This window comes from Rana temporaria, chromosome 2, assembly GCF_905171775.1.
Source record: "Rana temporaria chromosome 2, aRanTem1.1, whole genome shotgun sequence".
In the NCBI taxonomy this organism is placed as follows: domain Eukaryota; kingdom Metazoa; phylum Chordata; class Amphibia; order Anura; family Ranidae; genus Rana; species Rana temporaria.
Genome location: NC_053490.1, coordinates 74,621,030 through 74,693,118, shown reverse-complemented (window position 1 = coordinate 74,693,118; position 72,089 = coordinate 74,621,030). Strand labels below are relative to the sequence as shown.

At 44.7% G+C, this 72,089-nt stretch overlaps 1 protein-coding gene and 1 long non-coding RNA gene across 2 annotated transcripts; both read left to right on the top strand.

The window, feature by feature from the left end:
- Positions 1–59,484: 59,484 nt before the first annotated feature.
- LOC120928533 lies at positions 59,485–60,393 on the top strand. Its single transcript, XR_005747208.1, has 3 exons — positions 59,485–59,571; positions 59,886–59,965; positions 60,059–60,393. It is a non-coding gene; the product is annotated as an uncharacterized LOC120928533 (long non-coding RNA).
- A 4,015-nt stretch (positions 60,394–64,408) lies between these two features.
- LOC120928213 (protein ANTAGONIST OF LIKE HETEROCHROMATIN PROTEIN 1-like) lies at positions 64,409–67,455 on the top strand. The gene is made up of 3 exons (XM_040339322.1): positions 64,409–64,810; positions 64,899–65,000; positions 66,669–67,455. The coding sequence occupies exons 1-3, from the start codon at positions 64,590–64,592 to the stop codon at positions 67,453–67,455; spliced, it is 1,110 nt and encodes a 369-aa protein (XP_040195256.1). The 5' UTR covers positions 64,409–64,589.
- Positions 67,456–72,089: the final 4,634 nt, after the last annotated feature.

Genomic DNA, 72,089 nt, shown 5'->3' with positions numbered 1-72,089 from the left:
AATTTGCAGAGACCACCGCCATCAAAACAACGCTGTGGAACCCCTTGTAATTGAAGAAATGGGATCCACTATGGGGTGGGGGCACAATGCGGATGTGCTTGCCATCAATGGCTCCTCCACAGTTCGGAAAGTTCCAACGCTGGGAGAAGTCCGCTGCCACAGTCTGCCATTCCTGTGGCGTGGTGGGGAACTGGATAGAAAGAAAAAATAAAAAACATTAGAACAAAGATTTTAAACAGAATATAGCTAAAATTACAAGGGATCCACCAACAATTCCACAAAAAAGGTTAGTATTAAAAAATAACATGTGAACAATTAAGCATATTAATCACCCCCCTCTGATGTTGAAAAAATATATTTAGGGGGAGTGGAGCTCAAGATGAGATGAGAAACAACCCCCCAAAAAATATCTAAATAAGAAAAATAATTATTAGTATGTATTTCAAAAATCTAGGGGGGGGGGGTTTGGACAATGGAGGCCACAAATAAACGGGGATATAGGGACACACAAAATGCAGCACTACAATGGAGGCCACAAATAAACGGGATATAGGGACACACAAAATGCAGCACTACAATGGAGGCCACAAATAAACGGGGATATAGGGACACACAAAATGCAGCACTACAATGGAGGCCACAAATAAACGGGGATATAGGGACACACAAAATGCAGCACTACAATGGAGGCCACAAATAAACGGGGATATAGGGACACACAAAATGCAGCACTACAATGGAGGCCACAAATAAACGGGGATATAGGGACACACAAAATGCAGCACTACAATGGAGGCCACAAATAAACGGGGATATAGGGACACACAAAATGCAGCACTACAATGGAGGCCACAAATAAACGGGGATATAGGGACACACAAAATGCAGCACTACAATGGAGGCCACAAATAAACGGGGATATAGGGACACACAAAATGCAGCACTACAATGGAGGCCACAAATAAACGTGGATATAGGGACACACAAAATGCAGCACTACAATGGAGGCCACAAATAAACGGGGATATAGGGACTATGCTAGGTGGGTTTGCCCACAACATAGAATGATGGACAGGTTGGCTAAATTAAATAAACATGTAGGGCTTTACTAATTGTGTAGAACAGCATACATAGAGACAAAGTGAGCATTCTGAGCATATTAGAAAAGTATTTTTTTTTTTTTTTATTTGGGAATTAGTTTGACCATTGAAAGAACACCACTTACCTTAACATAGTCCTCCTGAAGAACCTGAATGATGGCCGAACAGGTCTCAGGGATTATGAGGCCCAGAGCCTGGGGGGAGATGCCCGTCGAGAACTTCAAGTCCTGCAGACTTCTCCCTGTTGCAAGGTAGCGCAACGTAGCAACTAGCCTCTGCTCAGCAGTGATGGCTTCCCGCATAACGGTGTCCTGCCTGGTGATATATGGCGACACCAAAGCCAAAAGCTGCTGAAATACGGGGTCAGACATCCTAAGAAAATTCCTGAAATCATCAGGGTTATTTTCTCGGATCTCCCGCAGCAGAGGCATATGAGAGAACTGGTCCCTGCGTAGCAACCAGTTCTTGGTCCACAACCTCCTCCTCACCCTGTTCATGGACCGTCGCTGGGATGCAGCACACATCCTAACAACAAGCACAGCACGATCTCGGCGACGAGTTCGTACCCGCAACATGGCTAGAAAACGGTCGTCAAATCAGATCAGACTAAAAATTACGCCCTGAAGTAAAGAATGGCCTTTGAAGAACGACCTGCTAAACAGCACCGTGCACACCAAACGTAATGCCTAAACAAATACGTCCTTAGTACAAGCACTGTATCACAGATCCGACAACAAATAGACAAACTGTACGACAGAAAACGAAATTTAAAGCACAGTCACTGAAAATCACGAATCGTATCTCACCAAACTTTTACTAACACGCAGCAACACGATATCAGCAAAAGAGGCCGTCTTCCGCATGGAAACGACCCTTTATAGTGACGTCGTGCGTGATTGACGGAACTGCGCTGTGCTAGAGCGTTGTGAAAAAGCGATGGTGTGTATGCTACGTCGTTGTTCAAATTGAAGTTTGAAAAATGACGTTTTTTTAAAGCACATAAAGCGTCGCATTTTTCCATCGCAGAAAACGATGGTGTGTACGCGGCATTAGTTTCTGTTATAATTTCTGTGCTGCATGACTGCGCAATTGTCATTCAAAAGCACTGAAAGCTGAAAAATTGGCCTGAGCAGGAAGGGGGTAAAAGTGCCTTGTATTGAAGTGGTTAAATATTACCAAAAGAAAGCTCTATTAGTGTGAAAAAAATATATAAATGTAATTTGTGTACAGTGTTGAATAACCAAACAATTTCCAGTTAAGCCTCGTACACACGATCAGTCCATCCGATGAGAACGGTCTGAAGGACCGTTGTCATTGGTTAACCAATGAAGCTGACTGATGGTCCGTCGCACCTACACACCATCGGTTAAAAAAACAATCGTGTCAGAATGCAGTGATGTAAAACACAACGACGTGCTGAAAAAAACGAAGTTCAATGCTTCCAAGCATGCGTCGACTTGATTCTGAGCATGCCTGGATTTTTAACCGATGGTCGTGCCTACTAACGATTGGTTTTGACCTATCGGTTAGGAATCCATCAGTTAAATTTAAAGCAAGTTGGCTTTTTTTTAACCGATGGTTAAATAACCTATGGGGCCCACACACGATCGGTTTTGACCGATGAAAACGGTCCATCAGACCGTTGTCCTCTGGTTAACCTATCGTGTGTATGAGGCCTTAAAGTAGTGCAGTGCTGAAGAGCAAAAAATGCCCTGGTCATTAAGGGGGTAAAACTTATTGTGGTTAAGTTGTTCAGTCATTGTGTAAGCTTGTTTAAACTGTATTATTTCATATGCACCTGAATAAAAAAATATATATATATATTTATTTACATTTTACTTTTTATTATATAGATTACAGCAATCACATTACTACGACTAATGCCCCGTACACTCGATCTGAATTTCCGATGGAAAAAGTCTGATGGACTTTTTCCATCGGATTTTCCGATCGTGTGTAGCCCCATCAGAGTTTTTTCATTAGCTATAGAACATGTTCTATTTTTTTCCGATGGAATTCCGATGTGATTTGGCCGGGCAAAAGCCTGATCGTGTGTACGCGGCATAAGAAAAGCTTCCCTTAAAAAATATGTACATTTGGTTCATAAACACTATAATAGAAATGTAAAATAAAATAGTTTAAAACAGGTTAAAGTTTCCTATTAAATAACTCAAAAGAGTTCATGTTAGCAGTTCCTCCTAATTATCTCCGGAGCTCTCTCTGGAGGTAATGGGGTTTGCTGATTCCAGTTTTGTTGTGATTTTACTTTTAGCAAACATCCTTTTTCATTATTATTGTGCAGTGGCACCTTTACAAGGTCAAGGATTGTTTAAGAAACCATTTTTATCTTGTAATTATTTCTGGACAACATAAAGGCAGATGCGGCTTTTATCAAGGTAAGAGGCAGGAGAAAATGTTCCCAAAAGACATATAAGCAGCTATTTTGTGGAGTAAATGGCCTTATCTTGTTCTTTAGTACTTTTGTTTCACCAGTCGACATATACTTAGGAACAAAAAAGATGTACTGGTGACACACTACCCGTCTTATCGTAAATAACGAATCAGATTGTGCATTTTTTTAAGTATTTTGAGGGCATCAGTGCTTTAGTCACATGCTTTTATCTTTCCAGAAGTATCCATAGCTGCTTTTTTTCCATTAACAACCTCTAAAGTGCATTTTATATCTAAGTAGATTTCATTTAAGGGGGTATGAGGACTATTCATATATGTAAAGCCAGCAATGAAGGTTCGTCAGAATGTAGCTCATAAGTTCTCAATGTCGTTACTACAGTTGGGATAGTTACATATGGCATATTAATGTTTCTATTTAGTACACAGGGAGGGTTAGTGTCTGACTAAATAAAAAAAAGAACTACACAACAGGACATAATGCAGTTTAGGAGATATGACTGTTACGTGGCCCCAACAGTCATATACAAGGGGAAGAATAAACACATCCTGGACCATCAAGGCAGACTCACCTGCCTATTTGCCCTCCTCCAAGACCAACAGATCAGACCTGTCCCTTGTTTCTCTGTCTGCTACCACCATCATCTCTTCCTGGTCTTCCTATTGGTTCCTGCCAATCCTCTTTGACCACCGGGCATCCACTCATGCTGTTCCCTCAATACAAAGGATTTACATCATCATTGGCTGGCCAATAACTAAAGAGAAGCATTGAGAGCCAAATCCTCAAAAGAGATACGACGGAGTAACTGCTGTTACTCCGTCGTATCCCTGGTCCTAACTATGGAACTGATCCACAGATTCAGTATTCCATAGTTAGGCAGAAGATCCGGCATGTGTAATTAAATTACACTGCCGGATCTTAGGATGCAGTACCGCATCCGCCGCTGGGGGCATTTCGTGTCGAAATGCCGCCTCGGGTATGCAAATTAGCACTTACGGAGATCCACGAAGCTTTTCTGCTTAGTTTTTTCTCCGTAAGTATTAAGTTGCATATGCAAAATTAGGGCTGCTTTTACATGGTGTAAAGTTAGTACACCATGTAAAAGCAGACCCTTCTGTCTAGCGACGCGTTTTTTTTTTCGAATTTGAATTATTTTTTTCGCGCCGTTTCTTTTTTTTTTTTCGACGCAACTTTATTGACCCGTCGCAATCCACAAAGCCCGGCGTAACGTAATTTTGCGCTATGCACGTCGGGAAAATGACGTCACGAGCATGCGCAGTACGGCCGGCGCGGGAGCGCGCCTCATTTAAATGGGAATCGTCCCCATGAAATGAGGAACGCCTTGCGCCGGCGGAATTTAAGTTACACGGACAGAAATTTCTAGGTAAGTGCTTTGTGGATCGGGCACTTAGGTAGAAATTTTAAGGCAGTGTAACTTAAATTAGAATTTCGCCGTTACGCCGGGTCTTTGTGGATTTGGCCCTGAGAGCCTGAAAGAACATTGGAAGTTACATTGTTCCAGCACTTTGCCCCATTCTCTGCATTCTACAGATGCTAGGATGGTCCAGAAGGCCAGAAGGCACTGCATTGGCATTGTGAACCAATTTATAAAATGCTAGGAGACAAGGCAAATGGTTTTAGCAAAAAAACAAAAAACAAATTCTCTTCTGCTAAAAAAATAAAATAAAAAAAAAAACAGCAATTTTCCATAAAACAATTGAAATGCATACCTATTACATTTAAGGCAGTGGACAGATAGATTTACTAAAACAGAGAGTACAAAAATCTGGTTCAGTTCTGTACCCCTGCAAAAACTAGAATAGAAACTGAATTAAACTTGAAAATAAAAGTTCCAGAAAAGGCCTGGTCAGCAAGTAGTTCTAAAGCCTAAACATTTTTTACCTTAATGCTTTCCTTGAATTAAGGTAAAAAAATGTTTAGGTATCAGTATTTGCCTCTATAGAAGCCTATAGACATCTTCCCAAGGACACACGGCTCGCACACCCCCTGCTAATCACAGAACAGGGTAAAGGACCAATGACAGTGGCCCTTTACCATGTGATCAGCTGTCAGCCAATGACAGCTGATCACGGAAGTAGACAGAAGCCTGTTATCTGCTTTTTTTCTCCTCACACAAGAACACAAGGAGAAAGAAGAAAAGTAAAAACGGTACCCGGCTTCTGTTACAGGGACATCGGTTCCAACATTTACAACCAGTGCCACCTATCAGTGCCCACCAGTGCTGCTCATCAGTGGCACCAGTGCTGCCAATCAGTGCCCACCAGTGCCACCTATCAGTGCCCACCAGTGCCCATCAGTGCCACCTATCAGTGCCCACCAGTGCCTCATCATCAGTGTCACCTACCAGTGCCACCTACTAGTGCCCATCAGTGCCACCTATCAGTGCTGCCTATTAGTGCTGCCTATCAGTGCCATCTCTCAGTGCTCTTCAGTGCGCTATCAGAGTTCATCAGTGCCACCTATCAGTGCAGCCTCATCAGTGCTTCCTCATCAGTTCCCACCAGTGCCGTCTCATCAGTGCCCAAAAATGCAGCCTCATCAGTGCCACCTATAGGTGCCACCTCATCAGTGTCTATCAGTGCACATTAGTGAAGGAGAAGAATTACTTGTTTGCAAAGTTTTATAGCAAAGTCTTTTTTTTCCCCGGTCTTGTTTTGTTAGCAAAAAAATAAAAACCCAGCAGTGATTAAATATCACCAAAAGAAAGCTCTATCTGTGTGAAAAAAACAATAACATTTCATATGGGTACAATGTTGCATGACCGAGCAATTGTCAAAATTAATATATTCAGAAAACAGGTACCGTATATACTCGAGTATAAGCCGACACGAGTATAAGCAAAGTCACCTAATCTTACCAAAAAAAAAAAAATGGGAAAACGTATTGACTCGAGTATAAGCCTAGGGTGTCCATCTGCATGTCTCACTGGGCCTCACTTTGCCTCACTGTGTCCATGTGCATGCCTCACTGTTTCCATGTGCATGCCTCACTGTGTCTATGCCTCACTGTGCCCATGCCTCACTGTGCCCATGCCTCACTGTGTCCATACCTCACTGTGTCCATACCTCACTGTGTCCATACCTCACTGTGCCCATGCCTCACTGTGTCCATACCTCACTGTGTCCATGCCTCACTGTGCCCATGCCTCACTGTGTCCATGACTAGACTGATATTTAACATGGGAGTCAATGGAAGGGGTGCCTGGATTGAAAAATCTGTGTTTGCCAGCCGTAGGTCCCCCATGCAACAATCTTTGCCCACTTGTAGAGGAGAAATGGGGCTACATGTGTGCCAAGTTCTGGGTCCAGGGGACCTAAGACCGGCCGATACCGGATCCCCGAAAAATTACCGTTTAACATGACAGTCTATGGAAGGGGAACACGGCTTTGAAAAATCGGTGCTTCCCGGCCATAGGTCCCCCGGACAACAAACTTTGCACACTTGTAGAGGAAGAGTGTGGCTACATGTGTGCCAAGTTTGGCTGGTACCGGGTCCCCAAAGTCCAGGAGATCAGGTGCAAAAAGGTGACTTGAGTGTAAGCCGAGGGGGGCATTTTCAGCACAAAAAAATGTGCTGAAAAACTCAGCTTATACTCGAGTATATACGGTATTTACTATTTCAATGTGCATTGAACTGTCCTTCAAATAAACTTGCAGCGGGCAAAACAATTATAGCCCTGGTTCAGCTAAACTCGCACGATTTCACTCCCGCTGGCAGTCCCGATTTCGGCCGCGATTTAAGAGACATCTGTGCAGGTTTCTGCACAGATTTCTATGTAAATCGCGGCCCTAAAGCGCAAAAAGTAGTACAGGAACTACTTTTTGAAATCGGTGCAGCGCCGCATCTGCGGCGCTGCACCGATTAGGACGGTGTCATTGCCGACAATTGCCGGCAAATGCCGCCGACTTGAGATGCGATTTCACAAGTGAAATCGCATCTCAAATCGAAGCAAATCGTACCCAGTGTGAACCTGGGCAAAATGTCACTATATGAAAAATTAAACCAAGGCTACAGTTTTTATTTTTTACTTCATTGACCTACTACACAAAAAAATAAAATAAAAAAGAGCTGTGGATGTACGTTTTTACCTAGTACCATAGATGCTGTAACATTGATATTTAATTTTGCTTACTGACTGTATTTACTTGTTTGGCATTTGACTAATCCCAGGCTATAATGCACATTGGACAAAATTATACATCTATAAAGAAGCATCTCTATTGTTTATGTTCAGCAGGCCTTTAATAATGCCCCGGAGGATACAGATCTTAAGCTCTGCAATAAATTCTAAAATAAAGAATATTTATTTTGTATTAACATATGTTTTATTCATTGAAATAACAAGGTACATGATTAATGTTGACAATGCACATACAATGTCTTCCAGCTATTATTTCAAACTAAAAGACCATTAAATAAGTAACCAAAACATTTATATACATCTAGATCTTTTTAATTGATATTTCCCTGAAAGAACAAAGCATAATGGCTTTAATACCTTCAGGCAATACGTAACTACATTCTTTAAAAATGTGATTACTACTCCTCGTCTTTAAAAAATTACAATAAATTAGTTTTTCATTAAATCCAATTTTAACGGCTGCCTCAAGACTTGGTGAAAAGATCAACTGCGTATTTTGTGTGAAAATGTGTAATAATAATAATGAAATGTTCAGAACAATAAAGCCGTCTGTCTGCTGTGGGTCTAATAAACATTAACATAACACACACACATGCATTAAAAGTACAATAACCTATAGCAACTAATCACAATTAATCTTTAATTGATCTGACATCACAAAACAAATTGTCTGATTGTTGACCCTGTGGCTTAAATGTATCTGATTAAATCTAGAACAAGTATGCAGCCAGTGAAGTCAAAACTCATGCCTGTTTCGGGTAAAATAATTAAAGGATCATGTTTAGAAGGAAAGAATAACAGCAATGACAGCCTTCAGGATTTAATTAGAGAAGGTTTCCAATCTTTAAACCATGTACAAATATTCACGCAAAAGCTGCTTGTACAGGTATTTGAGCTTTTATTTCAGCTTTAACCCCTTCAATACAGGGTTTTTATACATACCTCCATACCGGGCCTATTCTGGCACTTCTCTCCTACATGTACAAATCATTATTCTTTTGCTAGAAAACTCAGAACCCCCAATTGTTATATATGGGTTTTTTAGCAGACACCATAGGGAATAAAATGGCGGTCATTGCAACTTTTTATCTTGCACGGTATTTGCGCAATCATTTTTCAAACAACCTTTTTTTTGGAAAAAAAATGGTTTCATGAATTAAAAAATAACAAACCAGTAAAGTTAGCCCAATTTTTTTGTAAAATATGAAAGATGATGTTACACCGAGTAAATAGATACCTAACATGTCATTACTTAAAAATCTCCATAGGCGACACTTTGAAATGTTTTACAGGTTACCAGTTCACGCTTTAAAATTGCGCACACTCATGGAATGGTGCCAAACTTCGGTACTTCAAAATCTCCATAGACGACGCTTTAATTTTTTTTACAGGTTAATATTTTCGAGTTACAGAGGAGGTCTAGTGCTAGAATTGTTGCACACGCTCTAACGCACGCGGCGATACCTCACATATGTGGTTTGAACGGTGTTTTTCCATACGTGGGCAGGACTTCAGTGCGTGTTCGCTTCTGAGCGCGAGCTACCAGGGACAGGGGCGTTTTAATTTTTTTTATTATTATTATTTTATTTTTTTACTTTTATTTATTTTTTTACATTTTATTTGATCATTTTTATTCCTATTACAAGGAATGTAAACATCCCTTGTAATAGGAATAGTGTGTGACAGGTCCTCTTTATGGAGAGATGAGGGGTCAATAAGACCTCACATCTCTCCTCCAGGCTGGAAAGCATGAGATCGTGAAAAAAAATTCACCAATCTCATGCTTACTAGCCGCATTCGCGGCTTTGTTTACTTCCGGGTACCCGGGGATGACGTCATCACATCGTGCCCGGGCTTCCGACGGTCATAGAGATGACTGGTGACGCCAGCCAGCACCGGCCTTAGCAAAATACAAAAAATTAAAAAACATTTTTTGGTGGGGCACAGCATAATGTTGGGGGGGGGATGCCCCCCCTAGGGACGCCATTGGTTAGTGCGAGATTAACTAAGGCACTGTATTTCTGACTATAGTCACACAAGATCTGCAGTGAGATTTGGAGATGTCACTAATATGCTGCTCAAGGTAGAGGAAAGGAAGTGGTACCTGAGAACCTGCAGTGCAAGAAACTCCCTGCTTCCGTTTTATTCCTATCTACCTCTCCTGTGTCTTTTCAAATATTTACCCACACAACATCAGATCACCAGTCATTGGTGGGCAGCTCTGGCAAGAGGAAACAAAGCCCCGCTCTTCTATCAGGATGGCCGTCTCCACACAGAAACACAGTGCAGAATAAGACATGGTAAGTCAATTATGGAAAACAGATCAGCTGCAGGGAGGCTACAGACAGCCCAAGTACTCCTAAAGTTAATTTCATTAGCCTATCTGTCTTATTTCAGTCTTTGTTAATGTGTTTTATTTTTTATTTTTTCATTTTTATTATTAAATGTTTTATATTTCATTCCCTTTTTTGCCTTTATTTAAAACTGTTTTTAATTAACATATTTCTGTTTAGCCATATGGAAAATTCTAACATATGTGTTGTTTGGTTGCTTAGGAGGGCACCAACAACCCTTCAAATTCCAACAAATTAAAAAACATTCAAAACCCGGGACTTTAAAGGTGCCCAATGATATACTGCATGTACAATGCAGTTAACAATTCACCTGCATTAACTCAGACTCACAGTATGCTCTGCACCAGCTACTCTTAGGCCTCGTACACACGACCGAGGAACTCGGCGGCGAAACAACATCGTTTTCCTCGTCGAGTTCTTGTTAGGCTTGTCGAGGAACTCGACGAACCAATTTTCTCCATTCCCGTCGAGGAAAAGAGAACATGCTCTCTTTTTGGCTTGTCGAGTTCCTCAACAGTTTCCTCGATGAAAAATGTACACCCGACCGGTTTCCTCTGCAAAAAAAATCTCCCACCAAGTTTCTTGATGGATTCTGCCGAGGAAACCGGTCGTGTGTACGAGGCCTAATACTATTATAGAAAGAGTCATCCCTGGATTTATTAGCTGCCGACCTGATGGTTTTTGGGAGACCCATATCCCTGTGTTTGATGAGACTGGTTTACACAGTCTTTTTCTGGTAAGCAGGCAAACACACTTTTTGGTGTTTGAAGACACGTACTTTGGTTCTCTGGAAAGATTGGTGTTCATTCATTATTTTCTCTGGAATCACCTATATCACTTCTGAATATAACCCTTCACCTGGACTTTTCATGAATGGGACACTGCCTTCATTTTCTATTTCTTACACTCATTTTTTCTTTTTGAATTTTTTCTTTTTTTAGTGTTTTTTTCTTTTTCTTTCAGAGTGTTTATTATCAATTCATTCACCTTTGTACAGCACTATAACTGTGTTTCTTTTATTTCATTCAGGTTTACCATTGTTTATGCAAATGTATTAATTCACATTAGTGCTACACCCCTCTGTGTTTTATAACAATTCACCTACTCCATTTATAAAAACATTAAAACATACATATTTTTTTGTATGCAAAAAGAAAAATTATTGTGTGAGGTGAAATATGCCATATGTAATTTTTATATACTGTATATATATATATATATATGGAATAAATCAGAATTTTTTTAACAGTATTGTACATGCAGTATACCATAGGGCACCTTAAAAGTTCCATGTTTTGTACGTTTTTAAATTTATTTTGCCGTATGGGGTTTTTTTTTCTTATAGAAAATGTATTTATATAAAAAAAAAAAAAAAATGTAAGTTATCCATTTGACTCTGTGTTTATATTACACATTATGCAGTCACTTGTAATGCAGAAAATGCAAATAATGTAGCAAACATTTCCTCCAAATATAGATAGGTGAAGTGCGCACAGCAGAGGTTGCGATTATCACTCTTCTTGGATTAGTATCCATTTAAGCAGCGCTTGTGAAATGCTGCATGACCTTTCACTCAAATTTAAATTGTATTAGCAACGAGAGCCAAATCGAAACTCGTTAGATAGATTGAACCCATTCTATATTACAATAAAAATATTGACCTTGTTGGCTAATTAATGCCATTAGATCAAGTCATGTATGCATTTTATCAGTCACAAGCAATTAGCCATATGATGCACAGAGCAGTATGAAAAAGCCTTCTTGTTAATATAGTTACATATATAAATTCAAGCTTTATAACTGCACAAGGTATTTATTAATTTCACTTTAAAGGAACCCCACTGCCTCAATATGATTGATTACACCCTTGTTTTGATGGCCTGTATTAACAAATAACATTTTGTTTAAATGGTGGCTTGTTTTACAATGTTTAGCTTAGGCCCCGTACACACGATAGAATCCATCCGCTGAAAAATCTCAGCAGATCGGTTTCAGCGGATAGATTCTATGTTGTGTACATTCCTGCGGATATTTATCCCCAATTTATTCCCAATTCCAGCAGATAAAAATTTGTCTACAAATCTATCCGCTGGAATTGGCTCCCGTGGATCGATCCGGTGGTCTGAACAGACTCACCGGATCGATACGTCCGAAGGGATCTCCCGCATGCATCGTAATGATTCGACGCATGCGTGGAGATTCCTTTTATGACAGCGTCGCGCACGTCGCCGCGTCATCATCGCGGCGACGGCGCGACCGTCATCGCGAGGGGATTTCAGCGCGGATTTCGATCCGATGGTGAGTACACTCCATCGGATCCAAATCCGTGGAAATCCTCGAGAGGATTTATCCGCGGATACGGTCCGGGGGACCGTATCCGCGGATAAATCCTCTCGTGTGTACTAGGCCTAACCGTTTTCATTTTTTTGTGTTTTATTCAGTTATATTTACTGAGGACTATAAAAAAAATAAAAGCTATTGCATTACTCTGTAATATACAAAACAAAAATCTGTAATATATTGGCTTATCAGTCCTCAGGTGTGGTGGTTGCTTTTAGTTGTTTTTTTTTTTTTGTATTTCAATTTTTTATTGGAATAAGAAAGTTACAATATTAAAAAATATATCCATTAAACAGTAGTAATTACTCGGGTTTGTCATCGTGACAAAAACATGAGTCTTGAGAAAAGCCAACAATGACAATACAAACAATCACCAGATAGGCAAACCATAGCATAAAAATGCTCCCAGACAAGGACTCTCACATAAAAGGCTTAAAGCAGTGGTTCACCCTCAGTGACAACGATTTTACCATCGAGACAGGCATTGTAGCGCGAGCTACAGTATGCCTGTCCCGATTTTTTTTTACCCCCGTACACACTGTGTACTCGTACATTATAGATTTCGGCTCCCGCGGGGAATGGGCGTGCCTATGGAGAGGGAGGATGATTGACCGCCGGCCCTGGCACGTCATCTCTCCCCGAAGACAGCCGGAGTAGGTCTCGGCTCTCACGGCGCCTGCGCACAGCTATGCGCAGGCGCCGTGAAGAGCCAAGCCTATTTCGGCTATTTCCGGAGAAGCGTGACGCGCCAGAGCCGGCCCGTCAATCATCCTCCGTCTCCATAGGCACGCCCATTCCCCGAGGGAGTCGGTATCTTCGATGTACGAGTACACGGTGAGTACGGGGATAAAAAAATCGGGACAGGCATACTGTAGCTCGCGCTACAATGCTGATTTTATGTAGAAGAAAAAAAAAATTTTTTTGGGGTTTATAGGGTGAACCCCCGCTTTAACAATCCCAGTCAGCTGGTGTACTATCAGCAATATACTATAGTTATGCCGGTACACACGATCGTAATTTCCGACAAGAAAAGGTTGATGTGAGCTTTTGGTCGGAAATTCCGACCGTGTGTAGGCCCCATTGGACTTTTTCTGTCGAAATCTCCGACAGCAAAAATTTGAGAGCTGGTTCTCAATTTTCCAACGGGTATGCAATTCCGACACACAAAAAAACATGCATGTTTTTGAACTTTTTTCTCGGCTTGCCATAGTGTTGTACATCACCGCATTCTTGATGGTCGTAATTTTGTGTGACCGTGTGTATGCAACACAAGTTTGAGGCCAAATTCTGTCTGAAAAAAATCCACGTTTTTCTTGTTGAAAGTTTCGATCGTGTGTACGCGGCATAAGGCCAGGTTCACATGTGTGCGAATTGAATGCGGTTTTCCAGTTCACATGACATGTGAGTGTGACTGGCTCTCAATAGAGCCAGTTCACACGATTGAGGGGTGGCCGTGGTGCGGCTTCCAAAAGGGTCCTTTGTATTTTTGGGTCCGGTTCAGGTGCAAAATTCAGGCAAAATTCGGACCTGAATCGCACCTGAACCAGTGAACAAAATGCAACTGGACCCCAGGCTGGAAAGAGCAGCTGCAAATATGTGTACCCAGCCTAACCATTGCACAATGGGGAAAGGTAGGGTAGGGAGGGTGGGAGAAAAGCCAATTGGTAGAAGGTATGAGGAAATCCACTGTCCACTAGCCTTGGAGTCCAACCAAATTCAGAGCCACATGAGGCCCTTAAATCATCTTAAAATAGTCAAAAAGACCAAACACAAAAGGAAAAGAAAAGGAGAAAAAAAAAGACCAAGAGAGAGGGAGAAATGGAGAGGGTCAGCCAGGACCACTAAAGAACCGATAGATACCAGTTCCATGGATCTGATGTATTATCTTATATAGTTATAGTTACATAGTTAGTCAGGTTGAAAAAGACATAAGTCCATCCAGTTTCAACCACAAAAAAATAAACAAACAAAATAATGGCTCAAAAGTGATATGGTCCAGAAATATTTAGACAGAATAAAGGTGGATAAAGCACCTGGACCAGATGGCATACACCCACGGAGCTCTGTAATTTCAAAGCCATTGTATCTAATTTTTAGGGACTCATTAATGACAGGAATAGTACCAACTGGATTGGCGCAGGGCCAATGTAGTGCCCATATTTAAAAAGTCTTTACCAAGTAACTATAGACCTGTTAGTTTAACTTCTATAGTTGGAAGATACTGGAACGTTTAATAAAAGACCACATAGATGAGTTCTTGCTGGGAAAAAAACTATTTAAGCAACATACAGCATGGATTCATGAAAGACAGAAGTTGTCAGACAAACCTGATTTATTTTTATGAAGAGGTAAGTAAAACCTTGGACAGAGGCATGGCTGTGGACGCGGTATACTTGGATTTTGCAAAAGCGCTTGATACAGTGCCGCACACACGGCTCATGTGTAAGGTAAAGTCTACAGCAGACCTGGCAAACTACGGCCCGCGGGCCGTATACGGCCCGGCGGCCCTTTTAATCCGCCCCCCCCCCCCCCGCTGCCGCCACGTTAATCACCGCTGCGGGGAACATTACAGACAACGTTCGTTTGAACAGCTGTTTTCCCCGCCGCGCATAGACACTCCCCCTTGGACGGATCTGTCCAATCGCGAGCAAGGGGGAGTCGCATAGACACTCCCCCTTGCTCGCGATTGGACAGATCCGTCCAAGGGGGAGTGTCTATGCACAGCGGGGAAAACAGCTGTTCAAACGAACGCTGTCTGTAATGTTCCCCGCCGCGGTGATAACAGTAGGCAGGGCAGCCACTTGTGCCAACACACGCAGCCACTGTGGCGTCCGCTCCATAGGGCAAGGGAGGGCTCTCGCCCCCCCCCCCCCCCTAGAAACCAGTGCCAATGTCATGATTCTCGCAGGAAACAAGGCGGCATCACGGCAAATGAAATAAGAGCTAGCTCCACTGACAGACATAGGGAGGGGGCGATCGGGGGAGATATACAGTGCAGACAGCTCACGGCTCTCCTCTCCCTGTCACAGCGCCGCTGCAGAGTTCTCTGGTAAATAGAGCCGTGGCGCTGTGACAGGGAGAGGAGAGCCGTGAGCTGTCTGCACTGTATATCTCCCCCGATCACCCCCCCCTCCCCCTCTCTGTCAGCGGGACGGCCCCCCCCTGAAATCTAACAGCAGATGGCCGGTGAGTGCCGTGGATGGGTTGAGAGATAGCAGGCCAGGCTGTGGGCAGCTGGGTGGGCTGGTGAGGGAGCGAGTGACATAGTGTGCGGGCGAGTGACAGCTAAAAGTGCGGGCGGCTCCGCTGACGGGTGTCAGGTGAGAGAGCTTGTGGGCTGGGCGGCTTGGCTTGGTGAGTGTCTATGCCTGAGCGAGTGCTGGCCAATCAGCGAGCTGGTAAGCGGGAGGGAGCAGAGAGATTACATCATCTCTCATTGCCCGCCCAGCAGCCCCCTTCCTCTCTGTGTAGGCAGCGCGGGAATTTAGAGAGTTTAAATAATTTCTCTGCTGCCTGACATTGCTGACAACCCTGGTCCTGACTCTGGGACACAGCAAGGGACAATTGGAGCAGGCAAGTGACAATCCGGACCGCAACATGTGACAGGCGATGTGACAATCCACAATGTGTGACAGGCGATGTGGCAAGTGACAATCCACAATGTGTGACAGGCGATGTGGCAAGTGACAATCCACAATGTGTGACAGGCGATGTGGCAAGTGACAATCCACAATGTGTGACAGGCGATGTGGCAAGTGACAATCCACAATGTGTGACAGGCGATGTGGCAAGTGACAATCAACAATGTGTGACAGGCGCTGTGGCAAGTGACAATCCACAACATGTGACAGCAGGCAACGTGGCAAGTGACAATCCACAACATGTGACAGGCGACGTGGCAAGTGACAATCCACAACATGTGACAGGCGACGTGGCAAGTGATAAACATGTGACAGGCGATGTGGCAAGTGACAATCCGCAGCGCGTGGCAGGCGATGGTGGCAAGTGACACACTCGGGTCTCCAACTGTTTCTGCATTATGGTGAGTTGAACCATTTAATTTTGTATAACTATGTAATAATAGAAATAGGTCCAGTGATGCAGGATGCTGTGCAATGTAAAGGGGTCCAGTGATCCAGGGTGCTGTGTAATGTAAAGGGGTCCAGAGGTGCAGTTGTGGAGACGGGGTACACAGTAGGACAAAGAGATATTGAAAGATGCAGGGGGCACAGTGGGGTGTTTTTAAATTTTAACGTGGGGGGGAGCTTTTAACCCCCGCTAGCGGTCGATGAAAGGGTAAAATGTGACTGTGTATCGCCGCTGCTGAAGCGCCCCCCCCCCTGAAAAAATTTCAGCGGACGCCCATGAGTCTGTGCCACCATAAATTGTCGCCACTGTGCCCATCAAACGCAGCCACTGTGCCAATCACACGCAGCCACTGTTCCCATCAAACGCAGCCACTGTGCCAATCACACGCAGCCACAGTGCAATCAATTGTTGCCACTGTTCCCAAACGCAGCCACTGTGCCAATCACACGCAGCCACTGTGCCAATCACATGCAGCCACTGTGCCCATCAAACGCAGCCACTGTGCCAATCACACGCAGCCACTGTGCAATCAATTGTCGCCACTGTTCCCAAACGCAGCCACTGTGCCAATCACACGCAGCCACTGTGCCAATCACACGCAGCCACTGTGCCCATCAAACGCAGTCACTGTGCCAATCACACGCAGCAACTGTGCAATCAATTGTCGCCACTGTTCCCAAACGCAGCCACTGTGCCAATCACACGCAGCCACTGTGCCCATCAAACGCAGCCACTGTGCCCATCAAACGCAGCCACTGTGCCCATCAAACGCAGCCACTGTGCCAATCACACGCAGCCACTGTGCCAATCACATGCAGCCACTGTGCCCATCAAACGCAGCCACTGTGCCATCACATGCAGCCACTGTGCCAACACACGCAGTCACTGTGCCATCAATTGTTGCCACTGTGCCCATCACACGCAGCCACTGTGCCATCACATGCAGCCACTGTGCCATCACATGCAGCCACTGTTTAATCAATTGTTATTGATTAAACAGTGGCTGCCTGTCCCCAGCGTCTGTCTCCCTCCTGTGTCATGTCCCCAGCGTCTGTCCCCCTCCTGTGTCATGTCCCCAGCGTCTGTCCCCCTCCTGTGCCATGTCCCCAGCGTCTGTCCCCCTCCTGTGCCATGTCCCCAGCGTCTGTCCCCCTCCTGTGTCATGTCCCCAGCGTCTGTCCCCCTCCTGTGTCATGTCCCCAGCGTCTGTCCCCCTCCTGTGTCATGTCCCCAGCGTCTGTCCCCCTCCTGTGTCATGTCCCCAGCGTCTGTCCCCCTCCTGTGTCATGTCCCCAGCGTCTGTCCCCCTCCTGTGTCATGTCCCCAGCGTCTGTCCCTCTCCTGTGTCATGTCCCCAGCGTCTGTCCCTCTCCTGTGTCATGTCCCCAGCGTCTGTCCCCCTCCTGTGTCATGTCCCCAGCCTCTGTCCCCCCTCCTGTGCCATGTCCCCAGCCTCTGTCCCCCTCCTGTGCCATGTCCCCAGCCTCTGTCCCCCTCCTGTGCCATGTCCCCAGCCTCTGTCCCCCTCCTGTGCCATGTCCCCAGCCTCTGTCCCCCTCCTGTGCCATGTCCCCAGCCTCTGTCCCCCTCCTGTGTCATGTCCCCAGCCTCTGTCCCCCTCCTACTGCTTTTTATAAAGAAATACAATTGATTTTATGCAGTATTGAGTTTAGCCTTTGGCCCGCCCTCCAAAATATTTTTAGTTTCTCATGTGGCCCCATTGAAAAAATAATTGCCCACCCCTGGTCTACAGGATTGGAAATATCAGTCTGTAAATGGATAGAAAATTGGCTAAAAGACAGAATTCAGAGAGTCGTGGTTAATGATTCTTACTCTGAATGGTCCAAGGTTATCAGTGATGTACCCCAAGGTTCAGTGCTGGGACCCTTACTTTTTAATATCTTTATAAATGATATTTGGTCTGAGATCGAAAGTAAAATTTCTGTCTTTGCAGATGACACCAGCTATGCAGTGGAATAACGTCCTTACAGGATTACTTCATTTTACAAGCCGACCTCAATGCTCTGTCTAATTGGGCGACTAAGTGGCAGATGAGGTTTAATGTTGATAAATGTAAAGTTATGCACTTGGGGGCTAAGAATATGCATGCATCACACATACTAGGGGGAGTAAAACTGGGGGGATCTGTAGTGGAGAAGGATCTGGGGGTTTTGGTAGATCATAAGCTCAATAATGGCATGCAATGCCAAGCTGCGGTTTCCAAAGCGAGCAAAGTCCTTTCTTGTATTAAGAGAGGTATGGACTCCAGAGACAGAGATATAATTTTGCCCCTGTACAAATCATTAGTAAGACCTCATCTGGAATATGCAGTTCAGTTTTGGGCTCCAGTTCTCAAAAAGGATATCGGGAAACTGGAGAAAGTGCAGAGAAGAGCAACCAAACTGAAAAGAGGCATGGAGGAGCTAAGCTATGAGGAAAGATTAGAGGAACTGAATTTATTCACTCTGGAGAAGAGGAGAATAAGGGGGGATATGATCCACATGTACAAATATATAAGAGGTCCATATAGTAAGCTTGGTGTTGAGTTATTCACTTTACGGTCAACAAAGACTCCCTCCAGAGGTGGTTCTGGCCAGCTCAGTAGATTGCTTTAAGAAAGGCCTGGATACTTTCCTAAATGTACATACCGTATTTATCGGCGTATACCGCACACTTTTTTGCCCTGAAAATCAGGGCAAAATCGTGGGTGCGCGGTATACGCCGATACCCGCTTTCCCGTGCCGAGTTTTGAATACTGCGCCGACATATACCGAGCGCAGTATACTCGGGTATAGTCGGCCAGTCTCGGCTCCTTCCGCGCTCACGTCCTGGACGTACAGGACGTGAGTGCGAGAGTTGCCGAGCCTGCCCGACAATACACGAGTGTACTGCGCTCTGTATATGTCGGCGCAGTATTCAAACTCGGCGCGGGAAAGACGCAAGGACGCCGCAGAAGGACGTCGGACCCGACAAAGAGGACACCCGAAGCCCACAGACGGACCCCGGACCCGACGAAGAGGACACCCGAAGCCCGCAGACGGACCCCGGACCCGACGAAGAGGACACCCGAAGCCGCAGAAGGACGCCGGACCCGATGAAGAGGACACCCAAAGCCGCAGACGTACGCCGGACCTGACGAGGCTGCCGATGGACGCAGTGCAAGACACCAAAACTGTAAGTTCAAAAAAAAACTTTTTTTCCACAGGATTCGGGGCCACTTTAGGTGTGCGCGGTATACGCGGGAGCGCGTTATACCGCGATAAATACGGTAATATAACTGAGTACTAAGATTTGTAGGTAAAGTTGATCCAGGGAAAATCCGATTGCCTCTCAGGGGATCAGGAAGGAATTTTTTCCCCTGCTGTAGCAAATTGGATCATGCTCCGCTGGGGTTTTTTGCCTTCCTCTGGATCAACTGTGGGTATGGAGTTGGATGTATGGGATTGTACTATGTTTTTTATTTTGTTTGTTTATTTTTTTTGTGGTTGAACTGGATGAACTTGTGTCTTTTTTCAACCTGACTAACTATGTAATAAAAAACACAGTACAATCCTATACACCCAACTCCATACCCACAGTTGATCCAGAGGAAGGCAAAAAAAAAAAAACAGCAGAGCATGATCCAATTTGCTACAGCAGGGGAAAAAATTCCTTCCTGATCCCCCGAGAGGCAATCGGATTTACCCTGGATCAACACCAAGTTCACTATAATAAGGACCCCTTATATATTTGTACATGTTGATCATATCCCCCTTTATTCTCCTCTTCAAGAGTGAATAAATTCAGTTCTTCTAATCTTTCCTCATAGCTGAGCTCCTCCATGCCTCTTATCAGTTTGGTTGCCCTTCTCTGCACTTTCTCCAGTTCTCCGATATCCTTTTTGAGAACTGGTGCCCAAAACTGAACTGCATATTCCAGATGAGGTCTTACTAATGATTTGTACAGGGGCAAAATGATATCTCTGTCTCTGGAGTCCATACCTCTCTTAATACAAGAAAGGACTTTGCTCGCTTTGGAAACCGCAGCTTGGCATTGCATGCCATTATTGAGCTTATGATCAACTAAAACCCCACACATCCTTCTCCACTACGGATCCCCCCAGTTCTACTCCTCCTAATATGTATGATGCATGCATATTCTTAGCCCCCAAATGCATAACTTTACATTTATCAACATTAAACCTCATCTGCCACATAGTCGCCCAATTAGACAGAGCATTGAGGTCGGCTTGTAAATTGGAGACATCCTGTAAGGACGTTATTCCACTGCATAGCTTGGTGTCATCTGCAAAGACAGAAATGTTACTTTTGATCTCAGACCCAATATAATTTATAAAGATATTAAAAAGTAAGGGTCCCAACACTGAACCTTGGGGTACATCACTGATAACCTTCGACCATTCAGAGTAAGAATCATTAACCACGACTCTCTGAATTCTGTCTTTCAGCCAGTTTTCTATCCATTTACAAACTGATATATCCAATCCTGTAGACCTTACCTTACACATGAGCCGTGTGTGCGGAACTGTATCGAACGCTTTTGCAAAATCCAAGTATATCACGTCCCCTGCCACGCCTCTGTCCAAGGTTTTACTTACCTCTTCATAAAAGGAAATCAGGTTTGTCTGACAACTTCTGTCTTTCATGAATCCATGCTGTCTGTTGCTTAAATAGTTTTTTTCCAGCAAGAACTCATCTATGTGGTCTTTTATTAAACGTTCCAGTATCTTCCCAACTATAGAAGTTAAACTAACAGGTCTATAGTTACTTGGTAAAGACTTTTAGCTAGATTCAGAAAGATTTACGCCGGTGTATCAGTAGATACGCCGACGTAACTCTGAATCTGCGCCGTCGTAAAAGTTTAAGTGTATTCTCAAACTGAGATACACTTAAACCTATCTAAGATACGACGGCTTGCGCCATCGTATCTTAGGGTGCAATATTTAGGCTGGCCGCTAGGTGGCGCTTCCGTTGAGTTTGGCGTAGAATATGTAAATGCATAGAAACGCCGATTCACAAACGTACGTGCGCCCGTCGCAGTAAAGATACGCCGTTTCCATAAGAGATAGGCCGCGTAAAGATAAAGCTGCCCCCTAGGAGGCGTAGTCAATGTTAAGTATGGCCGTCGTTCCCACGTCGAAATTTGAAAATTTTACGTTGTTTACGTAAGTCGTCCATGAATAGGGCTGGACGTAATTTACGTTCACGTCAAAACCAATATGTCCTTGCGGCGTACTTTGGAGCAATGCACACTGGGATATGTACACGGACGGCGCATGCGCCGTTCGTAAAAAACGTCAATCACGTCGGGTCACGAGTAATTAACATAAAACACGCCCCCCATCCTCATTTGAATTAGGCGCGCTTACGCCGGCCACATTTACGATACGCCGCCGTAAGTTAGGAGGCAAGTACTTTGTGAATACAGGGCCAGATTCACAAAAGAGATACAATGGCGTATCTCCTGATACGCCGTCGTATCTCTGTTTCTATCTATGCGACTGATTCATAGAATCAGTTACGCATAGATATCCATAAGATCCGACAGGTGTAATTGTTTTACACTGTCGGATCTTAGGATGCAGTACCGCGGCCGCCGCTGGGGGGAGTTTGCTTCGTAAACCAGCGTCGGGTATGCAAATTAGGAGTTACGGCGATCCCCGACGGATTTTCGCGTTCGCTATGTCGCCGCTAGTCTAGTTTCCTGTCGCAAAGTTAGTCGTCGTTTTTGGTGCCCTAACTTTAGTCAGCAAACGTATTGCTGTCTAAAGTATGGCCGTCGTTTCCGCGTCGAAATTTAAAAATGAACGTCGTTTGCGTAAGCCGTCCGGGAATACGTAATTACGCTACGCGCAACTGAGCATGCGCAGTAGGTCCGGCGCGGGAGCGTGCCTAATTTAAATGGCACACGCCCATTTGAATTGGCCCGCCTTGCGCCGGAGGCCGCCGGCGTAGGTTTTCATCGCAAGTGCTTGGTGAATCAGGCACTTGCGATGAAAACTTGCGGCGGTGTAACGTATCTACAATACGTTACGCCGCCGCTCACCTACGTGAATCTGGCCCACAGTACTTGCCTATCTAACTTAAGGCGGCGTAGCGTAAATACGATACGCTACGCCGCCTTAAAGATGCGGCGGTCTTTATGAAGCCAGCTATTTGTTCCCTTTTTAAATATGGGCACTACATTGGCTCTACGCCAATCCAGTGGTACTATTCCTGTCATTAATGAGTCCCTAAAATGGAGAGTACCTCAGTTTTGAATTCCCAAGAAAAGGATTTTAAAGGTAAGCTGTATCAAAAATCCTATTTTCTTGCTCATACATCACATGACATAGAGCCTTAATTACTTAATGGGATGTCCCATAGCAATGCTAAAATTGAGGGGAGGGAGACAAAGATCAGCTATGAGACCGCTATTGGGCCAGAGGATCTATGCTGCTGCCTGCAGTACACTGTGCCCGAAGGTGGCATCCTCGTACCCTCTCACATCTACCTGGTAGAACTTAGTAAATATATGGACTGAAGACCAAGTAGCAGCCTTACAGATCTGAGCCATGGAGGCCTGGTGATGCACTGCCCATGAAGCACCAACTGCTCTAGTCGAGTGCGCTTTCACCTGAAAAGGAGGAATCTTCTTTTCTAAACCATAGGCCTGAATAATGACTCGTCAAATCCAACATGCAATAAAACAGTAGGACTATATCTTAAATCAGATGAAATCCTGAAATCACCTTAGGTAAGAAAGTCGCGTGAGGACGCAGCACCACCCTGTCATCATGAATAATCATATATGGTTCTTTAAACGAAAGAGCCGCCAATTCCGATACCCTCCTTGCCGAGGATATGGCTATGAGAAAAAAAATGTTTCTTTGTCAAAAGACTTAAAGAAGCATGGTGTAATGGTTTAAAGGGTAATTTCTGTAAAACAAACAATACCAAATTCAAATCCCATGAGCACGCGGGAGACTTAACTGGCGGATTCAAGCGCAGTGCTCCCTGAACATAGGCCCGGACTAGGGAATGAGAGGCAAGCGGTTTTTGAAAGAATACCGACAAGGCTGAGATTTTGCCCTTGATAGTGCTCAAGGCCAACTTCATATTTAAGCCCAACTGAAGAAAGGCAAGAATCCTATTAATGACATACTTCCTAGGATGCCATCTTCTGGGTTCACACCAGGAAACATATGCCTTCCAGATTCTGTAGTAGATGAGCCTGGAGGTCGGCTTCCTAGCATTATCCAGAGTGGATAGGACTGGACCTGAAAGCCGAAGTTTCCTCAGAATGTGGGTCTCAACAGCCAAACCGTCAAATTTAGACTTTGACCCTGCGATAGTAGGTCCGAGCTTGGTGGGAGAACCCAAGGTCTTCCTTCTGCCATCCTTACGATTTCTGTGTACCAGGGTCTCCTGGGCCAAGCCGGGGTGACCAATATCACCGGCTTTACTTCCCTCTTGACTCTTTTAAGGAATCATGGGAGAATCGGAACTGGAGGGAACGCATAAATCAGAGAATATCGATCCCACGAAATTGTCGGGGCATCCGAGCCCTGGAGCAAAATGATCCCTTGTTCTTGATACAAAGTTGTCTAGTTTTGTGTTGAACATGGAAGCCAACAGGTCCACATCTGGGGTACCCCATTTCTGACATATGATTTGAAATATGTTAGGGTGTAGAGACCATTCTCCTGGACTCAGCTGCTGGCGGCTTAAAAAATCTGCCTGCCAATTTTCTTCCCCTGGAATGAAGACCGCAGAAAGGCAAGCAATATGCCTTTCTGCCCAGGACAAGATGTGATTCACCTCCCTTTGAGCATCCAGACTTCTGGTGCCCCCTTGGTGATTGATATAGGCCACACAACCCTGCAGTCTGTAAGACCAGACTGTGAGGGCCAGATGAATTGCCTGAATCTCCAGAATATTGATGGGTAGGAGATTTTCGGCTCCGGACCACTTCCCCTGGGCAGATGCCTCTTGTAAACTGCCCTCCAGCCTAGAAAGCTGGCGTCTGTGGTTACCAATTTCCAGGTAACCGGAGTAAAGGATCTTCCTTTTGATAGATTTTGGGGGAGCAACCACCAATTGAGGCTCTGGCGAACCTTTAAAGATAAGATCATAGGAAGGTCCAGGGCCTAAACATCTTTGTTCCAAGAGAACAGAATTTTACCCTGTAACGGCCTTGAGTGACAGCATCGAATGAGGCTACCATCTTTCCCAATAATTTCATGCATAGACGGATGGAAGGCTCTCTTTTTGCCTTTATCAGTTGGACCAAGTCTCCTATGGTTTTTGCCTTTGGCTTGGGAAGTAATACCTTGCTTTGGGATGTGTCTATAATCATGCCCAAATATTCCAGCCTTTTTTCAGGTTGTAAGGCGGATTTTTCCAGATTGAAGACCCAGCCTAGGTACTCTAAATACTCCACTGTACTGTGCACATTGTGGCCCAAGCGTGCAGCAGACTGATCTATGAGCAACAGATCGTCCAGATAGGCTGTTACTGCTATGCCCCATGCCCTCAGCTTTGCCAGGGCCTGGGCAAGTATTTTCGTGAACACTTGAGGTGCCGTAGCCAGCCCGAAAGGAAGGGCCACAAACTGAAAGTGGCACTGATCCACCGCAAACCTTAGACATCTTTGATGAGTCGGGAATATTGGCACATGTAGATATGCATTTCTGATGTCTATTGATGCCAGGAATTCTCCTCCCTGGAGGGTGGAGACAACTGAACGGACAGACTCCATGCAAAAGGAACGGATGTTCAGAAACTGATTCAGGCTTTTCAGATCTAGAATAGGTCTGACATCCCCGTTTGGTTTTGGAAAGGTTTGAGTAAAACCCTGATCCCTGATCCTCTGGGGCTAACTCTATGATTACCCCTTGGGAAAACAGGCATTCCAAGGCCACAAACAGAGACCTTATTTTTCCCGGATCTTTGGCATTTCTTGTTCTCAGAAAACGGGGTGGCAGAAGTTCTCTGAATTCCAGCTTTTAGCCTGAGGACACCGTGGAGATGATCAACTTGTCCTGAACTTCTTCCCGCCAGGTGTTTGCAAATCTCAGCAGCCTTCCCCCCACTCGGCCGAGTGGGTGCATCCCTTTATAGGGAAGTTTTGGGGTTTTGTTTGGAAGATTTTGAACCCCAAGACCTTTTCTGCCCTTGGGCTTGGCTCTGGGCCTTTCCCCTAGTGTTAGACTGGGGAGGCCGTCACCACTGGCTGGAGAATGAGGTTCCAGGGGCTGGGGAAAGAGAACGCTTATAAGGAAGGACATTTACTCTTCTTTTTAACCGGCAACAGAGTAGACTTGCTTCCGGTAATCTTTTGGATGTATTTATCCAAATCATCCCCAAACAGGCATCCTCCACCAAAGGGGAACGCCGCCAAGTATCTTTTGCAAGAAACCTCGGCTTCCCAATGTTTCAACCAAAGGGACCTTCGCATGAGTACCAGCAGGAGATTCAAGCGGGATGCTTGCTGAAGCGAGTCCATAATTGCATCAATCGCAAAACACAGGGCCTTAGGAATGTCCTCAAAAACCTCAATCTCCTCTGTAGGGAGGAGGTTAACTATCTGCTTAATTTGTTCCTTGAGGAACTGACATGTACCAATCGCTGCAACTGCAGGTTGTACTACAGCACAGGCCATAGAGGAGGAGGCTTTCAATAAAGATTCCAGCTTCTTATCAGTTGGATCCTTAAAGCCCTGAGCATTGTCTATAGGACAGGTCAGGCTTTTGTTTGCACAAGAAATAGCTGCATCTATAGCAGGTACCCCCCATTTCTTAGTGAAACCTTCCTCCATGGGATAAAGGAGGGAAAACTGCTTAGGAGGAGAAAACAGTTTATCTGGGTGAACTCAGTCATCATACATCAGTTTATACAGCAAGGGATGAACTGGAAAGTAGCATGCAGCCTGTGGGGATTTCCGGGATCCCAAAGAAGAAGCAGAGGGCATAGAAGCTTCAACAGGAAGCAATTTGTAAGTGGCACGCACATCTCTGCATAATAGTGCACCTGCAACTTTAAGGAGTTGTAAAGGAAAACATTTTTTGCCTAAAATGAATGTCTGCAAGGTAGACAGACAGAATAGTGTAATGATTCTGTTAAAAAACTAGTAAATACCTATTAAATTCCTTCATCTATATCACCTCCGGCATTCTAGTTTCTGTTCTCTCATTCACTTCCTGGTTTGTGGTGCTCGTTCATGTAAGAACTACATTTCCCAGTATGGATTGCGGCACATCCAGTAATTCACACCTCCTTAAAGTCTCTAACACGTAGAGAGCGTCCTGCCGCACAGATGTAGTTCCCAGGAGGGGGCAAGCACGTCACTGACCACCGCAGTAAAGCCTCCCTGCACGGTGGTGAGTAACAATCAGACAAGCAGGAAGTGAACAGAACATAGAAGAAATAGAGCAACTTCTGAGCAAAAACGAACAATGAGGACGTGAAAAGAGGAATGTCTGCAGGTAAAGGACGCTTATTATGAAAAAAAAAAAGTTCCTTTACAACCCCTTTAAGCGACTGAGAGGTAGAATGAATCCTCTCATCCTCTGAGTCCTCAGACTGCACCTGATCCTCATCTCCAGAAAGGGATTTTTCACCCTCAGAATGCTCATCTGATGAGAGAGCCAGAGCAGATGAAGGGGGATCTACCCTGTTTTCTGCTACCTTTTAAGGAGGTTGCGATTATAGTAGCAATCCATCCTTCCAAGCCATCCAAAGCAACTTTGAAACCGTCCTCAGTGATGTATACAGGAGCTGCCATAGGAGAAGCTGCAAAACCAGATAGGAGTACATGATCATCCTGTGAGGCTGCTACCAGACTGACAGAGGGGGATGGTAAACTGTAGGCAAGCTCAGAATCCTTAGCCATAAGCAGGGATTTCCTGGTGCCTCTTTTACTAGCCCTTGTACCTCTTCTGGGGGACATAGTCCTTACTGCAAAGCAAAGGTACTATCCACAAAATGCAATCACTGTTGTGCTATAGTCTTACAATACACAAATATTAGCTCACTGCTCAACCTGATGCTGAGTAGGAGTCTTAGGTTTGCCTGGTTCAATCCACAGGGATGCTTACAGCCCACGGCTCTGTGTCCATGCCGCTTTACAGAAGGCTCTGGCGTGCTGAGCCTTTTAAACAAGCCTCTTGGTGTCTGCACACAGGTGCACCGTGCATGCACATGGGCACGAGCAATAACGGCCCTCCCCCTCTCCGTCTGCCTATAGACAGTGAAAAGCGCGCTCCCGAAACGCGTGCGCCGACCGTCATGGCGGGACTCTTAGACGAATAGGAAAGACAGCAGATAACTGGGGCTTCTTGGGGGGACCCCTGTATGTGTTTTTTGTGGCAGAGCCTGCAGCGGAGGAGGTCAGTAGTGTTTAACCCTTTCATGACTAAGCCTATTTCTGACATTTGGTGTTTACAAGTAAAAATCCATATTGTTTGCTAGAAAATTACTTAGAACCCCCAAACATTATTATATATATTTTTTAGCAGAGGATCTAGAGAATAAAATGGCAATTGTTGCAATATTTTATGTCACGCTGTATTTGTGCAACGGTGTTTTAAACGCAACTTTTTGGAAAAAAGACACTTTCATGAATTTAAAAAAAATGAAACAGTAAAGGTAGCCCAATTTTTTTGTATAATGTGAAAGATGATGTTACGCCAAGTAAATAGATACCCAACATTTCATGCTTTATAATTGCATGCACTCGTGGAATAGCGACAATCTACGGTACCTGAAAATCTCCATAGGCGACGCTTTAAAAAAAAAATGTTTTATGGTTACCAGGTTAGAGTAACAGAGGTGGTCTAGTGCTAGAATTATTGCTCTTGCTCTGACGATCACCAGGGATACCTCACATGTGTGATTTGAACACCGTTTACATATGCCATGGCAACTTCCGTATGCATTTTCTTTGCCGCGCGAGCTCGCGGAGACGGCGGCGCTTTAAAATGTTTTATTTTTTCTCATTTCTTTTATTTATTTTTATAATATAAAATTGTGTTTTTTTTTAAAAAAAAATTGATCACTTTTATTGCTGTCACAAGGAATGTAAACATCCCATGTGACAGTAATAGGTGGTGACAGGTCCTCTTTATGGAGGGATCGGGGGTCTAAAAGACCCCAATTCCCTCCTTTGCACTTCAAAGTATTCAGATTGTCGAAAACGGCGATTCTGAATACTGTGTATTTTTTTAAATCCGGCGCCATTGGCAGCCGAGTAAACCGGAAGTGACGTTGTGATGTCACTTCCATGTTTACATTCAGAAGAATGGACCAAAGCCGTTTACGGCTTCGTTCCAGTGTGTGGCTGGGAGCCGGAGGTGGCGTGTCGTGGATCAAGTCTCCCGGTGGGACGGGAGGCCCGGTAAGAGCGGCGGAGGTGGTATCCCGCTCCTCCGGGATAACAACCGAGCGGCTTTTAGCCGCATCGTTTGTTATGCCTGGATAGCCAATCGCCCGCTCTAAAAAAAAACGAAAGCCGAGGCCGCATATGTGTGTACGCTTGGCGGCAAAGGGTTAACTGACCGACTTCACTGAGCGTGTCCTGGATGGCTATGTACGAATACACCAGGTATGTATTTACTCCCTCTAGTGGTAAAAAAACAGGAAAGACATCCTACTCACAGAAGATAACATTTATAAAAAATTATCCTCTCTTACCTTATCCCGGCCGCAGGAAAGCTACTAAAAGTATATCCAGCCTTTATCCATCAAGGCGGTAATGTTGTGCCAACCTTCAGGTTTCCATGGGTTCCTACTTAGAGGAACCTCATACCTGGACCTGTAGAAGACTCTGCCAGTAACTATTCATGCCACAGTTGCATTAGTTCACCAAAGCCTGGATCCCAGAGCCCAGACCTCTGCAGAGAGGCATTACAGGCAAACCTTGTTTCTTCTTTACACGAGGCCCAGGAACCACCCATCTTAGGCTTTTGATATCGGCCTGAGGTATGGATGCTAGGCCTCCGCAGAAGACCATCAAAAGAGCTTTTTCTTCTTAGCACATGCTCAACGTGACCAACCACCTTAGACACTGGCAAAAAAAACTGAGGTACTCTCCATTTGGGAGGGGTTATTGAGGAACTCAATTCTAATTTGGTTTACCAATGTCCAATCACCTGTGGTGACGACATAACCCATTAAGTAATTAAGGCTCTGTGTCCCGTGATGTTTGAGCAAGAAAACACTTCCTAGCATTTCTGTCTATGGCTTAAAGTGATACTGAAGTCTCGTTTTTTTTTTCTTTAAAAATAACAAATATGTTATATTAACCTGCTCTTTGTAGTGGTTTAGCACAGAGCAGCCCCAATCCTCCTCTTCTTGGGTCCCTCTTCGTGAGCCTGGCCTCTCCCTCCTGTTGAATGCCCCCAGAGTAAGCAGCTTTCTCTGGGGGCACCCCAGCCAAGCCGCAGCTCCCTGTGTTTATTCAGACATGGAGCCACGGTTTGGCCGTGCCCCCTCTCTCTCCTGATTGGCTAACTGATTTTGATTGACAGTAGAGGGAGCTAATGGGGCCACTGCTGTGTCTCAGCCAATCAAGAGGGAGAGTCCCGGACGGCCAAGGCACTCATGTACTTCGCTGGATAGAGATGGTAAGTATTCGGGGGGCTGAGGAGGGCTGCTGCACACAGAAGGTTTTTTATCTTAATCATAAAATGCATTAAGATAAACAAAGCTTTGCCTTTGAAACCACTTTAAGTAAGGGCAAATGATTCATGTAGAATTTACTTCCTGGAATCCATCTGCCCTTAGCTCAGAGATACAGGCAGGTTAGCTGAAAGAGCCCCTTCTTCCCTCCTCCAGATGAAAGAAAAAAAATCCATGAAATCATTTTGGCCTAGGCCAGAAACCAGGAAGCAACTGAAGAAATGTAAAAAAAAGTTTAAAACTAGTAAATATAATATACCTGCCTATCTGTTTAATAATGCTAGCAGCATAAGGGTTAAAAATAATTAATGTTGATTGAGATGGTTTATATCACTTTAACTACTACTTCTCTATCTTGCCTCTCTACTGGCATCTACTGGCCAATGAGGCAGCCCATTATGGTGATGGGTTAAAAGGATTGTGGTAGGGAGGAAGATGGTAAACTCTAACACTATCTGGAAGAGTCTGTATATTTGATTTAAGCCAAGCTATTTTTTTTTATTTAATTTAAATGTATGTTTTAAAATATATATGCTTTTCATAACTATTGAAATAAGTAAAGTACTGCCATAAATGTTTTTAACTTATCACCATTTTGGGAGGTGTGCTGTTTATGCTAAGGAGGGAAAGCAGTAGTTGTTTTTTCACATTGTTGGGGTATACACATGCTTCATTCTTGGGACAGGAGAAATTGTATATGTGTAGCGCCCCCCCCTTTTGAATTAGTGGGGCATTACGCTAAAGTTAGTGGGGAATGGGAGATTTCAGTTGCTCCCATTCACTAATTGTTAGTTTGTGCTGTTGCCAGTTCAGAACTGCCTCTTGGGTCAGTCTGTGTGTCCAGGGGTGCGCTTCCACCCCTGGGCAGCAGTTGGCGCTATAGGAGTTCTGATGGAACCATCCTTCCCCAGCAGCCAATCAGAGGAGTTTGGGCATGCTGGCGGGGGGTATATCTGGAGCACCGGCCATTTTTTCCGGGTAGACTGCGGGGCCCGAGTTCCAGGTGCGGCATCCACCTTTAGGGTGCGCGCATCCGCGGGCCCCATCCTCATGGCTAGCCTGTACAAGGCTGTGAACCTTGTGGAGCCTTCTTTTGACGAAGAAAGGGACCCCAGCGGCTTGCTGGGTTCCCGATCCTAAGCTGGAGGCTGAACGGTGGGGGATTGGCTTGGGAGAACCTGAGTACAGAGGTTGTCTGTGAGGCCTGGACGAACCACCGGGGATCCGATCACCACGCTACATGACAGGTACTTCTCTTTTTTTTGCTGTCAGTAGGTGATCCTACAAGACTTACTGGGAGGATTTGCTATCCTTACAAGAGAATTTACTATACCTGTGGCAGAGGCTTTGTTTCCTTCCAGTGATCTGATTATTGCGAGCGACCCTTTGGCTGCCAGGTCCGAGTTAATTGCTTGTCCAAAGAGCACTTACCCACCCTGGCGAGGGTGGCAACGTTTTGAACTATCTGTGCCGAGAGCAGGCTTGCTCTCTATGCTTTTTGATATCCAAGGCCTGATGCTACAAGTTCTTCCTACTCATCAACCTTTTTCTCCACTGTGTGTCATGTTGATGTTGGCCTTGTTGGGCCTGAAATAAAGCATTGAAAACTCACGCTACCAGCTGGACACTTGTTCTTTACCCACACTCGCAAGTATTACCTCTAGACAGAAGAATTTGGTAACTTAATACGCCAATCCCAAATTAACCAGCGGCTCCTTCGGGGGTAGCGCTACATATGAATGTTTTGCTTATTGTCTATTAAGGTTCTTTGGGGTATAAGCCAAGGAAGCAATTAAAACTCTGTAGTTTATTACCTGTGCCTTACTGAACAGAAAAAACCTGCACAGCCAACTGCAAGATACACAATGCATAACATACAAAGTATTACAAAATATTCCTACAAAATGCACACGCTAACTATCCTTTCTAGCAAATGAGCATGTGCAATGTATGTGATAGGCATAAGTATACTAATCGGCTACTTAACTTGGGTTACCTGACGATGGAATCTTCTCATGGCTGCTTGCTTCTCAGAGTCCTCCAAACAGCTGTTCCATCTGCGAAGTCCTCATAACAAACTCTTCTTGTTTCTGAGCACATGGCTCCAACGTCCTTTTTCCTTCCCCTCCATTTCTGCTACCTCACTTCCTGTGCTGAGCCCATAAACCAATCCCACAGGTTCATTAGCGTATCGGTGGGGAGGCCTAGCTTCCAAAAACCACACATTTAACTAAAATGTTACTTCATATTAGAGCTATAAACATCACCACAAATAGCCATAGCAACACAAGGAAACATTATTGTTCTACTAAACAGTGAAAACAAACAAAAAAAACTGTGCCTAGAGATCTTTACAATTAATATTAGTATTTTAAAATGAATGAATGTGTACTGAATCTTTATTTATGTGTATGCTGCATTAAAGACACTTTTATTTCTGCCCATTCCAACATTTGATCCTAGTTTGTCAAGTGCCTTGAAGATAATAATGTTTAAAATATAACTCTCCTATTTCGAATAAATCACAGTTCCTTCTTTGTCTTACTTAAGGAGCTGTTTTAAAAATCTAAGCTCTCTTCTTGCACTGACCTCTTTTCGTTTCATATATAGGTAATACACTTACAAAATAATTTGCATTTAGATTATGTTCCGTCTCTAGGACCTCTGCAACTCGATTTATTAAAATTCACAGTCTTATTTCCCTACGAGTTCTTAATTTTAAATAAGATACAAACATTAAACTTTGAAAAGGAGCTAGCTGAACTCCTTGGGTACAGAGTAGGCAATATTATTAACCCAAGGCCATTCCGAAATGCTTGGGTCCTCCTTGAAACAAACATATTGATATTCAACGACATCCACCATGGAATAACAAGCTGAGTAATTCAGAGAGAGAGAGAGAGAGAGAGAGATATTTTTGTAGAGAGAGATATTTTTCTGTGAATTCACAGTGTAGGGAAGAAAACTTACTGGAACAAGAATTTTTAAAGACTTTTTCCACTCTAAATTTTTAGCTATTAGTGAACAATGATGTCTTGAATCATTCACATCTTTCAGGAACAATCTGCTGGAGCTGCCACCACACATCTTACTGCAGCAAAAAACCCTGTTGTATTTTCCAAAATGTTACAACATTAAAAAAATGAGGACTCTTATGCCGCGTACACACGATCGGAAATTCCGTCAACAAAACCGTGGATTTTTTTCCGACGGATGTTGGATCAAACTTGTCTTGCATACACACGGTCACACAAATGTTGTCGGAAATTCCGAACGCCTAGAACGCGGTGACGTACAAGCCATACGACGGCACTATTAAAGGGAAGTTCAATACCAGTCGTGGTAGTAGAAGTTTGGTGAGAGACAATTCGTGTTTTTCAGCCTCATGCTTTTCAGTCCGTTATAGCGTGACAAATGTGCTATCTCCATTACGAACGCTAGTTTTACAAGACCGAGCGCTTCCGTCTCGTACTTGATTCAGAGCATGTGTGGAATTTTGTGCGTCAGAATTGTCCAAACACGATCGGAATTTACAAGAACAGGTTTTGTTGTTAAAAAATTTGAGAACCAGCTCTCAAATTTTTGTTGTCGGAAATTCCGACAGCAAATGTCCGATGAAACCTACACACGGTCGGAATTTCCCACAACAAGCTCCCATCGAACATTTGTTGTCGGAAATTCCGACCATGTGTGTACGCGGCATTAGAGACCTTCAATGAAATTACTGTATAGCCAACCAATTGGACAGATCTAACAAAAAACTCACAGTGCTGCAACCCAGGTTTTCCAATACAGCTATTGGTGGAGTTTGGTGCTTCGGCTTAAGCTTTTGTATGCAAGGCAAAGAACTGCATGATGAAAGCCGGTGTTGTGACAAAATGACCAACCTGGCAGAAAGTGCAACCCACGTCACTTCCCGTGACGTGGAATCAGCTGTAGCTCCAAACCACAGGCACTGAGCAGGCGCAACACGTCATACATCCTTTCACTGGCTGACATCGGTGCACCAAGGAATTTGCCTGACAAAATGCTTGACCGACTACTGCGCATGCGCACGGTGGAAATCAACTAACACTTACGAAATGTACGTTCTTAAGGCCATCTTGCTACACCTTACACTCAAATTCATCACACCTACAGTAGGCAGGCATGACAGCGGACAGCTTGCTACACCAAAGTCTGTTTTGAATTAGCAAACTAATTTCAGATATCGAGTGAGCTTATTTACATGAATATATATTTATGTAGATAAGCTCACTTGATTGCTGAAATTAGTTTGCTAATTCAAAACAGCATTTGGTGTAGCAAGATGTCCTCTGCCCTGCCTGCTTACTGTAGGTGTGATGAGGTCAAGTGTAAGGTGTAGCAAGATGCCCGCGCACAATTTGCAGTAGTCGGTTGAGCATTTTGTCAGGAAAATTCCTCCATGCACTGATGTCAGCCACCGAAGGGATGTATGACACATTGCGCCTGCGCAGTGCATGCGGTTTGGAGCTCCAGCTGATTACACGTCACAGTGCGTGACGCGGGTTGTACATTCTGCCAGGTCACTCATTTTGTTAGAACATCTGGGGCAAAATCCATGAAATACAGCAGTACTAACGTGTTTCAAACACACAGGGCCTTAATTATAGCAATACAATGGGACAGACCTACATTCTCTATCAAAACTAATAGAAGTAATAAAAAACAAGAAGAATGGAAAAGTGGAGGTGTTTTCCTCTGAAAATTCAACGTTTTCGTATCCTGCGTACCTTTTAGTTTAAAGATTCAAGTGTCAAACTGCTAATTAATGGAGACCATTTTAGCATATTGAGGCACAAATCTGACAATGCATGGTGTAGTTTTTTTATAAAATACACAGACCCATCCTTATAAAAATATAGACCTTATTTAATTTTCACGAAAAATATGCTTCCTACAAATTCCCATGGAAAAACGTGGATATCACAACACTTTTTGGCACAGTCTTCACCAGTTTTTCAGCAACTCTGTTATTTGTTTACTTTTGTGATTTAAAAAAAGTTATTATGAGGTTAGTAACCCCTTCTGGAAAAATGTTAACACTATGGGGGTTATTTACTAAAGGCAAATCCGTTTCTCTTTATTCCATTCAAAGGAATTTTTTATTTTCCTTTGAATGGAATAAAGAGAAATTTTTTAACTAAATACTGCACTATGAATCGCTTTTTTTCCTACACGTTCCCACAACATTGTCTGAGGCTGGTCTACCCCGGGATAAATTGCAAGGAGACTACGGAAGTTTCCCTTGGATTTAAAACAGAGGAGTGGACCAGGAGTAACCGCTTTGAATCAACCGTGGACATCTGTGTTTCTGAGCCTGTCTGATCCCTGCAGGGATCCAACGGATCTGGTAAGCGGCCACTTATTTCCTTTGTTCGTGGTAATTTTGTTTGAAGTTATCTGCATCCATTCAGTCATCAGACAGAAGATTGAGACCCTGTATGAGCCATTGCACTGTTGTGACTTCATAAGGACACTTTCCTATGAATAAGCACTGAGTTATAGTGCGAAACGTCAGCTTTTTCTGTTTTTTGGCCGTGGCATGTTGTCTTGTGATCAACTTTTAATAAACCAGGATTTCTTTGGAGTGCGGCTGTCCTAACCTTCTTTCCTCAAGGACACTTTCCTAGTTTTTATTACATACATTTTGTTGCACAGGAATAAGGACATTTTGAATGTATCTCATTATTAATTTTTTATAAGAATTTTTACATGCAATTTTTATTGCTCAATTCGGTTGCGCACTTTTCTTCACCTTTACACATATGCTCCAAGCCTGATATTAGGCTTTTTTCTGATTAGGTGCGGCACCTTCATTTATTGTTATTTATTTAATTTTACGTTTGCCACAGTGCACTTTGTTTTTATGGGGATAGCGCAGATTGTCCACGCCACACAATACCTCTTTATTCAACCTTACCAACCATGTAACAAGGTACCGTATGATGGTGATGCCAACATTGAATTTTCTCCCTTCCCTCACTAGAATATTTTCCCTTCCTTTACCATTGTCACATACCTAGTAGAGACCGAGTTGAATAGAGGGCTTCCCTTACACCTCCTGTCCCATTCCCCCCTGGAGTTGATAACCGGGTATATGAAGGCAGCAGTGCCTGTAGGAGATCCTGGCCAGGAGACACTCTAGCAAGTGCAGGACTGAAGACTATGCAGCAGGCAAACTGTCAGCTGAAAGAAGCAGGATCTCTGATGCATGGTCAGGCGGGAAGGGGCCAGCAATAACTAGTTGGCAGAAGTACAGAATCGGGAAGCAGAGTCAAGGCTGGGACAAAGACAATATCAGACGAGCAGAGAAAGTACCGTTACACCAGGCAGGAGACAAGGTCGGGTCACAAGGGAGTCAGCAACGGAGCATCAGGAGCAAACAGGGTCAAACAAAGCCGGGTCAGAACAAAGAAGCAAGCCGGGGATCAGCTCACAGGTAATAGGAGCTCACTTCCACTTAGCAATTTTTTTGACTCCTGTACAGCTTTAAATAGGCACCAAAATATCCATACTTACATGCATGCTCCTCCATGCTAAAGTACATGTGTGTGCACACGTCCACGAGTCTCCTGACAACCATGCAATCATCCCTGATTTCAATTTTGTGTATGACAGAAATAGATTTCTAATAAAAAAGATTTCCAATAAATAAATAGTTAAACTGAAACATTTTTTAATTTCTTTTGTTTTCTAAAGAAAACAAGAGTTTTTTCATGTGCACTTTTGTTTAAAAAAAAAAAAACAATTTACATATCTATATCCAATCAAGAGTCGAATTCTCTGGAGAGTTATGAAAACGACTTTTCCGGTGATTAACTTTTCACGTGAAAAAACAAACTTTTATTTTTTAGCCTAAATGTCAGCAGCCAAAGGCACATTTGACAGAATTGGAGCACAGAGAAGCCACTAAAATCTCTGTACTGTGAAGCCTCGTACACACGGCCGAGGAACTCGACGTGCCAAACACATCGAGTTCCTCGGCCAGTTCAGCACTGAAGCCGCCGAGGAGCTCGGCGGGACGAGAGCTCCCATAGAACAACGAGGAAATAGAGAACATGTTCTCTATTTCCTCGTCGAGCTCCTCGTCGGCTTCCTCGGCTGAAAGTGTACACACGACCAGTTTCCTCGGCAGAATTCAGCCAGAAACTCGGTCGGAAGCTGAATTCTGCCGAGGAAACTGGTCGTGTGTACGGGGCCTGAGAGTTTTCCAGTCAAGCACATCTGATAAAACAAACATAATTAAATCTGAATAAATCAACAAGCATCTCCTTTTGTATGTGTATATATAAAGATAGAACAGAGAAAAGTTTCAGGTGTATATACAACTGTGGAATTATTATTAATACCACCATATTTTTTATGTTTTATTGTTCATATCTTAATGTTATAAAAGAAGAAAGTGGATTTACAAGCGTATTCAAGCCTCAACCTGAAGAGGCATAAAACGATAAGGCGATCAGTCCATCCGATGAGAACGGTCTGATGGACCCTGGTCGTCGGTTAACCGATGAAGCTGACTGATGGTCCGTCGCGCCTACACACCATCGGTTAAAAAAACGATCGTGTCAGAATGCGGTGACGTAAAACACAACGACGTGGTGACAAAAATGACGTTCAATGCTTCCAAGCATGCGTCGACTTGATTCTGAGCATGCATGGATTTTTAACCGATGGTTGTGCCTACTAACGATCGTTTTTTTTCCATTGTTAGATTTAAAGCAAGTTGGCTTTTTTTTAACCGATGGTTAAATAACCTATGGGGCTCACACACGATCGGTTTTGACCGATGAAAACGGTCCATCAGACCGTTGTCTTCTGGTTAACCTATCGTGTGTACAAGGCCTAAAACAACAAAACAAAGGCAAAATGAAGTACCCCGTCTTATACTTATTTTCAAACAGTATAAAAGGACTAATGTTATCACATTGCAATCTTTAACCAGACTGATGGTCCCCCTAATACTTACCTGAGCCCCATCTCCATCCAGGGATATGCACGAGAGCAGCGGCTCTCCCCTCTCCCGGGTATCTTCCTCCTCATTGACAGAGGCAGCAGCAGGAGCCATTGTCTCCCACTACTGTCAATCACAGCCAGTCAGCCAATGAGATGAGACTATAATTGAATTATCTGGCATCAACACTAAACGATATGTCTGGCAGAAATCCTATACAGCTCACCATCCAAATAACACCAGTAAAGCACGGAGGTGGTAATATCTTGTTATGGGGGTGGTTCTCTGCAGCAGGGACTGAAGCACTTGTCAGGATAGAAGGAAAAATGGATGGGGGCAAGATAACATCAAATATTCAAGGGAAATCTGCTGCCCTCTGCCTGAAAGTTGTCAATGGGAAGAAGGTTTACCTTCCAACATGACAATGACCCAAAGCACACAGCAAAAATGAACACACATTGGTTGAAGGAGAAAAAGGAGAATGTCCTTGCATGGTTTAGTCAGAGCCCAGACTTAAACCCAAATGAAAATCAGTGGAATGGCTTGAAGACTGCAATCAAATTTAACTGACTTTAATTACAGACTAAAGGCTGTAATTAAAGCAAAAGATGGTCCAACGCAATGGGGTAGATTCAGAAAGAATTTACGCCGGCGTATCTATAGATAAGCCGCGTAAATTCAAATCTGCGCCGGCGTATCTTCTTTCTGTATTCAGAAAGCAATATACTCCGACATTAGCCTAAGATACGACTTGAGGCGCACGCAATGTTAAGTATGGACGTCGTTCCCGCTTCGATTTTTTTATTTTTTACGTTGTTTGCGTAAATCGTTCGCGAAAGGGCTGGACGTAATTTACGTTCACGTCGAAACCAATACGTCGTTGCGGCGTACTCGGGAGCAATGCACACTGGGAAATGTACACGGACGGCGCATGCGCCGTTCGTAAAACATGTCAATCACGTAAGGTCATCACACATTAACATAAAACACGCCCCCCCTTCCACATTTGAATTACGCGGGCTTACGCCGGCCCCATTTATGCTACGCCGCCACAACTTACGGAGCAAGTGCTTTGTGAATACTGCACTTGCTCCTGTAAGTTACGCCGGCGTAGCGTAAAGATGATACGCTGCGCCGCCGTAAGAGGAAGAGCAGCTACGTGAATCTACCCCAATACTGACATAAGGGGGTGGTCCTTTTTCCAACTCAGTGATTCTGTTTCTGATTTATTTTTTATTTTTTCTGAAATGTTGGTTTTATATTTTTCACTTGGATGTTAAAAGTTGCATTAATAAATACAGCTGGATAAAACAAAAACAGTGTCTGTCTTTATTTCAGGCTACAAAGCAACAAAATGTGATTATTTTAAAGGGGGTAATTAGTTTCTATACCCACTGTAAATGTAATATATTGTAGCTTACCAGTCTTTAAAGTAGAAATAAACCCAAAAGTAAATATTTATTATATTTCAGTCTACTAATTCTTAGATATGAGGGTTGTATTCATTTTTCGTTTCGAAAACATGAGTTTTGCAGCATTTTTTAGCAAAATTATACTGTTCTCCCACAAAACCATGAGGCTCATAAATGTCAGATAGCCACAGTTGCCACCTTTTACCACATTTGTGAGTGTTAAGGCCCGTACACACGGTCAGACTTTTTGCCAACAAACTTCAAAATCTGCAAGTTTTCAAATTTGACACCCAAAACAGCAGCTGTAAAAATGCCCAGTGTGCAAGGGGCCTTGGGCTTTGTTTTCCTTATTTTTTTCCTGGTGATCTGGCCAGTACGCCTATTTTCAACACAACAAACTGTCCTGCAGATGTAGCAGTTAGAGGGTTGAGACAAACCATTAACACTGACAGGGGTGTTTACAAAAGTCAGCTTTTATTTATTTATGTAAAACTTTTTATTTTACTTATGTATTTATGTAAAACCTCTAGTGTTCATTTAACACTACCCCCACCAGACTGACAATACTGCTGTCCAAAGGTGCCGCCTGTGCTCCTTCATTCTCTAATACAGAATGTGTGTTACTGGCCAGATCATAAGGTGAAAATAGAGGGAAAAAGGCTAATAAGAAGAAAACAAATTCAGCCACTACATATATTGATCGGTAAGCTGCAATATATTACATTTTTGCTATTGGGTTTAATACTGCTTTAAATTAGGTGGCAGAATTCTGTTTTCTTTTTCAGATCTTTTTTCCCTTTTGTCAGGTCACCTGTGGCCAGGTAACAAGTGCACCCCGTTGAGGTCAGGGATGCACCACTCAGGTAGTGAAACCTATAGCCGACTGCTGCTATCAGAGAGGAAGCGTGAACCTAAGATCACCCAAGGCGCGGAGTCTAAGACCCAGCTTTGTGTTCACCGAAGCCTCTAGTGGTGAGGATGGCCTTCGCTGCAGCTGGATCCAGGTCGCGACCCCTGGGATCCCCTAGGTCACGCTCCGCAGAGAGAGAGGGGAAGCAGCATGCGGGACAATGGTAGTGATGAGTAAGCCGAGGTCAGGGCAACAGGCAGACTAGGGTAACCGAGGAACAGGCAAAAGGTCAAGGGCACAGGCAAACAGGAGAAGTCAGGGACGAGACAAAAACGGTACACAGGAAGGTAATCGTAGCACACTGCAGACAGGAACTTAAGCAAACAACACTGTTGAACAGCACTGCAGGCCTGTAGTGCAACAGTTAATATAGACTTCCTGGGATGGCCTGGGTGGGGCCATACAGGAAGGAGAGGAAATAAGAAGGTAACCAGAACAGAGTCCGGCCTCTAATGGACAGATGGAAACAGGTAAGCTGCCAGACTATTGCATATCCATGACACCTTTTTTGTCACCTAGTAGTCCTGCAAATAAAGCTCTTCCTGTCTAGGCTAGACAAACATTATCACATGTGTTTGTTTGAGCACACAATTATTTTATGACACATTTTCACCCCTGAAAGGGCCCTTTATTCAGAGTGAAACATGTTGAGTTTTGGGGGTTTTGGTTTATTTAGTGATTTAATTGTAATTTATCAGGTTGTGCTGAGATTTGAATTTAGAATGGGTATTGAGGCAGAGAATATGTACAGAATCACATGTTGGACCTTTATGATGAGTCAACATTAGTTAAAGGTACTTACCTCATTAGGAAACATTTTACAGTCCAATCTCAACTTTTTATTTTCTCAGCACACAATGTAGGATAATTATTACACAGCTTAATTTACTTCACCAAATTTGTGTAATTTATTTTACATTTTGTTATAAAAAAAGTGAAATTTTAGGCTCCAGTGGGCTTCATGCACGGTGAAATACATGCAATGTTCTCACATATGTATCAGAGGACTTCAAATGTGTCATTTTTGTTACATAAAGGATGGTGGGATACTGGGATTACGAGCTTACAAAAGAAAAATGTGATTGTCTTTCTTTCTGTCCAAATCACAGTAAGTGATAAGATCACAGCATTTCTGACAAAGTCAACAGGTATTTTTCTGTAACTGGTAAAAAATATCTTAGTCTGAAAAACGAAAAACAAAGCTACCACATCCAAAGACTGGAAAGCTGCATTGTATAAACCTTTGTCCTTGAGTTTAGCTACCCCTGAACCTATTGCTACCCATGTAAGGGATATGCATGCCAGCAAAGAGGATGGGCTTTATTGAGTACATGCCACACATATGCGTCCATTGGCTGCAAAGGTTTCTGTGCTGAGAGCTTGCTCACTGCAAACGTGCAAAGACAGCTCTTGGCTTCTAGTAATGATCAAGAGCTGGTTCCATAAATCGCAGTGGTTACATGAGCAGGCAGACTTTCCCAACCCCTGCGCATAATAACCCAGTTAAAGTGAGCTCATGTACTTTTTGCTGCCAGACTTACTGAGGAAGATTTACTAAAACTGGAGAGTGCAAAATCTGGTGAAGCTCTGCATAGAAATCAGCTTCCAGGTTTTATTGTCAAAGCTTCAGAGCCGGTTCACACAGGGGCAACACGACTTTCAGCGCGACTTTGGGAGGCAACTTCAACACGACTTGAGTATGAATCACAATGCGACTTGGGGGCGACTTCAGCGCGACTTACAACGCAACTTGAAGTCGCCTCCAGAAGGGGGAACTCCACGTCAAATTTTTAATAAAAAAAACGGCGTGGGTTCCCCCTCCAAGAGCATACCAGGTCCTTAGGTCTGGTATGGATTTCAAGGAAAACCCCCCTATGCCGAAAAAAATGGCGTGGGGGTCCCCCCCAAATCCATACTAGACCCTTATCCGAGCATGCAGAACGGCCGGTCAGGAAAGGGGGTGGGGATGAGTGAGCGCCCCCCCTCCTGAGCCGTACCAGGCGGCATGCCCTCAACATGGGGGGGTGGGTGCTTTGGGGCAAGGGGGCACCCTGCGGCCCCCCCCCCGCCCCAAAGCACCTTGTCCCCATGTTGATGGGGACAATGGACTCTTCCTGACATATCTGGCCATTGGTAGCACCCTTTAATAAGGGGGCCCCCATATCCCGGCCCCCCACCCTAGGTGAATGAGTATGGGGTACATCGTACTCCTACCCATTCACCTGGTGGAAGAAAATTTTAAATATAAACACACTACACATGTTTTTAAAGTAATTTATAAGGCAGCACCGGGGGTCTTCTTCCGACTTCAGGGGTCTTCCGACTTCTGCCGAGCACCACCGCTATCTTCATACAGCTCTTTTACCAGCAGGGGCCCGGTCCGGTCTTCTCCCTTCTTCCGACTTTGGGGGGTCTTCTCCCACTCTCCGGTTCTTTCTCCCTTCTGCCGGGCACCACCGCTGTCTACTTTCAGCTCTTTTGCCAGCGGGGGCCCGGTCTTCTGCTTCGCCTTCTGCCTTCTTCTCTGATGTTGACTCGACGCTCTCTCCCGCTGTAATCCCGGGTGTACGGTGTGCAACGATTTATATAGGCCTCTTATGATGTCACAGTCCCAGCATGCTCCGGGTGGTGACGACATAAGGGGGCGGGGCAGGCCTATATAAATCGTTGCGCACCACACACCCGGCATTACAGCAGGATGCAGCGTTGAGTCAACATCGAAGAAGAGAAGAAGGCAGAAGGCGACGCAGAAGACCGGGGTCCCCCTCGTAAAAGAGCTGAAAGAAGACATCGGTGGTGTCACGTACCTGGTTATGGAGCCCAACGTGCAGGGAGCGGCCTCTCGTAAGCCTCCGACCCAAGACCTACTGGTAGAATGGACAGAGGGTCAAGGGTCCGGAGGGACACAAGTGCCTCGTGGTAAAGCTGAGTAGTGGTCCAGGAATGGTAGCCGGTAGGTATGCTGGTTCAGGCAGGGCACTTCAGCAGCAGACAAGACGGTAGTATGGCACTTGTAGGTACAGAGATCGGGCAGGTAAGTAAGCCGGTCGGGTCACCGGTAAGTGGTTCAGGTAACAAGGAAAGTCCAGAGAATCGTGGTAGTCCAAGCCGGGTCAGTAATACAGGCGGGCAGCGACAAGCCAGGGATTGAGCAGAGCCGTGGTCAGAAGAAGCTGGGGTCAAAGGCGGGTTGCAGACAAGGAAGGTCAAGGAAAGCCGGGTCAGGTAAACAGGTGAATCAATAGGTAGCAGATGCAGGTTCTCAGGTAAACGCTGTAGACTGGTCAGCAAGGTGGTGAGGGACTGACCAGTTTAAATAGCGTTTCCTTGGCGACAAACGCCGTCAGCGGGCGCGCGCACTCCCGCGCCGCGCGCCGTGCACACTAACGCGCGCATGCGCGCGCAAACGCGTGCCAATGCGCACGCGCTGGGGCTGAATTCCCCTGACATTGACAGGACTGCGGAATCTCCTTTCGTGACATTGCCCCCCCTCTACGGGCAGCCTCCGGATGCCCAACTGGGCCAATCTTCTTGGGTGTGCCCTTTTATAAGCTTGGATCAGTCTCTGGGCATGAATGTTGGCTTCTGGTTCCCAGGAATTTTCTTCCGGACCATAACCCTTCCATTTCACTAGGTACTGTACTAGGTTACGTCTCTTCCGACAATCTAGGATGGATTCCACCTCAAATTCCTCCTCGCCGTCGATAAGTACTGGCTCGGGGGGACCGACATTCCGGTCGGTGAAGGGATCCGGGATCGCAGGCTTGAGAAGTGCCACATGGAAAACTGGATGGATCCGGAAAGAAGCAGGTAGTTTTAACTCGTAGGCCACTTCGTTAATCCTCCTGAGAATCTGGAAAGGCCCCACAAACTTGGGACCAAGTTTCTTGGACGGGCAGGCTAGTTTTAGATTCAAAGTGGACAACCAAACTTGGTCTCCTGGAGCCAGATCAAGTTCCCCCCTTCTCCTCCTGTCGAATACCTCTTTATTATGTTCTTGGGCCTTTGCCATTGTCTCTTGGAGTAATTTGTTATTAGTGGCGAAAAAATCCAAGGTTTCTTGGGCAGCTGGTACTGAGCATTCCGGGATAGTGTTGGATAGGAAGAGAGGGTGGAAGCCATAATTAGCAAAAAATGGAGATTGGTTGGTGGCCGAATGGACCGAGTTGTTGTAGGCGAACTCTGCCAGAGGCAATAGAGAGGCCCAATCGTCCTGTGAAAAACTGGAGAAGCATCGCAGATATTGCTCGAGCGTCTGATTGGTGCGTTCTGTTTGGCCATTGGTCTGTGGGTGGTACGCAGAAGAAAAGGAAAGGTCAATCTTCAATGCCCCGCACAGAGCCTTCCAAAACCTTGAGGTGAATTGCACCCCGCGGTCCGATACAATATTAGCAGGTATGCCATGAAGTCTCACAATCTCTCTTATGAAAATTTTTGCTGTTTCAGCCGCAGAAGGTGTCCCCAGCATTGGTAAGAAGTGCGCCATCTTTGAGAGCCTGTCCACCACCACAAAGATAGTGGTATATTCTTCCGAAGGGGGTAGCTCAACAATGAAGTCCATTGAAATCCTTCTCCACGGTTTCTCTGGAACAGGCAGTGGTTTGAGTAAACCCCAAGCTTTGGTTCTGCTACCCTTATGCTGAATACAGGTAATACAGGATTCCACGTAATTTTTACAGTCCTGAAGTAGTTGGGGCCACCAGAAGGTGCGCTGGAGAAGCTCAGCCGTCTTATGTATCCCGAAATGACCAGCTAGCTCATGGTCATGGCAGGACTTAAGAGCTGCTACCCGTAGCTGTTGAGGGACGAAAATCTTGTCCTTGTTCCAGAGTAAGCCGTCCCTTAACTGTAGAGTAGGATCTGAGGCTAAGGAATTTCCTGAAGAAGCCTGCTTGATTTGAGAGAGAAAGTCTCCTTGTAACATGAGAAAATTTCCAGGAGTAAGGATGGTGTCTGAAGATGAAGGGACTTCAAGACCACTGAACATCCGGGAGAGAGCGTCGGGCTTGGTGTTTTTCGACCCAGGTCTGTAGGTTATATGGAACGAAAAACGGGTGAAGAACAATGCCCACCTGGCCTGGCGTGGCTTCAGTCTTTTGGCAACCTTTAAATACTCTAAGTTTTTATGATCCGTGAAGATCAGAATAGGGTGTGCAGCACCCTCCAGAAGATAGCGCCATTCTTCGAGGGCTGCTTTGATTGCCAAAAGCTCCCTGTCCCCAACATCATAATTCCTCTCGGCTTCTGAAAGTTTGCGGGAAAAAAAAGCGACTGGATGTAGGAGAGATTTGGACCCCTGTCTCTGAGAGAGCACTGCCCCGACCGCCACTTCAGAGGCATCCACCTCCAATGTATAGGGTAGGACCGGATCAGGATGCTTCAGGATAGAGGCTGAAATAAACAGATCCTTCAAGGTGACAAAAGCAGCTTGTGCCTCGGGAGACCACTGAAAACGGGTGCCCTGTTTGGTTAGACTTGTGATAGGGGCGATTATTGAAGAGAAGCCCCTGATGAACTTACGATAAAAATTTGCAAATCCCACGAAGCGTTGGACTGCTTTTTTATCGGTGGGAGCAGGCCACTCTGTGATAGCAGTGACCTTTTGAGGATCCATCCTGACACCTTCGATTGAGATTATAAGACCCAGAAACTGAATACTTTCTTGTTCAAACTCGCATTTCTCGGCTTTAGCGTATAGGCTATGTTGACGGAGCCGAGCTAGAACTCTTTGGACATGCTTTCGATGGTCTGGCAGGGAGGAAGAGAAGACCAGGATGTCGTCCAGATAGATAATGACGAATAGATCAAGGTAGTCTCTAAATATATAATTTACGAAATGTTGGAAGGTGGCTGGGGCGTTGCACAAACCGAAGGGCATAACTAAATATTCAAAGTGCCCGAATCTGGTGCGGAATGCTGTCTTCCACTCGTCTCCGTCTCTAATACGGACAAGGTTGTAGGCCCCGCGGAGATCGAGTTTGGTAAAGATGACGGCTGCTCCTAGTCTCTGGAATAATTCGGGGACAAGAGGAAGGGGATATCTGTTTTTAATTGTGATCTTGTTCAAATCCCGATAGTCTACGCAGGGGCGTAGAGAATGGTCTTTCTTCTCCACAAAGAATATGCCGGCTCCCACGGGGGATGTGGAAGGGCGTATGAAGCCTTTTTCAAGGTTTTCGTCGATATAGGATCTTAACGTGCCCAATTCCAGTTCTGTCAAGGGGAATATCCTACCAAACGGGATTTCTGCACCAGGTAAAAGTTCAATTGGGCAGTCGTAGGACCTGTGTGGAGGTAAGGTTTCTGCCCCTTTTTTACTAAAAACATCCAGGAAACCATGATACGCCTCCGGAACCAGTTGACGGTTTCCAACTTCAGAGTCTAGACACATTAAGGGAGATGAGGAAGCTGCAGACTCCTGGAGGCAACGTTGGCGGCAGTAAGAGGAAAGGAAGTTGATCTCCCCGGACTCCCAGTCAATCTGGGGATTATGAGTCTTTAACCAGGGCATTCCCAAGATAACGGGAAAGATAGGTGACACAATGATATCAAAACAAAGAACTTCCCGATGGTTGTTAGCAATGAGCGTGTGTAAGGGGGCAGTTTCCTGTGTGACAGGGCCGGATCTGATGGCCGATCCGTCGGCTAAATGAACGGTGAGTTCCGAGCGTCTAGGTCGAAGGGGAACTCCATGTCGGGCGGCAAAGGAAGCATCCATGAAGCCGCTGCAAGCGCCGGAATCAATAATCACGGGTACTTGGACGTCCCCTCCTGGGAGCTGCAGAGAAATTGAAATTACCAGGTGAGTATCATTATTACATAAAGTGGATGAAAGGGTAGAAGGCAAGACTGAACACTTACGGAACTTGACGGGGCAGGTGTTTACATAGTGCCCGGATCCACCGCAATACAGACAGAGATTATTGCGTCGGCGCCGCTGGCGCTCTTCCAGTGTTAGAGAGGGCCGCAGTAGGCCTAGTTGCATTGGTTCTGGGGCATCGGCAAAGGTCGATACAGCATTTGGAGGAGGTATATGCGGAGAGCTTGGTACCCGTGGCATCATCCATGTGGGTCGTGCGGGACCGGACGTACGTTCAGCACGCCGTTCCCTTAAACGTCTGTCGATTTGTACAGAGAGGAGGATGAGGGCGTCAAGCGTTGCGGGAATGCCCACTCGAGCCAGTTCGTCCTTTAATGAGTCCGAGAGGCCCGCACGGAACTGGTGACGCAGGGCAACATCGTTCCAGTTGGTGTCGGAACTCCACTGTCTGAATTCAGCTACATAGTCCTCTACTGCCCTGCGCCCCTGTTGGAGTACACATAATGCTGCTTCAGCAGTTGCCGCTAACTGAGTATCCTCATAAATAAGGTCCATGGCTTGAAAAAAGGCAGCAAGATGGTTAAGGCATTCTTCCTTGCGTTCCAACAGGCGATGTGCCCAGGTTTGGGGTTCGCCGGATAACAGCGAGATGACGAAGCCCACTTTTGTAGCTTCGAGCGAGAAAGTTCTAGGTTGTAGCGCAAAGAAAAGTTCGCAGGCATTGCGGAAGGCTCTGTATTTGCTGCGGTCACCAGAAAATCTTTCAGGTGTGGGCACACGGGGTTCCGGTGGCAACATCACTACAGAAGGGGTGGCTGAAGTTCCGGATGCCGCAGGAGCGGTTGTAGCCAAAGTTTGGACGCGCTCCTCCAGACGGGTATAACCCTCTTGTAGGTTCCTTACAGCCATAGTAAGACCATCCAGATGGCGGCATAAGTCCTCCATAGGAGACGCTCCCTGCGTGGGCTCGGTCATGGCTGACCAGTACTGTCACGTACCTGGTTATGGAGCCCAACGTGCAGGGAGCGGCCTCTCGTAAGCCTCCGACCCAAGACCTACTGGTAGAATGGACAGAGGGTCAAGGGTCTGGAGGGACACAAGTGCCTCGTGGTAAAGCTGAGTAGTGGTCCAGGAATGGTAGCCGGTAGGTATGCTGGTTCAGGCAGGGCACTTCAGCAGCAGACAAGACGGTAGTATGGCACTTGTAGGTACAGAGATCGGGCAGGTAAGTAAGCCGGTCGGGTCACCGGTAAGTGGTTCAGGTAACAAGGAAAGTCCAGAGAATCGTGGTAGTCCAAGCCGGGTCAGTAATACAGGCGGGCAGCGACAAGCCAGGGATTGAGCAGAGCCGTGGTCAGAAGAAGCCGGGGTCAAAGGCGGGTTGCAGACAAGGAAGGTCAAGGAAAGCCGGGTCAGGTAAACAGGTGAATCAATAGGTAGCAGGTTCTCAGGTAAACGCTGTAGACTGGTCAGTAAGGTGGTGAGGGACTGACCAGTTTAAATAGCGTTTCCTTGGCGCCAAACGCCGTCAGCGGGCGCGCGCACTCCCGCGCCGCGCGCACTCCCGCGCCGCGCGCCGTGCACACTAACGCGCGCATGCGCGCGCAAACGCGTGCCAATGCGCACGCGCTGGGGCTGAATTCCCCTGACATTGACAGGACTGCGGAATCTCCTTTCGTGACAGGTGGTGCCCGGCATAAGGGAGAAAGAACCGGAGAGTGGGAGAAGCCCCTCCGATGTTGGAAGAAGGGAGAAGACCGGGCCCCCGCTGGTAAAAGAGCTGTAAGAAGATAGTGGTGGTGCCCGGCAGAAGGGAGAAGTCGGAAGACCCTCGAAGTCAGAAGAAGACCCCCGGAGCTGCCTAATAAATTACTTTAAAACATGTGTAGTGTGTTTTTATTGAAATTGTTCTTCCACCAGGTGAATGGGTAGGGGTACGATGTACCCCAATACTCATTCACATAGGGTGGGGGGCCAGGATCTCCCAGATTCTGATAAGCCCCCCGCCCGCAGACCCCGACAACCAACGGCCAGAGTTGTCGGGAAGAGGCCCTTGTCCAACTTGGGGATAAGGTGCTTTGGGGGGGCTGCAGGGCACCCCCCTTCCCTCAAGCACCCACCCCCCCATGTTGAGGGCATGCCACCTTGTACAGCTCAGGAGGGGGGGCGCTCCCTCATCCCCACCCCCTTTCCTGACCGGCCGGTCTGCATGCTCGGATAAGGGTCTGGTATGGATTTGGGGGGGTACCCCCACGCCGTTTTTTTGGCATAGGTGGGTTCCCCTTGAAATCCATACCAGACCTAAGGGCCTGGTATGCTCTTGGAGGGGAACCCATGCCGTTTTTTTATTTAAAATTTGGCGTGGAGTTCCCCTGTGGAAGGGAGGAGTTTACCTTAGAACAGGTTCACACTGGGGCGACTTCCTGTAAAGTTGCCTCACTATGAACCGGGATCCGACTTGGAGGCGACTTCCATTGAAATCAATGGGTACAAGTCGCCTACAAGTTGGATTGAAATAGTACAGGAACCTTTTTTCAAGTTGGAGCGACTGCTGTAGTGTGCATTAAGACGGCTCCATTAACTTACATTAATTTCTTCATGCAGCGTGACTTGAGGCGACTAGGGGCGACCTGGGGCGACCTAAAGTCGAATCCCAGATCGCCCCTGTGTGAACCGGCTCTCACTGAACAAGCTGAAGTTAGAAGCCGATTGGCTACCATGCACAGCTGCACCAGATTCTGAGTGCTCCAGATCTTATAAATCTCAACCAATATTACTAGTGGCTGGAAATCCCGGTTGGCTCCTAATTTATTTACAGTAATTAATAGGTTAAATACCCAATGTCAATATGAAAAGATGCTGACCTATAAAGAATGCAGAGTTGATAAATGTTAAAAATATTGGAATGTATGTTATCAGAGCAAAAGGCCTCAGTGGTTATGTGATGGGGTAATGACCTCTTGTTGCTTCGCGCAATGAGATTTCTGATTTTAGAAAGGCTTGCAACTCCTAGATATAGTTGGTCTGTTTTTGTTTTTATTTTTTAATTTTTATTCTATTGCCTCGTACACACGATCGGTTTTCCCGGCGGTCAAAAGTCCGCCGGGAAAACCGAAGGGAAATCCGAGAACCTGCTTGGTTGTACCAACTGTTTCTACCTTTAACCCGAAATGGTGACAACACTACTACATTACAAACACTGATATTAGCCCTAGGTTTGTGTAAAAGACATTTAACTTTTCAACGCATTTTTGAAATGTGGGAGGAAGACCCCGCAATATACTGTATATGAGGAGAACATACAAATGTTATGCCACAAAACCTCCTGTTCATAACTACACTAAAAAGCTCATTGATGCAAGACCACAGTGCGGACTACAAAGCCACCAAAACCCCACTGTCTGCTCTCCCAATGTTAGGCTTCCTTAATAATTGCATCAAGGCTTTATGATAAAAGATCACCAGCAGATTTGTCAAAAAACCTTTCCACAGGCTGCACTACAATTGCAGATTTGAAAAGCAGATGGCAGCTGATAATTGTGCCATGCCCATGAGCATCAACAGAAGCTTTTCCATATGACAAAACACTAGGGTTGCATTTGGCACCTTCATTTAAAATGGATTTATATCTGGACTGGATGATTATTTTGTCAAGTAAAAAGCTCATGCCACAGTTCTGCCAGCATTAGATTCCCATAATTGCTGCCAAAGCAAATACCGATAAGGCATAAAGACAAGTTGGCATACTTGTAAATGGAGCTCAGTTAACAGAAGGTACATCAATATTGATTATAAATGAGATACTGTCCTGGAAATGTTATGTGCCCTAAATAGATAAGGGAAAGCTTAGCAAGCTGATAGTTTAACATTCTTAAAATTTATCATAAAACGCATACAAAGTGACATTTATATTAAGGCCTGGTTCATACCTATGCAGGTTGCAGTTTGCAAATTTCAGGTGCATTTTTCAGTTTTCAATACACATTTTTGATCCATTGAAGTCTATAGAACCAAAAACCAGAAAAAAGTCCCTGGCCCTTTCCATAAAAGGCACAGATGTGAGCATGACCCATATGAAACCATGTTGAATGGACTGTAGTGTGGTTCTGCAAATTGGAAAACGCACTAAAAAATGCATAGGTGGAAACAAGCCCTTAAACTCTTGACCACTGGGCACTTAAACCCCCTTCCTAACCAGATCAATTTCCAGCTTTCGGTGCTCTCACAATTTGAATGACAATTAGTCAGTCATACAACACTGTATCCATATGAAATTGTTGTCCTTTTTTCCCCACAAATAGAGCTTTTTTTTGGTGATATTTAATCACCATTGGGGTTTTTATTTTTTGCGCTATAAAAGAAAAAAGACTGAAAATTCAGTAAAAATATTGAATTTTTCTCGTTTCTGTTATAAAAATTAGAAAATTTGTAATTTTTCTTCATAAATTTTGGCCAAAATTTATACTGCTACATATCTTTGGTAAAAATAAGTACAAATTGGTGCATATTATTTGGTCTTTGTGAAAGTTATAGCGTCCACAAGCTATGGTGCCAATATCTGAAAATTGATCACACCTGAAGTACTGACGGCCTGTCTCATTTCTTGAGACCCTAACATGCCAGAAAAGTACAAATACCCCCCAAATGACCCCTTTTTAGAAAGAAGACATTCAAAGGTATTTAGAAAGAGGCATGGTGAGTTTTTTGAAGTTGTCGTTTTTTCCCACAATTCTTTGCCAAATTAAGATTTCTTTTTTCTTTATTTTTTTTCACAAAATGTTCATATTAGCAGGTTATTTCTCACACACAGCATATGCATACCACAAATCATACCCCAAAACACATTCTGCTATTCCTCCCGAGTATGGCGATACCACATGTGTGAGACTTTTACACAGCGTGGCCACATACAGAGGCCCAACATGCAGGGAGCACCTTCAGGCGTTCTGGAGCACCCAGACCAGTTCTGACATTTCTCTCCTACATGTAAAAATCATCATTTATTTGCTAGAAAATTACATAGAACCCCAAAACATTATATATGCTTTTTTAGCAAAGACCCTAGAGAATACAATGGCGGTCTTTACAACTTTTTATCTTGCACGGTATTTGCGCAGCAATTTTTCAAACGCGTTTTTTAAAAAAAAATGATTTGTGCTTAAAAAAAAAAAACAGTAAAGTTAGCCCAATATTTTTGCCTAATATGAAAGATGAAGTTACGCCGAGTAAATAGATACCTAACATGTCACCCATCAAAATTGCACACGCTCGTGGAATGGCACCAAACTTCGCTACTTAAAAATCCCCATAGGCGATGCTTTAAATATTTTTACTGGTTACATGTTTTGAGTTACGGAGGAGGTCTAGGGCCAAAATTATTGCTCTCGCTATAACGTTTGCAGAGATACCTCACATGTGTAGCTTGAACACCGTTTTCATATGTCGGCGGGAATTACGTATGCGTTCGCTTCTGCATGCGAGCACACGGGGACAGGGGCGATTAAAATAAAAAATAAAAAAATGTATTGTTCATTTTACTTTATTTATTTTAGTTTGACACTTTTTTCCCAAAAATACATTTTTTTATCACTTTTATTCCTATTATAAGGAATGTAAACATCCCTTGTAATAGGAATATAGCATGACAGGTCCTCTTTACAGTGAGATTTGGGGTCAAATCTCACTGTAAAGAGGACCTCCTTTCTCTATCCCTGCTGCTACAGACATCTTCCAGGCCCAGGGTCTTTCGGCTTTGTCATTGGGCAGCCACTGGTGATGTAACTCTTGCGAAAGTGTACTATTTTTACATAGTCCTGGCACTCGGTGCTAATATCTGCATCTTACATCTTATCTGGGGGTGTACAGTGCACTGCGCATGCACCATAGGCAGTGAACATTAAATTCTTTTTTTTTTTTTAAATGCTAGCAGCCAGAATAAGAAGCTTTTGAGCAGAGATGAAAAGTAATTTACCTGACTGTCATTCTGATTCAATGAATTTAAAGTGGAACTAAATTCATTGATTTAACAATTCAGGCTGGCCCTTTTTAAAGGTATAGCCATGTAAAACATTAAAAAGAAGTGCCCATACTGTTTAAAATCCAGTAATACACTGATTGTATAAAAGTAAAGAAGTTTGTTACAATTTGTGTTAGGAACTGTTCCATAGGAGACAGCGCTCCTACACATGCAAACATAGGCGTGCGCACAGGGTGTGCCAGATGTGCCTGGGCACACCCTAATCACCCCATGCGCATTAGCATTATCCAGGGACAGCACCAGGTGGGTGGTGGGGGATGCCAGTGGCTAGTGTAAATGCCCCCATTATTTTAAAGGCTAGGTTCAACAGTAGGAACACGTTACACCCAAATTTTGTGTTTGAGATTTGGAGGCTTCCTTAATCATCTGTAGGACAGAGATCTTATAACTATTTAAAGTGGGAGTTTACCCAATTCGTTATTTTTTTCTATTTTCCCCTTAGCTTCATGCTCGTTTTGTCTAGGGGAATCGGCTATTTGTTTTAAAATATGATCCGTACTTACCCGTTTTCGAGATGCATCTTCTCCGCCGCTTCCGGGTATGGGTCTTCGGGAGCGGGCGTTCCTTCTTGATTGACAGTCTTCCGAGAGGCTTCCGACGGTCGCATCCATCGCGTCACTCATAGCCGAAAGAAGCCGAACGTCGGTGCGGCTCTATACTGCGCCTGCGCACCGACGTTCGGCTTCTTTCGGAAAATCGTGACGCGATGGATGCGACCGTCGGAAGCCTCTCGGAAGACTGTCAATCAAGAAGGAACGCCCAGTCCCGCAGCCCATACCCGGAAGCGGCGGAGAAGATGCATCTCGTAAACGGGTAAGTACGGATCATATTTTAAAACAAATAGCCGATTCCCCTAGACAAAACGAGCATGAAGCTAAGGGGAAAAAGTGTTCGCTATGGGTGAACCTTTGCTTTAAGTCATATATTGAACACTTTAGTCACTTTGCAGTCTGACTTCACATTGTGCTTGCTTCCCTAGAAGCCTTATTATACTCTGATGGGGGTCACTAAATCCTGGGGTCCACTTAAGTACCGCCTCCTGCACATTTACGTTGGCAGAATGGCACGGCTGGGCACAGGCACATACCTGTACGTTGCCTTTGAGAGCCCAGCCGAAGCTTTGTGACCGCGCCCGCGGGACCCACGGACCCGTTAGCTGCCGGTGTCCCGGGATCGGTTACAGGAACTGAAGAACGGGGAGAGGTGTGTAAAAAACACCTTCCCCGTTCTTCACTGTGGCAGTGACACTGGTCATCTGTTCCCTGATATAGGGAATGATGATTAGTGATGTCACGCCTACAGCCACACCCCCCTACAGTAAGAATCACTCCCTTAGGGCACACTTAACCCCTTAGCACCACCTAGTGGTTAACCACTCCACTGCAATTGTCATTTTCACAGTAATCAGTGCATTTTTATAGCACTTTTCGCTGTGAAAATGACAATGGTCCCAAAAATGTGTCAAAAGTGTCCGATGTGTCCGCCATAATATCGCAGTCACAAAAAAATCGGCGATCGATCGCTGCCATTAGTAGTAAAAAGAAAATTATTAATAAAAATGCCATAAAACTATCCCCTAATTTGTAAACGCTATAAATTTTGCGCAAACCATTCGATAAACGCTTATTAAGATTTTTTTACCAAATATAGGTAGAAGAATACGTATTGGCCTAAACTGAGAAAAAAAAAATGTAATTTTTGTGGGGGATATTTATTATAGCAAAAAGTAAAAAATATAGAATTTTTTTCAAAATTGTCGCTCTATTTTTGTTTATAGGGGAAAAAATAAAAAACGCACAGGTGATCAAATACCACCAAAAGAAAGCTCTATTTGTGGGAAAAAAAGGACGGCAATTTTGTTTGGGAGCCACGTCGCACGACCGTGCAATTGTCAGTTAAAGCGGCGCAGTGCCGAATCGCAAAAAGGGGCAAGGTCCTTAAAGGGGTGTTCCAGCCTTTTTTTAAGTTTATTAAAAGTCAGCAGCTACAAAAAGTGTAGCTGCTGGCTTTTAATAAACAGACACTTACCTGCTCCACGGTTCCAGCGACGCTCCGGCCAGGGCTCCGCTCCTCGCCCCCCCTCGCCGGCCGGCGTCTTCATTCCTACTGTGGGCACCCGGCAGTGACAGCTTTCGGCTTCACGGCCGGGCACCCACTGCGCATGCGCGGGAGGCACTGCGCATGCGCGAGCGGCGCGGCGCCGTCCGATTGGACAGGCGCTCGCCTACAGGGAGGGGCTGCAATAAGGCGATTAAGCTGTTCGCCTTACCAGCCTCTCGGCGGAAGAAGGAAGTGGGACAGGAAGTCCCACTCCTCCTGATCAAACATGCACTGGTTACCCACATACTTAAAAAACTCTCACTAGACCCCACCTGTTTGAATAACGTAAGACCCATCTCCCTGCTCCCAATTGCCTCCAAGCTCATCGAACACCTTTTCCATGACCGAATGAGTCGCAACCTCACGGACATTAACCTTCTTGACCCCCTACAGTCCGGCTTCCATCCACAACATTCCACTGAAACTGCCCTACTAAAACTCACCAATGACCTACTAACTGCTAAAACCAATGGCCATTACTCCATACTCATACTCTTAGACCTCTCTGCTGCCTTCAACACAGTTGACCACCTGCTCCTCCTCAGCAAACTACACTCCCTTGACCTCCGTGATTCTGCATTACCCTGGTTCTCCTCCTACCTATCTCAGCGCAATTTCAGTGTCACTTACAACTCCATCTTCTCTGCTCCTTTTCCTCTTTCTGTTGGGGTACCCCAAAGCTCCGTGCTTGGGCCCCTCCTATTCTCGCTCTATAACTCGGTTGATAACCTTCCATGGCTTCCAATACCACCTCTACGCCGATGACACCCAGATCTATCTCACCAAAACATACAAGGCCATCCACAACATCGCCCCCAGCTACATCACCAACCTCATCTGCAGATATTGCCCAAATTGTCCCCTCCGCTCCTCCCAGGACCTCCTGCTCTCTAGCTTCCTTGTTACCTCCTCCCATGCTCGCCTTCAAGACTTCTCCAGAGCCTCTCCCATCCTCTAGAACTCCCTGCCCCGGTATGTCCCGGGGCAGGGAGCAGCCCCTAACCTGGCCACCTTTTGGAAATCCTTTAAAACTCACTTATTTAGGGAAGCCTATCCCACACCCACCTAACAACTGTCCCCAAGTCATCTCATCAAATCATTGTCCGCATCTATTACCTTTTGTACAACCACCCACTCCCTTTAAAATGTAAGCTCTACGAGCAGGGTCCTTCTGTATTGAACTGTACTGTAATTGTGCTGTCCCCCCTCTACATTGTAAAGCACTAAGTAAACTGTTGGTGCTATATAAATCGTGTACAATAATAATAATACCATCTAAAGCCAATACTTTTACCTTTGTTTAAGATATGGATTTAAGATTTTTTATTGCTTCCTGTCGTGTGAAGAGATCTCTCTACAATAAGGAAAGCCCTCTCTTAGACAAATGGCACCAAAACATGTATCCCCATTGTAAGATTTTTCATCACCTCCTGTTCCAGTGGCAATTCAAATTTTGGATCGAGATCTCTCTACAGTAAGGGAAGCCCTCTCTTAGACAGATGGCACCAGAACATGTGTCCCCATTGTAAGATTTTCCATCACCTCCTGTAAAATTTGGGATATTCCATAACCAGGCCCGGATTTACTCCCTTTGCCACCCCAAGGCCAGGTCCTTCTAAGCCGCCCCCCCCCCACCATCACATGGGGGGGGCGACGTGCCTGCCACCAGATGGGGATGTCTCTTGCCACGCTGCCTGCCATCAGATGTGGATGTCACTTGCCTTGCTGCCTGCCACCAGATGGGGATGTCACTTGCCACACTACCTGCCACCAGATGGGAATGTCACTTGCCTTGCTGCCTGCCACTAGATGGGAATGTCACTTGCCACACTGCCTGCTAGCAGAATGGGGATTGCCACAGTTACCTTGCTGCCACCTAAAAAGTACCAGTTTGTCACTAATTGCATGTAAAATCAAGCCCCCCCCCCCCAGCATTTCAGAGTACTTGCAGCCAGGTACAACGCTGTCAGCCTCTCCTCTCCTGTGCGGGGAAACTAGCTGCAGGTGAACCGTGAGATGAGAGTGAGAGATGAGAGTGAGGGCGGGCGGTGAGAGATGACGTCATTCTCTCTCTTCTGTGTCGCGCAGCCTGTAAGGGCGGAAGCTGGAACAGCAGTGCGGGCAATGAGAGAAGATGTAATTTCTCTCCGCCGCCGAACGGCCCGCACGGCTGAAAAATTACTTGTCTCCTTCGCTGTGCGGCGCCGCCCCTGCATACAGTGCCGCCCCGAGGCCTGGCCTTGTTGGCCTTGTGGGAAATCCGGCCCTGTCCATAACTTACTGTCCCAGGGACAACAACAACAGGACAAATGGGGGGGGGGGGGTGATTTTATCCAAGGGCTAGATATACAACAATAGAAACCAAGGAAAAGCAAAAAAAAATCTTCAGATATGTAGTCGTTTTTACATTTTTATAGTTACATTTTTTAAACGTGCATAGGAAAGTGTCTTTTGTATGTAAAGTAATATGCTAATTTCACATTTGCATTGTAAAAATGTCCTTAAAAAACACAGCTGCCAATTATTTTTCTGTATCTGTCAGATCAAATCAAAATTGCTATAATGTGCAAAGTCATAACTGTATAAGGTCATATATACGTACAAAATGCCAAAATCATGCCTGAATCAAAGCAAAAAAGTTGGTCTAGTCCATGCAGAAGTTCCAGTCTTATAAATTATTACTTGCTTACATATGCTGTGTGGCTCCCTGTAAATATATTCCTTCGGTATTTCTCATTACATATTCCATCTACCCGTTGTGCTATCAGAGCTTATGAGAATCAAGATGAGGCTGTTCTGCGGATTTATTAAATAAATTCATAAACAAGTCTCACCTGTGTTTGTTTGCTGAGTACAGTTACTTCTTTCATCTTGCTGCAAAAAAAAAAAATATCTTTTGTCATAGTTTAGTGGTTCTCAAAAAACCCGGTTTATCTGCAGTGCTCTCAATTTTCTGCCTGGTTTACCATCACTGGGAAAGACAAAGTCAACTAATATGGCTGAAAGAATTTTGGGGCAACCTCTTCTGCATGTATAACCCTCGACTAGCACCCACCATATCCACCTGTTTTACAATGTCATACTTCAAGGACTTCTCTTTCCTCTGTGATGCACAGAGCTCCGATCACTCAGAAAGCTGTCCACAATCTGCTCTCTAGGGCTCAACTGCAAGTGAAATCTGCAATGGCTTAGTTGCTTGAGATCAATCCCACGCACGCAGTTGTCTTATTTGCAATGCATTAATATCATTAATAAAGGACAAAGGGTTACATTGGAACTAAGGGCAAAATAAAAAAGGATGTATAGGATGCAGTCTGTCACTAGAAACACAACAGTTAGGGGTGTATTCGTAAAAACAAAAATTTGCTCAGCTGTTCATTTATTGAAACCTGCATGTAAATTCATTCTGTGTGAATGGGGCTATTTTCTTTTCAGATCGAATGTTATTTATATAACATTGGAGGTACCATATGAGGAAAAGGATTTATTGTAAGGATAAGGTTAGGTGTTTAATTTTAAGCTAGTATTGTAACACCTGCATAATGTTAATGAATACCAGACACAATGCAGCTGCACTTTCTCAATGCAAACACAATGGGCCAGATCCACAAAGAACTTACGCCTGCGTATCTATTGATACGCCGCGTAAGTTCTCCTTTTGATCCACCGAGTTGTTATTTCTTTGCCCATTGGATTATCCTATATCACTCTGCAGGATTTATGATGCTGCTGCGGTTGATTTTTCACCTTCTGTCCCCTTCCATTTGGACACTCAAGGGCTCTACTTTGTGAGCCCGTTTTTGCCAGTGCTTTTCTTTCCCCCTCCTGTTTGCTGACTCTCCTCCCTCTCCATCGGCGATTCGGCCACTCCCGGCTCTTGGACTTGGTTTATCTCCTTGCCTAGGGGCCGCTCCGTTGTACGGCGGTGCCCCTCCCCCGGCGCGCTGTGATTGGCCAATTACCCGGCCGTCCACGCCTTCCAACCCAGGGGTTGCTGGGGATTGTAGGCCGTTTGTCCAGCACCAGTTTGGGTGTCGGTGCACTGACACTCTGTGTCCGCTCACGCCCGACCGCGCCTCCTATGACGCACGGACGTGTGGGAGTGGCTAAGGGGTATATCTGGACTCTGTCTTGCTGTGGAGCGTCAGTGTGTTGTGCACTCCTGTGGAGCTAACTCGTGCTGCTAAGACAGACTAACCAGGTACTCTTCCTACCATACTTAACAGCTGCTTACCAGATAAATATGTTTCCTATGTAATCTCTTGGCTTGCTATTATTCTTCACTATACCTTTTCTTCTTGAGTGGATCTTTTTACCCTACTATGGAACAGCCTTTCTGCTGACGATTATGACAATTGTATTATTTAAATATATAATACAGAATTAAAGTAAATTATATGTCTTACTTTATTTTTCTGTCTCCCGTTTTTCCTCTTTCTTTTTTTCTTTTATTCATTTTGTCTGCCTGATTCCTAATTGTTTTCTTTTTATTCTTTGACATAATATCTGGATCAGCTTGTCACAAATCTGACTAGCCTCCGGTCTCAAGCTAGGCGCAAGCCTCCACAGATGCTATACCTGTATACCTAAGCACTGTGAGTGTATAGTATATCTTATTACTTTTTATAAATAAATATTTCTTTTAAGTATTCTACAATAGATACTTATATTACTACTCTTCTCCACAGTTGGCCACTTTGTTTCTGGGTGCTGCCCCTTGCCTCTCCGATGGTTGGGGACTGTGTGAATCCCATCTGCAGCGGTTTCTTATTTTTTCCTGCCTAGGGTACCCTTGTGGCTGTCAACTCGTGTTCATCCGGCCTGATCTTTCAGGCATGTGATGGTATCAGGGTATTATACACCCTGTTGTCTTCTTACTTCCACTACGGACCAGCAGGTGGGCATTATGTGATATACACTGACAGAGCGACTTTATTTATTGTTTATGTATATCTAATGTATTTGTGTACAAATTATTAATTTTCTTTTTCTCTGTATGTCATTATCAGAATCCAAACTCTGATCTCAACCACCCCTGAAGAAGCCTAACCAGGCGAAATATATAGGGTTTACCAACAGGGTTGTGATCTCTGTTACAGTATTTATGTCTGTTATGGAAACCTTTTCACTTTGTTACATTTGATCAGGTTGTTGATTTATGTAGTGGGCTCCTGTAGAGTCTATGATATGTCCTTCAACCTGACACTACGTTGTCTTTTAATAAATTATTAAAATTTACATTATTTGTTCTATTTTCCTTTACTGTTTTTGCTTGCACCGCTATAGTCCCGCCATTGTTCGACATTCCCATATATAAATTTGGGATGAGGTGCTTTTGTTAGAGATACTATTTTTCAGTCTAGACCAGCCAGATCCTATCCCTCTTTTTCCAAGTAAGTTCTACGATGCCCCGTCGTATCTTTGTTTTGTATCCACAAAACAAGATACGACTGAATGTGGGCTCGATCCGACTGACGTACGTCTTAGTACGCCGTCGGATCTTAGGTGCATATTTACGCTGGCCGCTAGGTGGCGCTTCCGTTGATTTCCGTGTAGAGTATGCAAATTAGCTACGCCGGTCCTCAAACGTATGTCCGCCCGGCGCATTTTTTTACGTCGTTTACGTAAGCCTTTTTCGGCGTAACGTTACCCCTGGGTCTATGAGGCGTAGGCAATGTTAAGTATGGACTTCGGGACAGCGTAAAATTTTCCGTCGTTTACGTAGTTTGCGTAAAACGTTTGCGAATAGGTCAAGATGAATTAACATAAAACATGCCCACATCTTAGTCATTTGAATTGCGCGCCCTTACGCCGACACATTTACACTACGTCGCCGTAACTTACAGCGAAAATTCTTCTGGATACGGAAACTACTCTCTAAGTTACGGCGGCGTAGTGTATCTGAGATATGCTACGCCTGCCTAAACAGATCTTTGTGTATCTGGCCCATTGACTATAACATATAAATACAGTAATAAGAACGTGAACTACGCTCTTTAACCTCCCTGAGGTTCCGATTTCTTAATTCCGATTTTAGTTGCTGAAAACGGTACCATTATTTTGCATGGAAATTTGGCGTTTTATATTGTAGGCCTGTAATTCTAAGGCCCCGTACACACGAGAGGATCGATCCGCTGAAATTGATCCGTGGATCGTTTTCAGCAGATAGATCCGCTGGTGTGTACGATCCAGCGGATATTTATCCGCGGATATATTTCGGGCCGACCGATTTCCAGTCTGTACAGACTCACCGGATCGATCCGTCCGAACCCATCCCTCGCATGCGTCGTAATGATTCGACGCATGCGTGGAATTCCTTATATGACAGCGTCGCGCACGTCGCCGCGTCATCATCGCGGCGACGGCGGGAAACACGTCATCGCGATGGGAATTCGGCGCGGATTTCGATCCGATGGTGTGTACACTCCATCGGATCAAAATCCTCAGAGGATTTATCCGCGGAAACGGTCCGGAGGACCGTATCCGCGGATAAATCCTATCGTGTGTACTAGGCATTAGAAATGACTCACTTAAATCTGTCCAAACAAGAGTCTAGTAGACATCCCGGGTATAATAAAAATTTAAACACAAAATCATAAATTATAATACAATAAATAAATATAAATAATTATAACAAATAATATAATAATAATAATAAAAATTATTACTTTACATTTTTTTGATGACGAATTTCCCCACAAATCGCTCAATTCTGCGAATGATTCTAATTTATTATCACTGTTTTCTAGCTGGTCTAAAACCACTTTTGACATAAAGGGACACTTTTTGGTTGCTATGGACAATCTCCAGTTTCCAGGCAGAAAGAACAGTTTTTATTATATAAAAGTGCATGTAGGACACTAGGCAGACCACTAGGGACAAGGGGGGGTGTGTATTTTTTACATACAATTTTAAATTTGGCGCCGATCTCCGCCCCGTGCTTCGTAGCGTCGCAGGGAACAGAGCTCGGCAGCACTCGGCACTGTAAATCGAGCGAGGAGGACACCGCTCGATCACACAGCGGGGAGGCATCGCAGGATCCAGGGACAAGGTAAGTAACTTGTGCCTGTGGACTCTGTGAGGCGGTCCTGAGTCTGGCTCGGGGTTACCGCTTTTAGTCCTGAAATTCTACCCCAAGCCAGACTCTGGAATACCGCTAGGGGGGTTAAGCCCCCATTCACATCGGGCTGAAATTGGAGCCTATTGCCGGCAACAGCACCTAATAAATCGATGCAACGCCGACTGTGCGGCGTCATACCGATTCCCAAAAGTAGTTCCTGCACTTGGTGACTTCGGGGGCAATTTCAATAGACATCTGTGCATGAAGCCAAACAGATGTCTTTCAAATCGTCCCAAACTTGCACTGAAATGCGGGATTGAAATTGTGCAGTTGAGTTCAGTTGAACTTGCACGATTTCAAACCCACCCTCAGTGTGAACGAGGGATTAATCTGCATGTGCTGGATATATCCAAACATTATTTACTTGAATGATAATTTTTTACAATTGTAGCGCCCACCCCAAATCTAGGGGGCGCTATTTCAAATTTAAGGGAAGTCTGGGCCAGTGGTGACCCCGCTGTGCATGCTGGGGATGTGTACTTAAGGGGCGGATGCCTTTTATCGGGGTCCTTCGCCTCGTGGCCCTCCTGGCGCGAGGTGCGTGTGTGTGAGCCTGACCTCTGGGCCACGTTGGCCTGGGGTCGCTTTGCTGTTGAGTAGGCCCAGCTATGCAGGCTGGGGCCTGCAGTCCTAACTGGGGATCCCAAGCTGTCTGTCCACAAGGGAAGAGGCTGTCTTGATGAAGGAAACCGGGGGAGGACCTGCCCTGGAGGGGACCAGCAAAGTGCTGGTGTCTTGGGTGAGGCCTGGTGACCTAATTAAGGAGGGATCCACCATATTCAAAGCCATGCAGTCTGCCGGTTCGGCTTAAAGGCTCCTCTACTGCACGGCTGGAAGTTCGGGACTTTGTAATCCTGTGGCAGAGGATTCTTGGACGCATCCAAGATCATCCAAAAGGTCTGTGGCAGAGACCAAGTTCATCCAAAAGGTCTGTGGCAGAGACCGTCTGGACATTAGTTTGTGCATCATCCCGGTTGCTAGGCCATGTGAGAGGGCACTCTCTCCGGGTGAGCAACAGCCACTCAATAGCTGTGAATGGGGATTGATTGACTATTTTTGAGCATTCTGTACCGCGTGCCTGAACCTTCCCCTACTCTTCTCCTCACTTCTATTCTCTCTTGTTCAAGTTACCCTGCAGAAAAAATAAAGCCTAAGGCCTCGTACACACGACCGAACATGTCCGCTGAAAGTTTCAGAGGACATGTTCGGTCGTGTGTAGGGCCTATCGGACCGTTTTCCAGCGGACATTTTTCCAGCCGACCGTTTTCCAGCGGACCAAAGTTTCTTAGCATGCTAAGAAACTTGTCCCCTGGAAACCTGTCCGTCGGACATGTTTCATCGGACATGTCCGGTCGTGTGTACGAGGCCTAACTGTTGAAGGTTTTTGATAGGAAAGCAGGGTTACCTTTACCCCCTTTTATGATATCATATCAGCTTTATATTCATTTTCATATTATGCCTGCTAACTTGAACTCTTATTAACTTTTAAGTAAAATGTTCTAAGTTTGAACTGCAAAAGAAGACAGGATACACGTAAACCATGTAAACCACAATTGTTGCAATATGTGTTAATGTAATTGCTAATATTTGCAGAAATGTGCAGAAATGTTATAGACATAAAAAGATCAAAATACATATGTGCTAAGAATCTGCTAATGTGGTTGAAATATATTTTTATCTGTCACGTCTGCATTATCTCTAAGCAAACTTTTATTTTATCTGTCAAATATTCATTTAAACATTATCTCCAGGCAAATTTTGGACAAAAAAATCTGTAATATAATTGGTCCACGAAGGGGTGCCTCCCATGTGCCTCCCATGCACGGACAATAAGGCCGGAATCACACTAGTGCGTTGCGTTTTTGAGCTGCGTTTCCGTTGCGAATTTCTCTAGAGGGTGTTCTGCGGATCAACTGCGGTTTAGCTGCGGATCGGGTGCGATTTATAAAAAATAATTATTTGAGCTGCGTTTTTGGTGAGGGCCAATCATTGTTAGCTGTGTGATGATGTAGGTAATAAAAGGGAGTGACCTTTCTTGGACTCTTCCTTTTTCACGAGCATTCAGTATAGTGTGGAATAGGATTTGGATTTCCTAAGAAATGTGTGCTGCCCTGCCCATGATCATGCCTACAGTTGTTGCTGCAACAGCAGCAATCTTGCTGGAAGTTGAAAGGAGGAGAAGGAGGAGTAGAAGAAGAAGATACTGGGTTCATCCTATCATTGCAAATAGGGATGAAAGAGGGCAGTTCATTATATTATATGAAGATCTCCGTGGGCATGAGGACAAGTTTTTTAATTATACACGCATGTCAATAACCAGGTGATTATTTATTTAATTTTGCTAAACATTTTCTTTCTCCATTGTTCCATATAAAATTTTTAATTAAAAATTTTATTTTTGTTTGAAGTTTTGATGAATTGTTAGGACTAACGTACCATAGTTTGGAGCGCCAGAACACATGCTTCAGAGCAAGCATCCAGCCTGCACAAAGATTATTAATCACATTAAGGTACTTTTCCACACCTATGTGCATTTTCAAATTGATGTTGAAGCATGTATTCATTTTTGGTTTCAACTATCCAACATCTGTACTTATAAATGAACAACCAGACATAAGATGCCCAAAATTATTTTTATTTTTTACTTTTTTCACAAAAATAAAGAAATAGACAACATATTTTTGCTTGGACTAATATAAAAAATAAAAACTTTGCCTTCAAGTTTTCCTCTGGATTAAACTTTGATTCAAAATATGCACACATGCTTGTTTACTGTGGGCATAACGTAAACTTTAGAGATGTTGATATGTTTTGGGAAATAATGGTGTGTCTGAGGAGTATTGACTTGCTGAGGTAGATTCATCAATCTCGGTGCTTGAAGCATGGCTAGACTCGCCATGGTGCTGTGGCACATGGTGCTGTGGCACATGGTGCTGTGGCACATGGTGCTGTGGGCCATGTTGCTGTGGGCCATGTTGCTGTGGGCCATGTTGCTGTGGGCCATGTTGCTGTGGGCCATGTTGCTGAGGCACATGTTGCTGTGGGCCATGTTGCTGTGGGCCATGTTGCTGTGGGCCATGGTGCTGTGGGCCATGGTGCTGTGGGCCATGTGTCTGAGGCCCATGTGTCTGAGGCCCATGTGTCTGAGGCCCATGTGTCTGAGGCCCATGTGTCTGAGGCCCATGTGTCTGAGGCCCATGGTGCTGTGGCACATACATCCCCTGCATTTGTGTTTGTGGCATAATTGAAGGGAATGTGGATGGGATGGGATATGGAGTTCGCCTCTGTTGTACCTCATATATTGAAGTTGGCTCCTGAAAGCTTGAAGTGTAGGATGGAGGAACATAGGGGTAAGGTTGGTTTCCTGGGTCTGGGTACTGGCCTGACATTGGTAAGTGTATGTGTGTTGTTTCTTTTGTTACATATGGCCTTTCCAATGTATGTTGCTCGCTTGGCACTGTAAATGACTGCAGAACGTGTTCTACTGTGGTTCGCATTTCTAAATATCTCTCAGGTAGAACTTTTTTGATCAATGGTACAAAATTAAGCGCCAGTATTGTAGCTGGACATAAGAAAGCATCCACCTTTCCAGCCATTTGTTGTAACATCTCTAGAAGACGCTCGCTTATGTCCATCTGCGATACTGGCGTTCGCTTACGTGCCACTTTGGCAGGCCGCGCAATGGTTGTTGGAGCTGAGGAGGGTCCAGGCATAGGCTCAGGCAATCCAGAGTCAGTCTCTGGGTTTGTGACCCATAGATCTGACCCAAGTGGCATTTCAGGTATTTCCTCATTTGGATCAATGCAAACTGCTGGCACGGATTGGGCCTCAGATTGGCTCTCTGGTTGATCCTCTAGGACATCCTGTTCGTCCCAACTTGCTTCGGTCCTGTTTTTATTAAAAAATAGAAACATTACTAATGCTAAATATATAGTCACGATACATAGATGATGTAGAGGATAACTTACTCTCTCATCTCTATGAGTGGTTTCAAGAAGGCAAGGTCCTCTGCATACATATAGGGTACTCTAGCTGGTGCCCCCGAGCCACTCCTCACTTCTCTTAGATGTTTGTTGTATTTCTTGAAGGCATCACGCATGCTTCGCCAACGATTCTTGATGTATACCACTGTAAAAAAGAGAAGATAATAATTATTTAATATTTCTTATTTGTTCAAGGTACCTAGCTACAGGAAATTCATTTGGAAGTCTCCACTATGAGTTCAAGGTTGGAAAATCAACTATATCTGGCATTGTACATGAAACATGCCTTGTTTTATGGAATGTACTAAAACCATTGGTCTTCAAAAAGCCTACAAAAGAAGATTGGTTGAAGATATCAGATGAATTCTGGGAGAGATGTAATTTTCCAAACTGTGTGGGAGCCATCGATGGCAAGCACATACGCATCCTGAGGCCATTTGATAGTGGGAGTCAGTTTTTTAATTATAAAAAATATTTTTCGTTTGTATTAATGGCAGTGGTAGATGCCAAATATAATTTCATTTATATTGATGTGGGTGCTTATGGTAGCAGCTCTGATTCTGGTGTATTTAATCATTCCACATTTGGGAGAATGATAAGGGCGAATAGTCTGGATTTACCAAACGATTCCTCCTTGCCCGGAACAAATGAGCCAGCCCTCCCATTTGTTTTTGATGGGGACGAAGCGTTTGCCCTTGGTAAAAATCTTCTTCGACCATTCTCAAGTAGAGCGCTGAGCAATGATAAAAGAATATTTAATTATCGGCTCACTAGGGCACGTCGAGTAGTAGAGTGTGCATTTGGAATTCTTGCCAATAAATGGAGAATATTGCACACCGCCATCAATCTCAGTTTGGAGCATGCTGTCTCTGCTGTGAAAACTGCGTGTGCACTGCACAACTATGTGCGAGAACGTGATGGAATTGATTATGAGGATTCCATGATGCATAATATGGAGGCGGGCACAGTGGAGTTTGACTAGGGCACTAGCAGTGGGAAATTGATTCGAGATCAATTTCTTAATTACTTTCTATCGCCAGCTGGCGAGTTACCTTGGCAGATGCAGGCAATTTAAAACCAAAAAATGTGGTGTTGTCATTAAAATATATGGCCCTTTAAATATTAAAACATAAAATACTAAGCTAAAAATGTCACTATGTGTAATTTGAATGCATCTTGAAAAAAAAATATTAAAGTTATCTTTTGGCAGCATATTAAGGACTCCGAAGTGATTCTCTACCTGCAATTGGACAAAAACACCAAAAATTGGCTTGGTGATACTGTTATGTGTGTTCTGCTGGGTGTCATTGTACAGAGGATGATGTCTTTGTAAGACCACCATGGCCAATAACGTCATAATAGGATGACAAATACAGATAGTCACTCCCCCAAGGATCTGCAAACATACTTGGTAAAGTGAGTTTACATATTTTGGTGATAGACACACGCAGACTCATACAAACAATGACCAAGGGTGTGGGAATGAGTCACGTGCCACCAGCAACACGGGGACAGGGTGCATTAGGAACACCATGCCAAGATATAAAACATGTGGCATGGTATGGGTTAGCAGACTTTACATGTCCACACAGAATGCATGCTTGGATAAAGGCCTGCTCTGGATTAGTGGGCGGTATGCACTGTAGTTATTGGGGTCTACTTAGAATTATAATTTAAGAAGTTAGGGAATGAAAAAATAAAACAAACTTACCTTTGTCAGCTTGAACTTGGGATGAGCACATGCTCCACTCTGGCAAAAGGCTTTTGGTAATTTCAACCCAGGTAGTTTTTTTCAATACATTGTCCTTATATTTAGGATGCCGGGTGTCATAGATTTGTGGGTTCTCCCTGACAAGGCGGATAAGCTCCTCGGAATCCACACAGTCCTTCACCTTAGCAGTGACTTTTTTGCTCCGTTTTTTGGACATGGCTACTCACCTCAGCAGCATGAAACAGACAGAGGAGGAACTAGGAAAAGGGGGAGGTGGTGGAGGAGGAAAAAAAACTTCCGTTCAAACCGCAACACACCTGCGATTTAGATGCGTACCCATAGAAGATAATGGGACTGAATTCGCACCTGAGCCGCACCGCAAGACATAAAAACCGCACGCGGTTTGGAGGCAATGCGCAGTGCGGATGCATCGCACATATGTGAACCAGCCTCATTGAAAACAATGTATTTTAAAATGTCCTGCGATTTGGATGCGGTTGAAACCGCACTCAATTCGCTTAGGTGTGAACCTAGCCTCAAACCGGCCAGGATCTGATAATAAACTGTAATCTTGCTACATGCCTTGCTGATTACCCGAACGATCGTAGGACTCCTCGCACCCAAAGATAGCAAAACAGAATAGGAACTTACAGGTGATCACAGGTGACCCATCACCTATCAGTTTTAACATCTGTCTGGACATTGCACTTATTATGGACTTCCACACCCTGACAACGGAGCTTAAAAAGGTAACGTGCAAACCCAGAACTTAACCAGCAGCTCCTTCAGGGGTAGTGCTACACAATATCTGTATCAATATCCGTATTTACTTAAACATTTTTATTGCTTATTTAGTTTTCTGGTTTGGATATATCCAGAACATACAGATTTAAACAGAGTATTTTTTATTATTTGTATCTTCTAGGTGTTTTATAAGGACTAAATTCGGTGTCATAGTTTTTTTTTTCTGAATTAGCTTTCTGGTTACTTTGGGAGTTAGGTTTAGGTTAACTGTAAAGGTAGAATTAGTGTTGAGGGTTAATTTTTAGAATAAGGTAAAGAGTTAAGTTTCAGCATTAGGGGGAAGTTTAATTTTAGATGGTAGATTAACCACTTAAGCCCCAGGACCTTAAGGCCCCTTTCACATTGAGGAGTTTTTCAGGCGGTAAAGCGCTAAAAATAGCGCTGCTATCCCGCCTGAAAAACTCCTGCCCAGCTACCTCAATGTGAAAGCCGAAGGGCTTTCACACTGAGGTGATGCGCTGGCGGGAGACAAAAAAATCTCCTGTCAGCAGCATCTTTGGAGCGGTGAGAGGAGCGGCATGTATACCGCTCCTTCACCGCTCCTTCCCATTGAAAACAATGGGAACCGCGGCAATACCGCCCGCAATGCGCCTCTATAGAGGCGCATTGCGGGCGATATTAACTCTTTATCGGCCGCTAGCGGGGGTTAATACCGCACCGCTAGCGGCTGATACCCGCGGCAATTCCGGCGGTATAGCGCCACTATTTTTAGCGGCGTTATACCGCCACCGCAGCTCCCGCCCCAGTCTGAAAGGGGCCTTAGGCAGCTAAATGCCCAGGCCAGGTTTTGTGATTCGGCACTGCTTCGCTTTAATAGACAATTGCGCGGTCGTGCGAAGTGGCGCCCAAACAAAATTGACGTCCTTTTTTTCCCACAAATAGAGCTTTCTTTTGGTGGTATTTGATCACCTCTGCGGTTTTTATTTTTTGCGCTATAAACAAAAACATATATATAAAAAAAAGAAAATCCTCAGTTTAGGCCGATACGTATTCTTCTACCTATTTTTGGTAAAAAAAATCGCAATAAGCGTTTATCGGTTGGTTTGCGCAAAATTTATAGCATTTACAAAATAGGGGATAGTTTTAGTGCATTTTTATTATTTATTTATTTTTTATTACTAATGGCGGCGATCAGCGATTTTTTTCGCGGCTGCGACATTATGGTGGACACTTCGGACAATTTTGACACATTTTTGAGACCATTGTCATTTTCACAGCAAAAAATGCATTTAAATTGCATTGTTTATTGTGAAAATGACAGTTGCAGTTTGGGAGTTAACTACAGGGGGCGCTGAAGGAGTTATGCTTCACCTAGTGTGTGTTTACAACTGTAGGGGGGTGTGGCTGTAGGTCTGATGTCATCGATCGAGTCTCCCTATAAAAGGGATGACACGATCGATGCAGCCGCCACAGTGAAGCACGGGGAAGCCGTATTTACATTCGGCTCTTCCCGTTCTTCAGCTCCGGGGAGCGATCGCGAGGGGGCGCCCTCGTCCCGGATCTCTCCCTGAGGCTTAGCGACCGCCGCATGTACCGGGGGGGTTCCGATCGGACCCCCGACCCGCGGCAAGGCAGCGACGTGCGGGCACGTCGTTCTGCCTGCCCGTGCCATTTTGCCGACGTATATGTACATGCGGCAGTCGTTAAGCGGTTAAAGGAGACGTACAACCAAAGCTTGTTTGGCTGTACTTCTCCTGTGGATGACAGAAGTTCAGTTTGTTCAGCACTCCTATGACCTGTTTTCAGCAGGAAGCCTGCTGTTGGCTAATGTCACAGAGCCGATCCAGGCTGGTGCAAGATTGCGACAATATGGTTAGATTCCACCCAAAACCCTGGACTGCCACCTGGCTCAGGCTCTCAGTGAGCTGCTGAGAGCCTATGCCAGCCGCTCCCGCCCCCTCCAAAGCCCAGCGCTCAGTCACCAGTTCTCTACTCACAGAGCTCTGAGAACTGAGGGATCAACATCATTTGATCGCTCGGTTCTCAGTCTTAGAGCCGATGGGGGACAGAAGCAGCATCCACCTAGGTAAGTATGATGCCGAACTTCTCTTTTAAAGTTAGTGGGAGGGACACCTTAGTAGGAAATGTTTGGATGACTAATGACAAGTGTTTGGGATAGGGGGCTATAGGTGGTAGCACAGAAATTCAGGTTGGCTTGTTGTGCCAAAAAAAAAGCTGCATGGTTAACACCAGGTTTCTTGTGCCTACGGATAACATACAAAAGAGTCAAGCCTCGTACACACGATCAGTTTTCACAACGGGAAATCTGTGAGGAGAGCTTTTGGCTGGGAATCCTGGCCGTGTGTATGCTCCTCGCAGTTTTTCCGACAGGGAAACTACCTAAAAACCGCCGGACAAAAAAAGAGAACCAGTTCTATTTTTTTCCGCCAGGAAATCCGACGGACATTTGTCTGGCGGTTTTTGGCAGTTTTCCACTGGGAAAAACTGCGATGGAGCATACACACGGCCTGGATTCCTGCCCATTGCAGTTTTCCTGTCGGGAAAACCGGCCGTGTGTAGGGGAAAGACTGAACCGAGCAGGTTCTTGGCTTTCCCCTCGGGATTTCCGACGAGAACTTTTCCCGTCGGAAATCCCGTACATGTGTACGAGGCATCAGGCTCAGACAATGTTATTAAAAGCCTGATATGAGGTCAGCTATAAAGCTTTTATAGGTAGGCCTACACAGGTCTAATAAATGTAGATTGAACATTCAGTTGCTTGCATTAACCCAATTATGACCAATTCTCTTCAAGGCATCCTGTAGACCGATTTATATATTTTTTTCTTGATTGATTATGTTGTGTTCTTTGATCATTTAAGGATTCTACTTGAGACTGAACTAGTACCTCTTGCTGTGGGCTCTACCGTGCTTCAGTCTGTTCTTGCCTTTCCTGTTGATTTTAAGGTACTTTGGTAACTCACTTCAAAGCAAAGAAATAATCTTTGTAATTGGTAAGATCTATCCACGGAATGACTCTTTAATGCTGGCTCAAAGATTTCACTTTGTAATACCATATAAAAAGTAGACTTTAGAAACAAATCGTTAGTATCCACATTTTTACAACATGCCAAAGAATCCAGCATTTTAAAGTGTACCCCT

Coding starts and splice junctions, on each gene's coding strand:
- LOC120928213 (XM_040339322.1), top strand. CDS start 64,590: ATGTGTGCTGCCCTGCCCATGATCATGCCTACAGTTGTTGCTGCAACA. Junction 64,811..64,898: donor ACACGCATGTCAATAACCAG/GTGATTATTTAT, acceptor TTTTGTTTGAAG/TTTTGATGAATTGTTAGGAC. Junction 65,001..66,668: donor AGATTATTAATCACATTAAG/GTACTTTTCCAC, acceptor TATTTGTTCAAG/GTACCTAGCTACAGGAAATT.